We start from the raw sequence: 72,089 nt of genomic DNA, 5'->3' as shown, positions 1-72,089 counted from the left end.
GATCCGCGGCTATTTGGTGAATTTCTCTTATTGGAGCGCTTGGAAGGGGCCAGTTGGTGTCCCCTGTTCAAGGGTGAATACCGTGCCAATGTGGGTACTGTTCGAGCTTTTTATGCCCACATTCAGGAATCTTCGCTGGAGCCTTTGCAGTTCAAGATCCCTTACGGAAGAGATCGAGAGGCCACGATCAACGTCGCCTTGATATCACGACTTCTGAACGTGCCGCTTGGTGAGGTGCATGCTAGTGAGAAGAATCTGAGTAGTGCGCACGAGAGGGATCGCCGCACGCAGTTCCTGTGTGGTCGTCTAGTCGAATAGTAGCTTAATAGAAGTCTTTTAGTAACCAATATGATGGACGACTTCCGCTTGCTTCACCACATGTGCACATTCAATGTTTATCCAAGTGGAGCAACCGCAGTGAGTGTACACGCCTGATGTTCAATTTCCTGTATCAGGTGGGGAAAGGAGAGAAGCTATGTGTGCCAACGTACATCTTGCGTTAGATTGTCCTTATCGCTCGTTCGAATAGGAGGATCGAATCACTCCCATTTGGCCAACTCATCTGTAAGCTTGCACATGAGTTTGGATACAGGCTTGGGGTGAAAAAGTCGGTACCTGTTCGTTATATTAATGAGATGACCCTTAATCAGATGGACATTGGGCTTCCTCGACGACAAGCCTCACTTGAAGAAAGTGAGGACAAGAATGAGAGCGATGAGGAAGCGATTAATGGCGAAGGTGGAGCAGAGATAGAAGAAGAAGAGAAGGATGAGGAAGAAGTGGAGGCCCAGGACACGAGTGAGAGTTTTCCTCTTGCGGCACTGGAGTAGGGCGCAGATCAGGCTGCCAGGGATGCCCGTATAGCTCGGCTTGAGGAGGGTCAGGCTGTCCTATGCCAGGATATTATGGATCTTCGAGGCCTCGTGAAGCATAAGTTCAAGAAGATGTCTCGAACTCTGAAGTCTATCCTGTGTTGTCTGTAGGATAAGGGTGCCCCTCCTCCATCTCCTGATTCTGACGAGTAGTTACAGATGTAGTCGTCCTTTACTCTGTTTGTTGTTTGTTATTATGTGTAGCCATTATAGGCATAGTAGTTTGGAAGTTGTTTGTTGTTTGAAGCTTTAGATGTGAGATCTCGCATGCTTTCTCTATCGCGATTCATGTAATGCTGCACTTCTTGTATTGCGACAATTTTGTTAAATGAAATGCATGTTATTTTTCCTTGAGTTGTGATGTAAATGCTGTGTGGGTGGATTATGTGGATGTTGAATCTCACAGGTTGCATCCTCTATTGAATGTAGGGTATGCCTCTTAAGGGTTCGAAGACTTTGGCCCGTCTCTCTTTGGGCGAGTCGCTTACTGGGGTTTCTCCCCTAGGTGATAGACAGACGGATCCATAGTCGGGCCTGTCTCATTTTGGTGCTGGGCCAGACTCTTAGCCAGCTACTGGCCCCACTGCTGGGCCGACTCCTGTGATACCACCCATGACCACACCAGTCACGCCTTCAGTTCCTGAGTTGAACTGTGCATTGTGTCGACGCCTTATGCATCTTCGTTCGCTCCGCCTCCTGATAGGTTTGAGCAGATGATGCTGTTGATGCAGCAGTAGCAGATCCAGCAGCAGCAGCAGTAGTAGCAATTTTTGTCTTCCATGGCTGGCATCTTTGCTTAGTCGATGAGGGCGACTCCACCTGCTTCACTTATACACCCATTTGGGAATGCTAGTGCTAGCGGCACATTTGAGTGATTCCAGCGCTTATGACCTCCCACATTTACGAGTTCTCATAGACTCGAGGAGGCCGAGTACTGGATTAATCGCATCTCTAAGATGCTGAGGCCGCATCACTGTGCTGATACTGAGCAGGTCGAGCTTACCTCCTTCATATTTGAGAAGGAGGCCAGTTTATGGTGGGATAGTGTTCTCCACACAGTTGCGTAGGGCTTTAAGTGGACGTGGCAGGCGTTTGAGGCATGCTTTCACGAGAAGTATTTCCCGGTCACTTATCGACACGAGAAGGAGAGTGAGTTCCTTTGCCTCCATCAGGGAGGGATGTCGGTGACTGAGTATGAGAACTGGTTTACTGAGCTGGGTCGTTATGCTCCATTGCTTCTGGGTGATCAGCCGATGCGGATGCGGCATTTTTCTGAGGGGTTGAGGCCTGAGATTCGATCGAAGATGTGCTGTGCTAGCATATCTTCTTATGCTGAGTTGGTGAGCATGTCCCTGCGAGCTGAGCAGGACGGGGACAGGTCGTCCCGTATGTGAGCACCTATGGTTCCCAGACCGCGACCTGACTTTTCGAGTACACCATTTCTTGGCAAGAGGCCGCGGGCAGATTCTCCTCCGAGACATGTTGCATCGCTGGGTCAGCCGATGCGTTCTGACTTACGCTGTTCATACTGTGGGAAGATTGGGCATTCAGATAGTAATTACTTTACGCAAATGCGGGACAGTGGATTTACTCCACCGTAGAGGATCAGCCGTCCGATGCCTCAAGTCATATCACCTCCACCCCTTCGGTCAGCGCCAGCTCACCCATCCTTCAGACCTTCTGTGCCTCACTTCAGGCCACCTCAGCGGCCCATGGTTCCTCCGCCGAATCGCCCACAGCAGGCTCGAGTTCACGCGCTTACAGATGAAGCGCCTGGGGCTGACTTGGCACCAAGATCTTTTAAGGTTATAGCTCACATCCAAGGTATTTCCGTTTCTTTGTTGGTGGATACAGGGTCCACTACCTCTATTATATTGTATGCGTCAGTTAAGCACCTGAATTTAGGCACTATTACTATGAAGGGAGTGACACTCACTACCGCTACAGGGACCTCCTCTGATATTACCAAGATTTGTATGGGTTGTTTAATTGATCTAGGGAGCAGATCGATGCTTGTTGACCTTTTTATCGCACCTCTATACCATTACGATGTCATTTTGGGTATGGATTGGCTCACGAGGTGCGAGCAGAAATTGATTGTGAAGCTAGGCTGGTGACAGTCCATAGACCTGAGGGTGAGACATTTACTTTCTCTGTTCAGGTCAGTTACTCTTTCCGTTTTAGTTGTTATACTTCTCTATTGGAGAGTATTGCTGGTTCGGTGCTTGAAAGCACGCCAGTAGTTCGGGATTTTGAATATGTGTTCGAGTTGATTCCTGAATTACCCCCTTAGCGCGAGATTGATTTTACTATCGATCTCATGCCTGGTGCAACACCTATTTCATTGCTCACCTATCGCATGCCTCTGAGTGAAATGGAGGAATTGAGGAAGCAGATAGATGGCTTGTTGAAGTTGGGTTTTATTCGACCTAGTGTGTCCCCTTGGGGAGCACATATTCTGTTTGTCAAGAAGAAGGATGGTTCCTTGCGATTATGTATAGATTATCGCAGGTTAAATTAGGTGACTGTGAAGAACAAGTATCCCTTACCCAGGATCGATGATCTATTTGATCAGTTGAAGGGGGTACGGTATTTTTTGAAGGTTGATCTACAGTCAGGGTATCATCAGTTGCGCGTCAAGAATGAGGACGTGTAGAAGACCGCATTCAGGACTAGCTTCGGCCATTATGAGTTCCTTGTGATGTCATTCGGTCTTACGAACGCACCGGCCGTGTTCATGGATCTGATGAACAGGGTGTTTCAGCCATTTTTGTTCCGATTCGTCATTGTCTTTATCGATGACATTTTGATATACTCTGCGAGTTGGGAAGAGCACGAGGAGCACTTAAGAGCGGTTTTAGATACTCTCAGGAAGAATCAGTTTTTTGCGCAGTTCAAGAAATGTGATTTCTGGAAAGAGGAAGTCAAGTTCCTAGGACATGTGGTGTCCAAGGAAGGGATAACTGTCGATCTCCCTAAGGTAGTTGCAGTTCAGGACTGGAAGTAGCGTGGTTCAATTATTGAGGTGAGAAGCTTTCTGGGTCTAGCAGGCTATTACCGACGTTTCATACTAGACTTCTCGAAGATAGCCAGACCATTGTCTCAGTTGACACGGAAAGACTTGAAGTTTGCTTAGAATGAAAAGGCGGAAATAGCTTTTAAGGAGCTGAAGGATAAGTTGACGTCTGCCCCTGTGCTAGTATTGCCAGAGCAAGGGGTTAAGTATACAATATATACTGACGCCTCTCGCATTGGTCTGGGTTGTGTCCTTATGCAGAAGGACAGGGTGATTGCATATGCCTCGAGACAGTTGAGGAAACACAAAGAGAATTACCCTACACACGACCTGGAGTTGGCAACTATCATTTTCGAATTAAAGCTCTAGAGACATTACCTCTATAGAGAGGAGTTCGAGCTCTTTTGCAACCACAAGAGCCTTAAGTATATTTTCACGCAGCGTGACTTGAATATGAGGCAACGCCGATTGATGGAAACATTAAAAGACTTTAAGTTCGATGTCTCTTACCATCCGGGTAAGGCAAACCTTGTGGTAGACACGTTGAGTCGCAAGAAGGTTATAGAGTTTGTGGCTTCGCTAATGATAGCAGAATGGGACATGATGGAGTTTGTGCGAGACTTTGAGCAGAAACTTAAGGTGGAAGACCCGTATGAGGTTATCGCACACATTCGAGTACAGCCCCTCATTGACGAGAGGATCATTACAGCTCAGGCAGATGATGAGCTATTGGCGAAGATGAGAGAGCGGGTTGGTATAGATGAGGACTCCGAGTGGAGTGTTGGTTCAGATGGGGGCCTACGATATCGTGGCCAGCTATGCGTCCCAGACATTCCTGACTTAAGACGGGAGGTTCTCGAGTCAGCCCATAATTCTAAGCTTGCAATGCATCCCGGTAGCACGAAGATGTATCAAGATATGAGAAAATCTTATTGGTGGGACAACATGAAGGTTCACATTGCTGAGTTTGTATCTCGTTGTCTCATGTGCCAGCAGGTCAAGGCAGAGCATCGCCGACCTCCTGGACTGCTTCAGCCCATGCCCATAGCAGAATGGAAGTGGGACTTCATCTCTATAGATTTTATTTCAGGGCTACCGAGAACGAGGAAGGGACATGACTCTATTTGGGTGATCGTCGACCGATTGACGAAGTCGGCTCATTTCTTACCGATCAGAGTCACAAACTCTGCAGACGAGTTGGCTAGGTTGTACATCAAGGAGATTGTACGTCTGCATGGAGTTCCCTTGGAGATTGTGTCTGACAGAGACACGCGATTCACATCTATCTTCTGGACTCATATCCAAGAAGCGATGGGTGTGAAATTGAAATTCAGCACCGCGTTTCTTCCACAGATAGACGGGCAGACGGAACGTGTGAATCAGGTTCTGGAAGACATGTTGCGAGCTTGTGTTTTGAATTTCAAGAACAGTTGGGATGACTATCTCCCTTATGCAGAGTTTGTGTATAACAATAGCTTCCAGGTGAGTATCGGCATGGCTCCCTACGAGGCATTGTATGGTCGCCCGTGTAGAGCACCACATTGCTGGGAAGAAGTTGGCGAGCATAGTTTAATTGGCCCAGAGTTGGTGCAGGCGATTTCAGAGAAAGTTGACATTATTCAACGTCGACTTCTGACAGCCCAGAGCAGGCAGAAGAGTTACGCTGATACGAGGCGGCGACCGCTTGAGTTTGAGGTTGGAGACCATTTATTTCTTAAGGTTTCCCCTATGAAGGGAGTTCTGCGGTTTGGTAAGAAGGGAAAGCTCACGCCGAGATTTATTAGTCCATTTCAAATACTGGATCGAGTGAGGGCGGTAGCATACCGCCTTGCTTTGTCCACACCACTTGCGGGCGTGCATAACGTATTTCATGTTTCTATGCTGAAGAAGTACATTCCTGATCCTTCGCATATTATCAGTTGGGAGCAGGTGCAGTTGAGCGAGGATGCCACATATGTCCTGCGACTGACACGTATCCTAGACAGGAAGGAGCAGGTATTGCGTAGTAAGGTCATCCCTCTTGTGAAAGTACTGTGGACGCATCATAGTGAAGAAGAGGCTACTTGGGATACTAAAGCTGAGGTCAGAAAGAGCTACCCTCAGATCCTTGAGGAGTATGAGAAGGTACGAATTTCGAGGATGAAATTTTTCTTTAAGGGGGGTAGATTGTAATGACCCGAAAAATTTCGTGCAAAGACCCGAGTACTACCTCAAATTCTTTAGAAGTTTAATGTGGGTTATTTAGCGCTAAACTCAATTGCTTGTGAAATTAGCATCAATCACTTTAAATTTGATCTGCAGGACTCAAAACCTGTAGAATCGTTAGCGCTATGTTACCCTGAAATCTTGGATTCAACGCTAAATCCAATTGCTCTCGGGAGTACTTGGAAACTTTGTATCGGACCTGGACGGCGCGTCGAAAGTTCGATAGCGATGATCTTAGACAATTATGATCACCTGGTTGGGCTTGACCATCACCTCAAAAATTAAGTCCAGATGATGTCCTGGGTCGATTTGTTTGAGTCCGGAGTAAAGAGTGTGAGAAAGTTGAGAAATTAAGTATGAATTTATGAAATCTAAGTCGTGTTACTTGCGTGCCGATTCTAAGCTTTCTGACCGTTGGATTCTGACCCAATTTCACCCTCAGATCAGGGAAGATGGCCTGGCATGTCGTAGTGCTTGTGGACCTAATCGAGTTTCGGTGACCGTTGAATTGAGATTGGTCCGCCACGGCTGATCTGTAAATCCGATCGGTACAAAAACTCAGCCTGACCTAGATCCTTAGTCAGTGAGCTTAAGTCCGACCGCACGTGGAAAAAGGACCACCAGAAGTGCTCCGTTGGACCAATATAGACCTGATTTGGTTATAACCTAAGTATACCTTGGCCCTGGGGCTATTTTCATCCATTTTAGGCCTATATATAGACCTTAAAATCCTCACTCTCAATTCCATACGAATTTTCTAACCCTAGCTAAGAGAGAGAGAGGAAAAGAGAGAGAAAGTGAGAGAGAGATTCTTCCTTGTTACTCTGCATCCCTAAACCATCACTTCTGAATCGTTATTCCGGCGATTCTAAGTTCATTCTTGGATAAGTCAATCAAACCCTAGTCTATTTTAGAGCTTAGAATAGTCTAAGTGTTGATGTAGCTCATTTTTATTCATGCCTTAGGTTATCTAGTCGCCGTTGACGAAGACTTATCGTCTGAATCAGATCGGTGCGCATTTTCTGGTTTAAGGTGCAGACTATATTCGTATAGGTTATGGTTTTCAAGGCTTTCAATGTCAGTTAATGGTTTATTATTGTTGTGGGTGTAATTTCACATGCCAAATGCGATGTTTATATTGCGTTCTTGATATATATGAGATATATTGAGATTTGTGTATTCCATGTACATGTAGAAAGTATCGTATGTGTATGAAATACGAACATGGTTTGCCATGATTAATAGTCGTGTATTTGTGTTAATTGTTTGTGTATTAACTCCTTAGCAAAAGGAATTGTCCAAATGTGTGTTATCACCAACATACGTCATGTATGTTAAAATATGTAGTTTAAGCGTTTGTAGAAATGTCCGAATGATCTAGCGTGTCAGATATTATTCTATTTATGAGCGTTGAGAAGAGAGTCTCAACTATCCTATGGGTGTGTATGATTTCTCACATGCAATTTACATTCTTTGTTGGTTAAATTCAAGCAATTCTTATGTGTAAATTCATGTTAAGTTGATATTCTTCAAATGCTCACATACTATATGATTAGAATTGTTGTTCCATTACTGTTCTAAATTGTTAATATGAATATCTGTTATAATTGAATGTGTTTGGGACTATGAAATAGTCTAGGGAATCGGTAACAAACCTTGAGTTCGTGGCTGAGGTTGTTTTCGCCACGTAGGACGTGTTTGACGAACCCGAGTCGTATTAGGGTTGTCGGCAGTGGTTTGGCTACACGGAGTGTTTGTGCACTCTATGTCATTCAACTCAACGTGTGCTCATGCTAGTTGAGTTCGTCAAGTAACCTGATTGTCCCGGTGGATGTACACCGTGGTCGAGCTGTCGGCCTACGCTGGGGTGATGAGCCTCCCCGTAGTGACCAGTGAGCACACCAGACTCGTGAACCGATTATGGTGGTATGGGACACTATATTCGCGCTGTCAGCCTACATTGATTGATGATGAGCCCTTTGTAGTGACCTCGAGCATACCTTGATACTGCATTAAGGCAACAAGCCTTAGGGTAGGACTAAGGTATGATAGGCATGCATTGATTGGTGACGAGCCCTTTGCAGCGACGTAGAACCATATGTTCGTATGAGATTGTCTAGGACTAATGACTCTAGAATGGATCACCGTTTGGGAATTGATATGAGGAAGGTACTTTAGCTTCCCAATCCTGCTGTATGAAAAGGACTAATAACAACTTAGTAATCATGTTCATGCACCGCATTGCATGTGCATTGGCATTGTTGGCACTGCGGGAGGTTGTCATGTGTACCGTAAGATGAAGACGCTGAGGGAGTGCAGGCGAGGGCATGCATCATTTCTTCATACATCTTTGTATTAACAAGAGTACTTAGGACGTGTTTGATTGTATTGCCTTATCATTACTACTTGATTGATTTGATATCATGTTAACTTTTACTGTATAGTTCCACTGAGTTGATCACTCACTCCCACATTCTGGGACGGTGTTTCAACACTAACCAGACTTTGTCTTAGATGCAGATGATGACGCGACCCCTGAGGCAGAGCAGGAGTATGAGGATGATGAGGACGCATTTTCTTTTATGCAGTTCTTAGGCGGGTTCATGTGAGCCGTGTCCTGATCTACGGGGATACAGGGTTTATTTTGTAATGGTTTATTTCATTTGATACTTGCATTTTGAGACACACATGAATGTAATTATAACCTGGCAGAGTATGCATATCTCAGGGACATATACTAATATCTATACTCCTTTTAGTCTTCCGCTTGCGACTTTCACTTATCCCTGAATTATGTTGCAGTTTGGCTTAATCTATTCCATGTTTTATGCACTCATACAAACAACATACATCCATCATTGCATATGTTGCATAAGTGATGTTTTGGAACTCGGGAGCTGAGTTATGCTTGACCCCCGAATTTCAGGGTGTTACACAATATCACCGGTCTTCAGCACGGTCTAGTCAAATTTGAATTAACGAGCAAATCTACTTGGATAATAGGGTTCGTGCCGGAATGTGTTACCCTCTCACAATGGGAGAGTACTAGATGTCACGCCCCAAACTCAAAAACCGGGCTCAAAAAATTCACTATTAGTGAATTCAGCACCGACGGCCTATGTAGTACCCCATTCTTGTCTCTCGGCACCCATATACCAGGTTTCGATCCTGGGATCCTACAAGGAGGATTTTTCAGCATGAATTTATTCCGCAAAAAGCATAATCATAAGCATAACCCACGAACAATAACCAAGATACCATAACAACATCCACTGTGATAAAAAAAACTTAAGGTACAATGCATAAAAGGAAATACAATAACAAAATCAGAAGCTCCAAATGTCCATTACACGCTCCAATCTCAATGCTGCTGCGGCGTCCTAGCGTCACCTGCACGTAACGGTCATGCATAAGCTTACGAAAAGCTTAGAGGGTGGTGAGAGTGTGCGTGCAATATAAGCGTGCTCAGAATGCAATATCAGAGTAATCTGAAATATGCTGGCGAATCCATGAATACTATTAGTAGTACCAAGGCTATGCGATGTAAGGCATGAATGCCATTGGCTATATCAAGGCCATGCGATGCAAGGCGTAAATGATGCCAGCCATACCAAGGCCATACGATGTGAGATGCAACTCAAGCATACCAATCCTCATCCAAATCCACATATCAATGCAACTCATCACTAGAGCATCAAATATCAGTACAGTTTTCACTCTAGATAATCATGGGGGTTTAGTACACTCCAAATGGCACCGCCCCTTCCCCAGGCACGCAGTCCAAGTGAGCGTAAGAATCCTCACTATCAGCTTGGCCAATAGCCTGCCAATACCTATCTGGCACGTCAACAACGGACCCATTTACGAGCTGGTCATACTTAGCCTAGAAATTGCCTCATACCCTTGGGTGGGTAAGGCTACACCCCTTCCAACTGACCACGACATAGTGGGAAACGCGACCTTCTGGTATTCGGCCCTCATGCGCTCATGTATTCACCTGGTCTCGACCTTGGAGAGTCTTTCAGTACCGTCAGGTTTAGGGACTTTCACCCAGGGACATCTATCGCACCCTATATAAAGAGAAGATTTCTGGCGTCCAATCCTACCCTCCACGATATGCCTGTGGAGACTATGACCCTGATGTCGTTAGGGCGTACAACAATCACAACACACAATGCGAGACGAATGAGTCACACAATCCAGCATGCATCAATCCTGCGCATACCGTGCACTCACGTGGAATGATTCCGCCTATCAGGGAGTCTCATAAACAACTTGCCCTATGTCATATGCAATAGTCAACCACATCTCATAACAAACATGCAGATGATGTGTATGGGCATGTATCGTGATGCTATGCTGTCACATAATCATAATTGGTATCGATAACCGATATCGATAATCGACCTATATGCAAGGCAGGGTCCATAAATGAACAACCGATCTAAACCAAAATATAAAGATCAGCCCTCAGCCATGGATATACCAAATATAATAGCACGAAGCCATCCATCTACGATGATGATGAACCATACAACATCAACGGGGCCCAATGATTTGGGTTAACCCACTTAGAGAATGATGAGAATAGCCTAACAAGGCCTAAGGGAAGGTCACAATGTAGACATTTAACCATCATTGCCCATCAATGTGGACATTTAACCAACATTGCTCCAAAGGAGTGACCCATATAGAGCCTAACATATAGTGGGCCCATGGCCTCACACGAGGGCCCAATACACATCCCATTAGGCCTCACACACAAAGGCCTCATACGCATTATAATGGGGCTCATCATATGGGCCATATATACATCACACTGGGCTTGATATCTAGGCCTCAAATACATCACAATGGACCTCACACCTGAGCCTCAAATACACCTTAATGGGCCACAATACATGGTCGCAACAATGGGCCTCCTACATTTCACAACGGGCCTCATGTCTAGGCCTCAAATACATCAAGTCGGGCCCACCGTTCTAGGTGAACTATCTACACCATTCATCTATTTTTAGAGATCATTTTAGAGTATTAACCAAAAAGAATATGAATTATATTCAAAGATCATCTGGACCATACCATAATGGCAGTGAAGATGATGATTTAAAGATCATCTAGACCATATCACAATGGCAGTGGAGATGATGATTTAAAGATCATCTGGACCATATCACAGTGGTATCGAAGATGATAATTTAAAGATCATCTGGACCACGCCATAACATTGATTTTCCATCCAAACTATTCATACGGTCACAAAGACCTAAATTAAGAGGAAACAAATTTCATATTGATCCAAAACTCCCGTGACCCCAAAAGGGTTTCAGTAGTAGATGTTCAATCCCAAAGGTTTTTGCAGTGTGGTCCACTTGATAAATAGATATGTAGTATTTTTAGTCTCAAGCCTTAAGACGAGCTTACCATCCGGATGGACGGTTTGGATGTAACACATACATCAAGGTGGGTCCCACAACTGTTAGATGTCTGTCCAGTAGCGTGCACTAAGGGACGGTGTGGATCAAATCCATACATCACGGTTAACCCCACAGCAACAGATGGGCAGCGTGAAGAAACACATATATCGCAGTGCACCCCACACTTACACCATCTAGATGGACGGTGTGACTATAGAACATATACATTAAGATGGGCTCCCACAGCATAGTCTAGAGGTCTCTGGACGGTGGGGATACAAAAATACAGGCATTAAGGTGGGTCCCACCCCACACATTCCACACGTATGGGGTGGATTGTCACTCCCCAAACCCGAAAATCATATCCAAGGAATCCCGATAGCCAAACTCGGTGCCGACAGCCTTCGTAGTATCTCATTCTCAGCCCCCATCGTACATACTCCAACTCCCGATCCTGAGATCCTACAAGGAGGATTTTTCAACATACATTTGTCTCAAAAGAAGCATAACCACAAGTATACCCAAATCATAAAGGCAACATCATCATAACATATCCACTAATATAATCACTTGAATACAATGTTGAAAGGAAAATACATATATCGAAATCAAAGCTTCAGAGGACAGCTTCACGCTCCAAGCTCAACGCTGCTGTAACCTAACGCCACCTGCACGCATCTATCGTGCATAAGCTTATAAAAAGATTAGGGGGTGGTGAAAGTGTGTGCACAAGGTAAGTGCCAAGTAAGCAATATCAGAGTAATCAGAGTAAGCAGAAATATACTGGTAAGTCCATGAGTGCTATCAGCCGTACCAAGGCTATGCGATGCGAGGCATGAATGCTAACGACCATATTAAGGCTATGCAATGCAAAAACATAATAAGATAATAACAGATGTCAAGGATGCAATGTAATATGCAAATCTTGCCAAGTCCATCTAAGCCATATAAGTGCAAAAACATAGTAACCCAAAATGCTAAGTACTACGGATGCAATGTAATATGCGGTGCGAATGAAATGACCATGCTGGAATGTGAAGTCGGGATGATAGTATGTAGTATCGCAGGTTATGGGGTCCACTACAAGGGACTTCTATCCAAACCAGTCCCATACCTAAATTTGGATAGTTAGCCTCAATGTGGTAAACTCCTGATCTCAGGTTAGTCACACGCCCAACCGAAATCCTGACCATGCAAAGGTACACATAACAAATAGTTACGCACCACCAGCCTGAGTGAATAGTGAATGAACGGATATGCAATTCCTACTCAATAAGTCCACATATCAGTACGGTTGCTCTTTGGAAAATCACTAGGGTCTATTACACTCCACACTAACTGCCACCTCCCCAGTCACACAGCCCAGCGAGTGGAAGAGACCTCACTATCTGCCTAGCCAGCAGTCTGCCAATACCTACTCAGCTCATCGATAGCGGACCCATTTACGAGCTGGTCATACTCAGCCTAACTTATAGCCCCCTCACTCGGGCGGATAAGGCCACACCCCCTCCCAACTGACCACGACACAGTGGGAGACGCGGCCTACTAGTATTCGGCACTCGGGCGCTCATATTCCACTCGGTCTAGACGTCGGGGCACCTCCTGGCCTCAGAGATTCTAGGATTTTCACCCAAGGACATTCTAAGTGCCCATAGTGCTAGAACTAAGTATTTTCGATGTCCCTTTTAGCCATCCATGATGTGTCTGTGGAGACCACGAACCTGATGTCGCTAGGGCGTATAATGATCAAGTCACATATATGCGAGATGCATGAACCACACTATCTAGTCATGCAGCAATCCTGTACGTATTGCTCGATAATGTGGGCACTCTGTATCATAAGGAGTCCTGTAATTGGTCTGCCTAATGGCGTATGCTATGATTAAACATTTCTCATATCAGGCATACATATGATGCGTATGGGCATGAATCATGGAGTTATACTAAGCAATTTATATGGTGATGAACTATCCTCAAAACGAAGATGGGCCTTGATGACCTACACACAACAAGTATGGGCCTATCAATGGGCCCAGGGAGAGTTATAATGCGGACATTTAACCAACATTATTCTTACAATGTGGATGTCAAACTAACATTGCTCCCAAGGTATGGCCCACCATAAATGTCATTACATAACCCATAGTGGAATCACATAATGCAATAGACCTTGTATACATCCCATTGGGCCTCGCTAAATGGGCCATAAATACGCAACAGTTGGGCCCTGCACATGGGCCATAAATACATCACATCGGGCCCCAACACATGGGCCGAGTACATATCATATTGGGCCTCAAACATGGGCATCATATACATCAAGTGGGACACATTGTATGGGTCTTACCCATCGCAATGGGCCACATCAATGGGCCTTTATACATCACGTCGGGCCTCTTGGATCAAGCACGTACATCACGTGTGGGCCACGTGGATGGATGGTGTGAATATACAACACATCTTAAGGTGGGCCCTACCCGTCTTACGACAAAACAAATGGATGGCTGGGTATAGAATGCATGATCAAGGGGCCCACCGTCCCACAAAACAAATGGACGACATTGCTACAAAGCACATACATCATGGTCGGCCCATACAGCACCATCTAAATGGATGGCGTGTATATAAAATACATATATCAAGGTGGGCTGTAACGATGGGCCTCGCACATGGGACTTACATACCTCAGGTGGGCCTCATCACATGGGCCTTATATATTAAGGTGGGCCTCAACAATGGGCCATAAATATGGCAAGTGGGCCACATCACACGGGCCATATGTATATCAAATGGGCCACACCCAAATATAGGTGGTGATAAGGATTTCCACCATTAAAATTCCTAAGGGTTTAATGGGGGACATTCAAACCCACTGCTTTCTGCAATGTGGTCCACTTGATCCTAGATCTGTCTTATTTCTGTCCTAAGCCTTAAGATGAGCTTGCCAAATGGATGGACAGTTTGGGTGCAACACATGCATCATGGTGGGGCTACTGCCGTCTAGCAGCCCAACAAAATGGCTGGACGGCATAGATAAAACACAAACGGCGTAATGGGTCCACCGTCCAATGGTGTGGATAGTGTGGATAAAACACATACACCATGGTGGGGCTAGCGCTGGGACCCACCATACATTTTTCTGCCATCTAATAGGTCACACGGACCCGGATGCAGAGGAAACACAAATTTCATATATAATCCAAAGCTTCTGTCAACCCAAAAGGGGTTTCGACGGCAGATGTTCAAATTCCACTGCTTATTGCTGTGTGGTCCATTAACGGGCAGATCTGCCTCATTTATCTCAAGCCTTAAGGTAGCCCACCAACTGAATGGACGGTTTGGATATAACCCCCACATCAAAGGCGGGGTCCACTGACCGTCCAGCAGCCCAGGGCTGGACAGTATGTATAAACTAAATACACTGTGGTGGGTTCCATCGTCCACAGCCATGGACGGTGTGAATAAAAAACATACATCAGTGGATCCTGCGTGGGGCCCACCATAACATTTATTTGTCATCCAAACTGTTGATAAGGTCACACAGACCTGGATGAAAAGGAAGAACAAATTTCATATTAATCTAAAACTTTTGTGACACACAAAAAGGTTTCAACTGCAGAAATTCAATCACACTATCTCCTGTTATGTGGACCACCTGAGTCCAAAATATGGCTGATTTTTGGAGGGGGCCCACTTCAAGAAGGGGGCCCACCAAATGAACGGTGTGGATGATAAAAAAACATCATGGTGGGGCCCACGGCTGGGACCGTGGGTCCTGTTGTCTGTCCGCCTACACGTGGCAGGCGCTGCCTGTGCGCCTCTGGTAGCAACAGCGTCTGCTGCATTTATCTTTTTTATTTTCTAGTTTTTTCACGGTTTTTCATGCATGGGGCCCACATCGGAAGAATCTGCTCCAGCCATTGCACTCTACGGCTCAAGACAGATGAAACGAGCCTCATATTCGACGTGTTTCAGCGTGTAGAAAAATTAAAGTGAATTTAAATGGTGAAATTCACTATTTTCAAAGATATAGCCCACCAGAAAATTGGATCAACTTCATTTTTTAGCTTAACACCTAAAATGGACTTGAGAATGGAATGAACGGCGTGGATTAAATCCATACATCGAGGTGGGGCCTGTAGGAGTGGCCCTTCTCAAAAGCTTTGAATTCAAAGCTAATATTTATGTTTTCAGTAAATGTCCAGCGTCCAGGGACACTGGACAGTTTGGGTTATAAGGTGGGCCCTGCTCAAGTGGGCCACCAAATGGTGGATGGTGTGAATATAACACATATATAAAGTGGACCCAACCTACAGATGGCTTGGATAAAATATATGCTTCATGGTGGGGTCCATCCGAGTGGGCCACATGGCCATATCATCACATACAATAGAAAAAAAGGTGAAAGAGAGAGGGTGAGAGAGAGTGAAAGAGAGAGGGACACGTGTGATGGAGGGCTCCGCCACTATGAGCCCTCCCTTGCATTCAATCATACATTAAGTGGGTCCCAATACATGTGGGCCAATCAAATCAAAGATCAACGGTGGAGATTCCTTCTCCACCCAAAATGGACCGTCTAGATGACCTCATTTCATGCAAGAAAAATAAACATCATGATGGGGTCCATAGAGAATGGCCCCATCATGGAATGATCATGAGAATCAAGGTGGGCCATCGGCCACATCTAGGGTCCAAAGTGAGATTCATACCATCAATCGGTAGGCCTCACTTGGCCCATCATCAAAACATGAAAAATCTAGCCTATAGAAGCACCCATCGTTTGATCTTCTTGGTCCGATGGAATGTCAGTTTCCTTGTGCCTCACTTTGATGGTGGAAGATGAGAAATGAACGGCTAAGATGAAGGATTTTGGGGTGGGAAGTGGGCCACACACATCTCACTTTCTCTCTTGGAAAACCATGGACATCCACCACTTGTTGCTTTGAATTTTTTATCTTTTAGAAAGAGAGAGAGAGAGAGAGAGAGAGAGAGAGAGAGAGAAGGGGTTGTAAGGAAGAGGTGATGGATGTGAGTAATGGGAAATTGTACTTAACATGTATGAGTGTGTAAGAGAGAGTTGACTTTAGGGTTGCTTGTACTTGACATGAGGTGATTGATGAGACATGATGTAGAGATTCTCTTGGGATTACAAATGCACGACATTTTCTTTGAAATAAACGGTGGCCACATCTCCCTGCCAGGGTATAAAATTAGTATGCAAGACACGGCGTTGGAACCCGGCAACGGTGTGGTCGCAATGGTACAAGTCTCAAATTAAGCCGACTCAAATCTAAGGGATACGACTTAGGGTCATGCGCAAATGTCGATCATAGATTGCAGGTTGCCGGAATTCGCCAGGAAGGATCGTGGGAGTCGACGAAACAGTACGGATTAGGATACGGGTCTTACATGGGCCCACGTTCAAAAGAGATGGACGGTCTAGACATAACATACCTCATGGTCAGCACATATAGCTTACTAACGTCACTGCTGTGGGCCCACCATCCTGAAAATGGATGGATGGCTGGATGAAATACATATATTAAGGTGGGTCCCACCCTACCAGGAAAGAGGAAACATAACATCATATATAATCAGAGACAACATATAATCAATAATCAAAGAGATGGGGATAACGCTCTCGAATCTCGGCCTCGCGATCCCAAAATGCCTCACCAAGAGAATGGTGACCCCACTACACTTCACTAAGGGAATGACCTTGGTCTGAAGGACCTGCTCCTTCCGATCAAGGATATGAATTGGCTGCTCAATGTAAGAAGCGTCCTCACGAACTTCCAATGACTGTCAATCAATAACAGGAATGATGTCTGTCCCACACTTCCTCAACATAGAGACATGAAAAATGTTGTGGATGCGAGACAATTAAGATGGCAAGGAAAGTTGATAGGCCACGACGTCAACGCACCTAGTGATCTCGAAAGGTCCTATAAATCTCAAGGCAAGCTTACCATTCACTCCAAATCAAATTACACCCTTCATGGGTGAGACCTTGAGATACACTGTCCCCAACAACGAACTCTAAGGGATGACGCCGGCGATTAGGAAAACTCTTCTACCGGCTCTGAGGTATGCGTATCCTCTGCCTGATGATATTGATAGCTTCTGACGTCTACTGCATAAGCTCGAGACATAGGAGATACTGTTCTCTAACCTCGGTCCAACAACTTGGAGATTCGCATGCTCTGCCATATAGTGCTTCAAAAAGAGCCATGCCAATGGTCGCCTGATAGCTGTTGTTGCATGCGAACTCAGCTAATCGCAGATGCTCATCGCAGCTACCCCTAAAGTCAATCATCCAGGCCCGAAGCATATCCTCATGGATTTGGTTAACCCTTTCGGTCTGTGGATGATACACGATGCTAAGCTATAAAATAAACCCCATCGCTCTCTGAAAGTTTCCCCAGAACTGAGATGTAAACCTTGAGTCTCGGTTAGAAACAATCAAGACTGGAACGTCGTGCAGTCTCACAACCTCCTTGATGAACAATTTGGCAAGCCGGTCTAAAGACCAAGTCGCATGAATCGCGAGAAAATATGCCGATTTCATCAGGCAATCCACGACAACCCAGATGGTGTCATGACTGCACTAGTCCTCGGCAAGACCATAATGAAATATGTCGACACGTGCTCTTACTTCCACGTCGGGATGCTCAACGACTGCAATGGACCAGGGGGTCTCTGATGATAGACCTTGACACGCTGGCATGTGTCGCACTCGGCCACAAAACTGGCGATTTGGCACTTCATCTCCACTCAAAAATACTATCGCCTCAAATCACGGTGCATCTTCATGGAGCCAGGGTGGATAGAAAACCACGATTGATGTGCCTTAGCCATAGATCTCTGCACAACTCAGGAATATGCGAGACACATAATCAACCTCTGAAGCAAAGTCCACCATCAGAACCAATATGCCAATCTGACTGACTCTCATATGTTGCCTCTGCTCTATAACTCCGCAATGACTTATCTGCCTGCTAAGCCTCGATCACCCTTACGAAAAGAGAGGGTCGAATCGACAGGCTCGATAGCTAAACGATAAAAGACTATAGACCGATGTCGAAGTTATATGCTGTCACATCTTGAAACATCTTCCACTCCTAAATCATCATGTGTGCCACTAACCTCATGGCTGACGGCCGAGGGCATCCACCACCACGTTTACCTTGCCTGGGTGGTATTGAAAATCAAAATCATAATCCTTCAGGAGCTCCATCTAACGCCTTTGCCTCATGTTCAACTCGGACTGAGAGAATAGGTATTTTAAGCTCTTGTGGTCGGAGCAGAGCTCCAACATAACCCCATAGAGATAATGCCTCCACACTTTCAGTGTGAAGACGACTGCTGCCAACTCCAAATCATACGTGGGCTAGTTCAGCTCATGGACCTTGAGCTAGCGAGACGCATAAGCCACTGGCCTCCCGTGCTGCATCAGGACAGCACCCAAACCAATATGCAAGGCATCGATAAATATAACAAATCCATCACTCTCACAGGGAAGAGTGAGGACAGGAGCGGGCGTGAGGCAGTCCTTCAACTCTTCAAATACTCACTCATAGGTGTCACTCCACACAAACTCTGCACCCTTCCAGGTTAACCAGGTTAGTGGTGTTGCAATATGGGAGAATCCCTCGATAAATCATCGATAATATCTCGTCAGGCCAAGAAAACTGTGAATCTCGAACACGTTCGTGGGTTAGCCCCACTGACGTACTGCATCAACCTTCGAGGGGTCCACTGTGACACCCTCCCTCATCATCACATGACCGAGGAACTTCACCTCCTCCTGGCAAAACTCACACTTCCCCAGCTTCGCATACAGCTAGTGGGCACGGAGGGTCTACAACGCAATCTCTAAATACTGCACATGCTCCTCACGAGTCCTTGAATATATCATAATGTCATTGATGAATACCATAATAAACTGATCGTAATACGGATGGAAGACCTCGTTCAACAACTGCATGAGTATTGCGGGTGCATTGGTCAGTCCAAAGGACATGACCTGAAACTGAAAATGACTATAGTGCATCCTGAAAGTTGTCTTCGAGATATCCTCCTCTCGGACCTGAATCTGATGATAATTGGAATGCAAATCAATCTTCGAAAAGAACTGTGCACCCTACAGCTAATCAAATAAATCGTCTTCCTCGGGGGCGGATACTTGTTCTTGATTGTGACATAGTTGAGCTCGCGGTAATCCATGTAGAGCCTCAATGGGCCATCCTTCTTCCTGAAGAAGAGTACTAGCACTCCCCATGGTGAATTGCTCAGATGAATGAAACCTAACTGATGCAACTCATCCAACTGTCGCTGCAACTCTCGTAACTCCTTCGGTGTCGTTCGATATGTGGCCTTCGAGATAGGCGCTGTACTGGGCACAAGATTAATCTAAAACTCAATATGCCAGCACGATGGTAACCCCAGAATCTCCTGGAACACATCGAGGAAGTCATAAACAAATGACAACTGATCAACGCTCACCGCCATGGGCTCCTCTACTGTACAGACATCAAACAAGACAACGGCTCTCCTTTGGGCTCGGCAATGAACTGGAACTGCGGCAAGCCTGGTATACAGAACGTGACTGTCCTCGGGGAGCAGTCCAACATGGTGTGGTACTTGGCAAGCCAATCCATACCCAAGATGACATTGAAATCTGACATCTGCAGCCTAAACAAGTCGACAGGTAAGAAAATTTCTCCCACCAACATGGGGGTAAGACAAACAGTAGTGGCCTAACACTGTAATCTTTTCCAAGGGCGTTGATACGGTCAACCCCTCGCGAGCAAACTCTGTCGGTAATCCAGTTGAACGACAGAATCCCTTGGACAAAAAAGAATGCGAAGCACCGGAATCAAACAAAACTCGGGTGATACATGCAAAGACAGGGAGAATACCCTCAACGACTCCTCCAGATGACTGCGGGTCCTGCTGAGCCGCGTAGAACCTAGCCTGAGCTGGTTAGGGAGGTGCATGTCCCCTCTGAGGGTGTTGCTGCTGCTGCCACTGGGGCAGCATATACTACTGTCTCTTCTGCTATTGGGGCCTCGTGGATGAGGTGGCTATGGTCGCTGCTGCTAGGGTCGCTACTGTTGTAGTTAATGCTGAGGTTGGGGGCACTCATGCATGTGGTGCCCTATCCCACCACATCCAAAATAAGTTCTTGTGAACTACCATGGAGGTGGTGTTGGAGGTGCTGCTTGTGCTTTTGGTGCTTTGGCGGCTGGGTGACCTATGCGCCTCTGCTGCTGACGATGCTGCTGCTGATGGGAGCTACTTGAGGGGGCTTGCATTTTCCAATCTCTCCTCTGATCACGGTCAATTTGCGCACTGGCCCACTCAGTCTCATAAATCTGAGCCCTTTGTACTACCTCATGGAATGTCAGGAGTTATGCTCAACAACATAACCTTGAAGACCGTAATGCAAGCTGTTCTCGAAATGACAAGCCTTTCGCACCTCATCATCAACTAAATATGGCGTGAACCTCGATAGCGCCATGAAACGAGCCCCATATTGCCCCACAAACATGTCTCCCTTCACTAAGATATCGAATTCTAATGCTCGCTGCCAACGAATGTGGTCCGAGAAGTACTGCTGGTTGAATCGGTCAATGAAATCATCTCATGTCTAGAAGAAGTCAGCTCTTATAACACAGGTGATGGAGGTCCATTAGTCCTCAGCCTCACCCTAGAGAAGAAATATGGCTAACCAGACCCGCTGATGGGTCATACATCCCATCGTATCAAAAATCTTCTCCACCTCGGAGCGCCATCTCTCGGCTGCGTCGGGTCTGGCTCACCCTATAAACGCGGGGAATCGAGCTGTCAGAACTCCTAAAGAAGGGCACTCACGTGCTCCTGCTCTACCTGGGCTGGCGAAACAACGGGGTGCCTGCCCTACAGCTGAAGAGTGGTCGTCATAGTCTGTAACATCTACTATAACTGGGAGGCACTCACGGGTATGGTCGGATCCGCACTGGTCTCAAGTGGAGGAGCGACATCCTTAGGCCGGGGAGCAGTGATCTCTGGTGGTGGAGTAGGAGTCGTCAGTGGTAAAGTAGAAGTCGTAGGTGGTGAAGCGGGAGTCACTTGGGTCGCTTTCCTAGGCGGCATGCCCTATAGGGAAGAACAAAGGCGTCTATCAACCTTGAGAACTCTTGAAGGCATGCACATTAGTGAACTAAACTAGAAAGTTACACACTTAGGACCTAATTATCCTAAGCTCATAACAGACATGTGATGTTGTTCTCGGTTATTCCCAAGTTATGATCTGATATCAACTTCTGTCATGCCCCAAACTCAAAAACTGGGCTTACAAAATTCCCAATCGCCGAATCCAGCCTGACAGCCTCCATAGTACCCCATTCTTAGCTCTTGGCACCCATATACCAGGTTTCGATCCTAGGATCCTACAAGGAGGACTTTTCAGCATGAATTTATTTCGCAACAAGCATAATCCATGAACAATAACCAAGACACCATCACAAAATCCGTTATGATAAAAAACTTTAAGGTACAATGCATAAAATAAAATATAATAACAAAATTGAAATTAGAAGCTCCAAAAGTCCATTGCACGCTCGAATCTCAATGCTGCTGCGGCGTCCTAGCATCACCTGCACATAATGGTCGTGTATATGCTTACGAAAAGCTTAGAGGGTGGTGAGAGTGTGTGCGCAATACAAGTGTGCTCAGAATGTAATATCAGAGTAATGCGGAATATGCTGGTGAATCCATGAGTACTATCAGCCGTGCCAAGGCTATGCGATGCAAGATATGAATGCTATCGGCCATATCAAGGCCATGCGATGCAAGGCGTGAATGATGTCGGCCATACGATGCGAGATGCAACTCAAGCATACCAATCCTCATCCAAATCCACATATCAATGCAACTCATCACTAGAGCATCAAATATCAGTACAGTTTTCACTTTGGATAATCACCGGGGTTTAGTACACTCCAAATGGCATGCCCCTTCCCCATGCATGCAGTTCAAGTGAGTGTAAGAAATCTCACTATCCGCCTGGACAATAGCGTGCCAATACCTATTCGGCACGTCAATAGTGGACTCATTTACAAGCTGGTCATACTTAGCCTAGTAATTATCCCTACCCTCGGGTAGGTAAGGCCACACCCCCTTCCAATTAACAATGACCACCTAGTATTCGGCCCTCGTACGCTCATGTATTCACTTGGTCTTAACGTTGGAGCGTCTTCCAGTACCATCAGGTTTAGGGACTTTCATGTAGGGACATCTATCGCACCCCATGTAAGGAGAAGATTTTCGGTGTCCAATCCTGCCCTCCACGAAATGCCTGTGGAGACTATGGCCCTGATGTCACTAGGGCATATAACAATCACAACGCACAATACAAGATGTATGAGTCACATAGTCAAATCATGCATCAATCCTACGCATACCGTACACTCATATGAGACGACTCTGCCTATTAGGGAGTCCCATAAACAACCTGCCCTATGACATATGCAATGGTCAACCATATCTCATAACAAACATGCAGATGATGCATATGGGTATGTATCATGATGCTATGCTGTCAAATACTCATAATCGGTATCGATAACCGGTATCGATAATCGACCTCGATAATCAGCCTATATGCAAGGCGGGGTCCATTAATGAACAACTGATCTGAACCAAAGTATAAAGATTGGCCCTCGGCCGTGGATATACTAAATTCGATAACAAGGAGCCATCCGTCTATGGTGATGATAGCCATGCAACATCAATAGGGCCCAATGATTTGGGTTAACCCACTTAGAGAATGATGAGAATGGGCCTAACAAGGCCTAAGGGAAGGTCACAATGTGGACATTTAACCATCATTGCCCGTCAATGTGGACATTTAACCAGCATCGCTACCAAGGAGTGGCCCATATAAAACCTAACATATAGTGGGCCCATGGCCTCACATAAGGGCCCAATACACATCCCATTGTGTAACGCCCTGAAATTCGGGGGTCGTGCATAACTCAGCTCCCAAGTTTCAAAATATCACTTATGCAACATATTTAATGATGAATGTATGTTGACTGTATTAGTGCATAAAACATGGAATAGATTAAGCCAAAACACAGATATGATTCAGGGACAAGTGAATAAAGCAAGCGGAAGACTTATAGCAAAATATGTGTACAAGTGTAAATTCCTGAATTACATATACAAGCCAGATCGTTTGAAAGTGTTATGTAACAAAATTCGAGTATAAATTACATCATTTCAGTTCCCAAAATATAATCCCAGAGATCCCGCGCAACAGACCGAGGCTCGCTAGAACCCGTCTGAAAACTGCATATAGGAGAAGGCAGCCTCGTCGTCATCCAGCTCCCGCTCTGCCTCAGACGTCGCATCCACATCTGCAACATCAGGGCCTAAGATAGAGTCTGGTGGGTGTGTAACACCGCCCCAGAAACGTGGGAGTGAGTGATCAACTCAGTGGAATAATAAGGCACTGGTTAACATGTTATCAGTTCAATCAAACAGTAATGATAAAGCAGAACAATTAAATAAATCCTAAGTACTCTTGTTAATGCAAGGATGAATGCAATATGATGCGTGCCCTCACGCGTACACCCTTAGCGTCTTCATCTTACGTTACGCATGACATCGCCTCAAAGTGCGCCACATCTACAAAGCACATGCAAATGCGGTGCATGGATATGATTACCGAGTTGTTATTAGTCCAATTCATACAGCAGGATTGGGAAGCTAAGATACCTTCCTCATGTCACCCTCCAAACAATGATCCATACTAGGGTCATCAATCCTAAACATCTCATACGATCATATATTTAAGGTCGTAGCAAAGGGCTCGTCACCAATCAATGCACGCCTTTCATGCCCGTACTACCACAATTCGGCTCGTCACCTCCTTGCGGTATCCAGGTATGCTCGAGGTCACTACAAAGGGCTCGTCACCAATCAATGTAGGCCGACAGCACGAATATAGTGTCCCATACCACCATAATCGGCTCACGAGTTTAGTTGTTCACTGGTCACTACGGGGAGGCTCGTCACCCCAGCGTAGGCCGACAGCTCAGCCACGGTGTCCCATACCACCATGTCCGGCTCATGAGTCTTGGCGGATCAAGTACCATAGTTAATAGGATTTCACTGGTAAGTTCGGTATCCTAGATTCAAGCAGTAGCGTCCACACATGGTTAACATACAACGGACAATCAGGTTACTTGACGAACTCGACTAGCACGAGCGCACGTTGAGTTAAGCGACATAGAGTGCGCAAACACTCTGCGTGGCCAAACCACTGCCGCCAACTCTAATACGGCTCGGGTTCGTCTACTATGTCCTACGTGGTGAAAGCAGCCTCAACCACGAATCATAGGGTCAATTACAGATTTCCTGGACTAAGGCATAGTCTCAAACACCTTACACTACTACAGGTATTCATATGGAATGTAAAACAGTAATGGAACAACAACTCAAATCATGGTACATACTCATCTGAAGAATATCAACTTAACATAAATGTAAGCATAGGAGATGCTTGAATTTAAATAACTTGGAATGTAACTTACATAAAGGAAATCATGCGCATCAATAGGAGTATTGAGAATCACTTCTCAACGCCCACAATAAGTGTAATAAGTTACACTTAGATCATTCATGCATTTCTACAAACACTTAGCATACATGGAACAACATACATGACGTATGTTGAAATACATGCATTTAGACAATTCCTTTTACCAAGGAGTTGTCATACATGCATCTAGCATACATACATGACAAATAATCATGGCAAACATAAGTGCATAATATATACGTATACGGTACTTTATAAATACACCTAGAATACACAAATCTCAATATAGCACATGCATATTAGGAAAGCAATGTAAACATAACATTTGACATGTGAAATCTCATCCATAACAAGAATAAATCACTAACTGGGATTGAAAGCCTTGAAAACCATAACCTATACACTTAAAGTCCTCACCTTAAGCAAAGAATGAACACCGAACTGATTTAGACGAGTTGTCTTCGTCAATGGCGATAGAATACCCTAAAATAAGGATAGAAATGAGATACAACAACACCAAGACTAATCTAAGCTCTAACACAAGTTAGGGTTAGGTTAACTTACCCCAAAAGGAACTCAGATTCGTCAGAAGAACGATTCAAAGTGAAGGTTCGAAGATGAAGAAGAACAAAGAAGAATCCAAGATGATTCACCAACTTATCTCTCTCACTTTCTCTCTCTTTTCCACTCTCTTTCCAAGCTAGGGTTAGAGAAAATCGTATGGAAAAGAGGGCTAGGGTTTAAGGACTATAAATAGGCCTATTCTTGACGAAAATAACCCCAGGGTCAAGGTATACTTAGGTTATAACCAAAGTAAGCCTTTCTTGATCCAACGAAGCACTTCTGGTGGGCCTATAACCACGAAAGGTCGGACTTAAGCTCCTTGACCATGGATCTAGGTCAAGCTGAGTTTTCATACCGACCGGCTCTTTAGATCAGCCGTGGCGGACCACACTCAATTCAACGGTCACGAAAACTCGATCAGGTCCACAAGCACTAGGATATGCCTGGGCCAACTATCCTAATCAGAGGGTGAAATTGGGTCAGAATCCAACGGTCAGAATGCTTAAAATCGTCGCGCAAGCAACACGACTCAGATTTCAATAAAAGCTTAATAAATTCCAACCGTTCTCACACTTTTCACTCCGAGCTCAAGCAAATCGACCCAGAACATCAGATCGACTTGATTTTCGAGGTGAAGATCAAGCCCAACTCGGTGACCACAACAGCCTAAGATCATCGCCATCGGACTTTCGACGCGCGATCCAGGTCCGATCCAGATCTTCCAAAAATTCCCCCGAACAACTGGATTTTGCGATGGATCCCAGATTTCAGAGTAACGTAGCGCTCACTAATCTACACGTTTAGAGCCATGCAGATACAATTTAAAGTGATTGATGCGGATGTCACAAGCAATCGAGTAAAGCGCTAATTACCCCAAAAAAACTACTTAAGGAAAGATTAGCACAAAAAAATTCCAAGGTCGTTACACATTGAGCCTCACACACAAAGGCCTCATACACATCATAATGGGGCTCATCATATGGGCCATATATACATCACATTGGCCCTGATATCTGGCATTAAATACATTACAATGGGCCTCACACCTGGGCCTCAAATACATCTCAATGGGCCGCAATACATGGACCTCATCTACATCAAATGGGTTGTAATATATGGGCCTCATATACATTAAATGGGCCACAATACATGGGCCACAACAATGGGCCTCCTACATATCACAATGGGCCTCATGTTTGGGCCTCAAATACATCAAGTTGAGCCCACCGTTCTAGGTGAACTATCTACAGCATACATCTATTTTTAAAGATCATTTTAGAGTATTACCTAAAAGGAATATGAATTATATTCAAAGATCATTTGTACCATACCATAATGGCAGCGGAGATGATGATTTAAAGATCATCTGGACCATATCACAATGGCAGCGGAGATGATAATTTAAAGATCATTTGGACCACACCATAACGTTGATTTTCCATCCAAACTATTCATAGGATCACAAAGACCTAAATTAAGAGGAAACAAATTTCATATTGATCCAAAACTCCCATGACCCCAAAAAGGTTTCAATGGTAGATGTTCAATCCCCACAGTTTTTGCAGTGTGGTCCACTTGATAAATAGATCTGTCTTATTTTTAGTCTCAAGCCTTAAGACGAGTTCACTATCCGGATGGATGGTTTGGATGTAATAGATACATTAAGGTGAGTCCCACACTTACTGGTCGGCTGTCCAACAGTGTGCACTGAGGGACGGTATGGATCAAATCCATTCGTCACGGCTGGCCCCACAACAATAGATGAACGACATGAAGAAACACATATATCGTGGTGCGCCCCACACCTGCACTGTCCAAATGGACAATGTGAATATAGAACATATACATTAAGGTGGGCTCCCACAGCACCGTCCAGAGGTCTTTAGACGGTGGGGATACAAAAATACAAGCATCAAGGTGGGTCCCACCCCCCCACATGCCACACGTATGGGGTGGGCCCCACGTTCAAAATAGATGGGTGGTCTGGACATAACATACCTCATGATCAGCCCATACAGCTTGATGACGTCACTGTAGTGGGCCCATCATCCTGAAAATGGACGGACGGCTGGGATGAAATACACATATTAAGGTGGGTCCCATCCCACACGTACAACACATGTGGGGTGGGCCCCACACTTCCAGAAACGGACAGACAATATGGACATAACACATTCCTCTTGATAAACCCACAGAGCTACTGATGAGAATAATAGCTATATAGCTGGGGGCCACCATCTGGATGGACGGTGTGATATAAGGCACATGTATTGAGGTGGGTCCACACGGCCTTGGGATTAGGCCAACATTTGTGTTTTTCTTCGACCAGACCTGCCCCGTAGCGGACAGCAAGGTGGGCCCTGGTTTGGATAGTGATTAGTCTGTTAAATGGACAGCATGGGGCGGCATATACATCATTAAGGTGGGCCATGAAAATGGGAAAGAGGGAGAGATAGAGAGAAAGAGAGAGACCAGTGGAGATGGGAGGAACTCCGCCACTATGAGCTCCTCCATGTACATGCTTACATCGAGATGGGTCCCACATAGGATCCATACCATCAATCAGTAGGCCCCATTTGGTCCATCACAAAAATTGAAATCTTAATCCTACAAAACACCCACCTATGGCCTTCTTCTTTAGCTTCTTAGAATCCTTGGCTCCTAAGCTAACTCTTTTGAGGGTGGATGATGAAGTTTGAAGGGTTGGATGGTGAGATTAAGGGGGTAGGAAGTGGGCCTTGATTTTTTTTCTCCTTTGAGCTTTTCTCTCATGGAAGGTTGGGAAATGGGGGAGAGAATGAGAGAGTAGAGGGTATTGTAAGAGAAATGGGATGGGAGGAATGGATGTTGTAAGAAAATGACATGGAGGGTATGGGCTTGCTTAAATTTTAGATGAGAGAGGGATGGGTGGAGAGAGGGAGAGAGAGTTGACTTTAGGTAAGGCTTGTGTAAGAGAGGGATGGGTTGTGTACTTGACTTGTGATTGATTGATTGATGTGATGGGTTGTAGAGATTCTCTTGGGATTTGCAACGCGCAACGTTTTCTTCGAAATAAACATGGGCCCACAACTCTCGGCCTAGGTATCACAACGGCGAGCGAGATGTGGCGTTGGAACCGTGGCGACGGCACAGTCGCTAGGGTACAAGTTTCGAGTCGAGTCGACATAGATATATAGGTCACGGGTTGCCGTAATTCGACAGGAATGATCACGGGGGCCTACGGAATGGTACGATCTAGGATACGGGCCTTACACCAGTCTAATAGAAACAATGAATGAATGTTCCCCAAAAGAGATAACATCATCATCAACAACTTCTATGCCTTCTAGATGGCTAGTGAACAGAAATTGATGAAAGTCGATAGGATCACCATTTTCTATCTTTCAGGTGACCCAGCCTTTTGATTTCTCGATCATCCTCCTTAATTGATAATGCTGAAGAGGGAACCAGTGGGGATCTGAATATGCTCTTTTTGAATCAACAAAGTTCCAAGGGAAGTATACTCTTAACCATCCTATAAAGAAATGCCAAGGAGAACAAACTGAAAAAGATTTAATCACTGAATCTACAGGGCCAGAAACTATGTCTCCAAAAGCGTGATATAGGGAGCAAAGAACTGGAGGAGCTAATGAATATCTCTGTCCCTCCACCATCACACCTGTGACTACAAAGAGGGATGGTCTGATGACGTCCATTTGTTCCGGGTCAAGAAATATTACTAAACTCAGCCAATAAGCTAAAAAAGCAGCTAATTCGCAAGAACGACTATATTTAATGGTGCTCGTAATGTTTTCACGAATGTTCTTGAGGTGCTGATGATTATGGTCCGCAAAGCAGTCAAAGCAAAATAATATGGTTATTTAAAAGAGAGATGAAGACTCGAAAGACTTGAAAAGGAAAGACCAAAAGCAAAGAAATATACCGTAGTTTTTGAGAAAATTAAGCCAGCCATTCAAGGGAAGTAATATGTTCAGGCTATGGGAAGTTGGTTAGTTCTCTGAAGAGTTCAAGTGTAGTCTTTGAAATCTTAGATTTGTTATTTTCCGTAGAAGCAAGAGAAAGTTCTTCGTTTGAAGGGATATAAGCATCAAAGATGTTTCCCATGATGGGAAGACTTGCTATACAGAGAAGATCCCATAGAGTAATGCTCATCTCACCTAAAGGAAGATGAAATGAGTTGTTGATTGGGGACCAGTGATTGAGAAAACCCCTGAAGATAGCTGCATCTCCATGGAAATGTTCTAATGTGGCTATGAAGGGATTGAGAAGGTTAATCTGTTCCAGAATGGTAGTATGTTTTCGAACAATGGTCCGGACCCAAGCACTATAGAAATTTTGAGGAGATAGAAGACCCTTAGCCAGAAAATCATTTGTTCACCAGGGTACATGACCATTGAAGAAATATTGCTCGGCAGTTTCAAAGAAATGAGTTGGGAAGGGCTAATGAGGATTATGGTAAGGATGTAAAAATTACATTTTATATATCATACCAGTCTTCTGGCGCGATTCTTTCACTTCCAAAATCCTTAGTTCCCTCATAATCCAATTGTCTATAGAGTAAGGCTGCTTTGATAGGTGGATGGTTCATTATGCAGAATTGACCAATGGCGTCGTAATTTTACAGGGATAGTGATGGTTTCACCCGTAGAGAGGTAGTGAAGCTCCAAAACTTCTTCATTGATTTCTACGCAATCCCAAGTATGGTAAGAGGGTTGTTCAAATGCTAAAGAAGTTAAAGGATTCTCTCATCTTGAAGATGAACCTTCAGAATGTTTCATGATTAAGGAATGAAGACTATTAGAATTGAATATAAGATTTTGAGGAGAAAAGAGGCATTTTAGAGTCTAAAAGAAAATTGGGTAGAATTTCAGAACACTTGAAATTGCACCAAGTGTAGACAAGTTGCGCGGGATTTCAAGTTGCGCGGGTCTGCAAGTAGCGCGGGTTTCGAGTTGAGCGGAAAATGGGTTTGGTCTGAAGAAAGATTTCGAAGTGAAGAAATGGTTTGAAGTTCTGTATTTATAGCCAATCTAGGGTTCGGTTGAAGTTGTGTGGGTCTAATGAAGGGGAAGTTGTGTAGGTCCGTGCAACTCAGTTTTAAAGACAGGTTATTTGATCCTTCACTTTACCTGATGAGTAGGCAAATCTCAAAACAAGGGGGCATCTATTAGAGCATAAAATTTGGTCAAGGAAAGAATCAGAGAAGGAAGATTGAAGATTGAAGTAGAATGTAAAAGAAGTGAGTTGCACGGATTGCAAGTTGTGCAGGGGAGAAGTTGCACTGATGTAGGATTTGTGTGGGACCGCACAACTCTTTATGGGTGCACTGGTCCGTGCTACTCCCATTAAGGATGGTTGGATCAAGAATGTGAAGTGGGGTCCATAGCTCAGGATTCGAGGACCCACACGTGCGAAAGCCTATAAATAAACCCCCTAACCCCTCATTTGGAGGATTAGATCTCCAGAAGACTAGTTCCTTTGATAGGTATTGGTGAGGAGAGAGAGCGAGAGAGAGTGGAGGCTGGGCCGCGCTGCTCTTCATGAGTTGCGCGGGCCTGCGCAACTCCTCGGCCATGCAACTCACGGTGCTTTATGAAGCAACCATATGTTGATTTTCAGGATCTTTCCAAGTCACTGCAAATATTTCAAAGGGTCCTGGCATTTCCTTTATCATGTTAATGAAGGAAGAAGTGCAAGGAAGATCCACACAACTCATCTCAGATGGAGATATGAATGATATGAGCTGGAATGCTACCAAATTCATATTTGAATATATTTAGTACTTGTTTTTTTGTCAATAGGAACTTTGACCTAGAATTAAAGGATCAGAAGGATGTAATTTACTCAGAATGAATAAATTTGATGATCACTGTTGTCAATCATTAATGGATGAGAATTGTGAGGATTTGAAAGTGATTCCATCACCTAACCATGCCCAGGAGACAAGGCAAACAAGAAGATTTACTAATCCCACAACCAATCATAAGAGAATTGTGAAGGTTAGAAAAGATTCCATCATCCTACCTTGCCCAAGGGATGATGGTGAATAACAGGATTTCCTAATTTCACAATCTCAATTAAAAAGAAAATATTTCAAGCTATCGCAGATCCATTGTAATTTGTCACAACAAACCATTAAAAACTAAAAATATTCCTTAATAATCATACTAGAATTAAAGAGAGTTCAACAAAACATGAATCAAAACAAAGCAAACATCCCAATCACACTATAAGCTTCACCTCTTAGCCCTAGTTAAGAGGTTTAGCTAACTATAGACATGATTGGACCAAAGTCTCTTAAGAAAAGCATAAAAACAACTAAGGAAGATGAAGATAAACTCTTGGCGACGGCTTCTCCACCCTTTCGCTCCTCTCCTTAAACCTTAAAAGATTCCTAGGAATATCCTAGGGACTCCTATTTATAGTTTTGTAACTCCAACTTTGGCACCGAGTTAGAAAAATCTAGAAACCGCCTCAAATTTACGCAGTCCGTGTGTTGTCCATGTAACCTTAGACGAGTCGAGGAAAACCTTCGACTGGTCAAGGGCACCTTTGACTGGTCGAGGAAAGTCTTCGATTGGTCGAGGATCACGTGAAATTAAAAGTGCATGTTGTTGTACTTCGAGTCGAGGAATCTTTGGCTAGTCGAGCAGGGGCCTTAAGACTGGTCGAAAGAGGGCTTAAAATACTCGAAGCAGGCAGATTTTTAGGGTCATTTTCTTCACTTCAAGTCTTCAGTTCTCTTCATTCCTCACTTGGTCTTCTTGGATCTTTGGCATGTGAATTCTTCATTATTGGTATTCTAAGATCTAACCTTTGCTTTAGTGATTCTTAAGCATTAAATCCATGCTTTTAGCATCCTTTTCAATCTAAGCTCTTAAATTCACCCTGCAACATAGACATGAGTAAAATAGGACATTAAGCAGTATCATGTTCATAAAACCAAGATATAAATGGGTCCAATATGCAATATTTGACCCTTAACACAATTCCCAACCAGCATTTTGCTGGTCCCGAGCAAAGTATGTGAAAAATAAATCTCAATGCTTAATGTTAGAAATCTTTTTTAGAAAACCATATTTTGTGCACTCAAGGATGAATGGGTATAATTAAGATATGAAAGTGAGATTTCAAAAACATAGAACCCAATCACATAAGCAACCAATCAAATAAGTTCTTTATCCACTAAATCAAAGCATAGTTTATATATCAAGTTTTTCAATGTGCTTAGTGAAAGTCAATTTACTTTCCATATGAATACTATTAAAATCATCATGTTAGCTATGCTCATCACTTCAAGATCCGTTTGAAACTCAAGTACTGATTCCAAACTTATCGCCCTTTCCATCTTTTTCCAGTTTTTGATTTTATATCGACGGTCAATTTTTATTCATTCTTTTTATTTTTGCATTCCTTTCCAGTCTTTTCATCCTTTTCATTCTTTTTCATAACCTCTTTGTTAATCTCTATTTTTTAACTGGTTCTTTTCTTCTTTTAAGGTGGATAAAATTCTTCAGACTCAATTTCACCATCTATCAATGATTCACATACTAACAATCAGAAATTCTAGTGCGTCTTACAGAAGGTATTATTGAATTTAATGTGTCTTGTGATTTAAATTAACATGATATTCAAACTACCTCTTAATCAATTGAGCGTAAGAACTTAGGTGATAAGTTACTTAGATGATTAGACTCTAGCAATTCAAGATTCAATCTCTATCTTATCATAATCAAAGCATTCTTAAGTACACAATTCATCTATTCCTAAACAGATTTCAACTTGAAACATTGAAAATTTTTAAAAATTTTGCTCAAAACTGAGAAAACACTGATTATGTTACCTAATCCCCCAACCCTAAGTGAAAAATCTACATTGTCCGCAATGTAAAAGAATAATCATGTAATGCAAAAAGAGGTAGTGAAAAGAAAAGGAAAGTGATGGAAAGGTGTTGAGGGTCAAATACTGCATATTGGACCCCATTTATTACTTGGTTTTATGAACCTGATAGTGTTTAATGTTCTATTTTAATCATGTTTGTATTGTAAGGCGAATTTAAGAGCTTGGATTAAAAAGATGCTAAAAGCATGGATTTAACACTTAAGGATCACCAGAGCCAATGATGGATCTTATGAGACTAAAAATGAAGAATTCACATGCCAAAGATCCAACAGAACCAAGTGAGGAATGAAGAGAATTGAATACTTGAAGTGAAGAAAAGGAACCCTAAAAATTGACATCATTCTACTAGTCTAAACCCATTCTCAATCAGTCGAAGGATCCCACTCGACCAGTCGAAGATTCCTTGACTCAAACTCCAGTGATAAAAATCCTTTAATTCTCGGCATCCTCGACCAGTCTAAGGTTACGCAGACAGCACATGAATTGCAGAAATTTGAGGCAGTTTCCAGATTTTGCCAACTTGGTGTGAAAGTTTGAGTTGCAAAACTATAAATAGGGGTCCCTAGGCATCTTCTAGGGTTTGAGGAGTGGAGTAAAAGCATGGAGAAGCCATCGTCAAGATTTTTTCTTCCTTTTCCTTAGTTATTTTTTTACTTTTCTTAAGAGATTTTAGTTCAATCATGTCTATGCTTGACTAAACCTCTTAGATAGGGTTAAGAGGTGAAGCTTATAGCGTGATGGGATGTTTCTATTACTTTGATTGGTGTTTAAGTTGAACTATCTTTGATTCTAGTTTGATATTTAAGAAATACTTTCAGTTTTTAATGGTTTGTTGTGACTTAAATTACAATAGATCTACGATAGCTTTGAGTATGTTCTTTTCATGTGTTAAGATTGTGAAATTAGAAAATCCTGTTGTTCACCATCGTCCCATGGGCATGGCTGGGTGATGAAATCCTACCTAATCTTCCTAATTCTCTTATGATTAGTTGTGGAATTAATCCTGTTGTTTGCCATGTCTCCGAGGCATGGTTTTTTGATGGTATCACTTCCAGTTCTCACATCTCTCATCCATTGAGAATTATGTCAATGGAAGTTCAGATTTGGTTTTACTGAGATATCTTCCAATTGGATAAGATGAGACTCTATTCCCGTTGTGTCCTTGAATCAAACATAAATCTCCCTGGTCTCTACAAGTGGATCCTTAGAAACCCTAGTACCACCTTTGAATTTGTTAGTTTTTAATCACTTTAATTACAATTACTTTCTCAATTAATTCAGATCTAGATTCACATCTTCTAGTTCTATTTCTAGTTACTCTCAGAAGACACATAAGTTTAGTCCCTGTGGATTAGACCTGGTCTCACTGAGATTATTACTACATCGCGACCCTACACTTAGGGTTGTGAACAAATTTTTTGGCGACGTTGTTGGGAACTAACGATTGTGTTTTTCTAAGATTAGCTAGTTTTGGAATTAGTTTAAGATTAAGGTTTTTTTGTTTTCTATTTTCTATTTTTAGGATTAGGGTTTTTTCTGTTTTATTTTAGAAACTAACTTAGCATTCTAATTCTAGGTTTAGAAATTTTCTTTTTCTGTTTTTAAAAACTACTTTCTAATTTTAGGTTTAGAAACTTTCCCAATTTGATTTTAGAAACTAACTTTTCCTCGTTTTAGAAACTTTCTATTTTTTATTTTTAGAAACTTTCCTTTTTCATTTTTAAAAACTAGGCTGCTTTCTTATTATTATTTTTAGAAACTAAGTCATCTTTTTATTGTTGTTTTTAGAAACTTTCTAATTTCAGAATTTTTGTTCTAGAAATTGACTTGTTTTCTTTTGTTTTGCAGGATCTTAATTTAGGAACTTCTAATTGGTAACTTCCTTCTAATTCCCTCTCTCTTTCTATTTCTTGATTTCTATTTTCCTTCTTTCTTTTAGGTTTAGGTTGGAATCTGAAATCGAGGGCTGAGAGTGTTTCAAGCCCAAGTGGGTTCGTGACAACACTCAACGTCTTTTAAGCAAAGGAGGATTGGTTGAGGGTTTATCTATCCATCATAGGATTAGACACCACTCAAGATCCTCAGAGTTAATTGAGGTTATGGTTGCCAATAACCAATCAATCAACCAAGAAGACAACCACAAACTAGGGTTGAGGACGTCCAGGATAAGAATGAGGTGCATCAAGCACCCCGCCTCGTACTTTATGAGATTATCTACAACCGGCGGGAGTGAGTACACCTTCTTGTATGGTTTTTCTAGGAAACACAGGAAACATGGATATCAAGCCTGGAGTGATCCAACTCCTTCCAAAGTTCCTTAGACTTGAATCTGAAAGTCCATACTTGCACTTGCAAGAGTTTAACGAGGTTATAGCCACTTTATACTTTCCTAATGTGTTTGAGAACACAGTCAGACTGAAACACTTTCCTTTCTCCTTGAAAGAGAAAGCTAAGACGTGGTTGCACTCACTATGTCCGTGATCTATTGGCACATGGAATGACATGATGAAGGAGTTCATAAAAAAATTCTTTCCATACCACAAGAAGAACACCATCAGGTAGTCGATCATGAACTTCGCCCAACAGGAAGAAGAAACATTCTTCCAATGTTGGGAGCAGTTCAAGAATCTCGTCAATTCATGCCCACAATATGGTTTTGAGACGTGACCCATAACAACTTTCTTCCATGATGGGCTAACATCTTCTATGTGCCAATTCGTTGAGACGATGTGCGATGGGGAATTCATGAACAAGAATGTTGATGAGGTGTGGGATTACTTTGACAAACTCGTTAAAATTGCACAATCATGAGACATCACCCCAAAACCTAGCACCACATCTAAGCTTACTCAAGCAAGGGAGAGAGGTGGGATATACTTGCTGAAAGAGGATGATGATATAGATGCTAAAGTGGCCAGTCTCGCAAAGATGGTCGAGGCCATGAAACTTAAGAAGGATAAGGCTAAGGAAGTTGTTTGCTGTATTTGTACTTGTAATATACATACAACTAAAAATTGCCCAATGATACCTATTTTTCAAGAGGCACCGAACGAGCAATCGAATGCCACGAACAACTATGGACCCATCTCTAATACATACAATCCTAGTTGGAGAAATCATCCGAACTTTAGTTCGAGGAATGGACAAATTACTACTCCTCAAGGAATCTCTAACCAATTCTTGAATTAAGGGAAACCTCAAGAGGATCCGGTCTGGAAACTTATTCAAAACTAAGAGCTTATCAGTCAAAGTATATTACAAACCCTTCAAGACCTTTCAAAGGCCATATAAGGGCATGAGACAAAAAATTTAATTGGGTAAAAAAGGATTCTTCCAGCCCAACCTTTCCCCAATCCTAAACGCATAACAAAATAAGTGATCCAAGCTCTTCAAATCAAATGGAGCAAGCTAACACAATCACCACTCTTAGGAGTGGGAAGATAATTGACAAATCTATTTCGGTAAGGGTTAAAAATCCTAAGGACCCGGAAGTAGATGAAACAGATAGACCTAGCAACACTCCACAAGAGTTAGAACTAGAACTTCAAGGCAAGCCGATTGCACCATTCCCCTAACGGTTGATTGCACCAAAATCTCTCTCTAACTCTCAGGACATTTTAGAGGTGTTGAAATAAGTGAAGGTCAACATTCCTTTATTGGATGTGGTTAAATAAATACCTTTATATCCCAAATTTCTAAAAGATTTATGTATGACCAAAAGACAGCAAAATATTCAAAAGAAAATCTTTTTAACTGAGAAAGTGAGTGTCATCCTAAAGGAAGATGTGCTACAGAAATACAAAGATCTCGGTAGCCCAACCATCACTTGTGTAATTGGAAACTCCCAGATTGAGCACGCACTTCTTGACTTAGGAGCGAGCATAAATCTGATTCCTTACTCGGTCTAAGAACAACTAGGTTTGGGTGAATTGAAACCCACCCAAATCACATTACAACTTGCTGATCGCTCAGTTCATGTACCGAGAGGGATAATTGGGGATGTGTTGGCCTAGGTTGACAAATTCTACTACTTGATAGATTTTATTATCCTAGATACTCAACCATCAATGACATGAGCACTCAAATTCTGGTCATTCTTGGTCGCCCATTCCTTGCCACATCAAATGTAATCATTAATTGCTGGAATGGAGTTATGAGTTTGTCTTTTAGAAATATGACATTGGAGTTGAATATCTTTTTCAATACGGGCAAACAGTTAGAAGATGATGACGATTTCCATGACATTAACATGATTGACTTTTTCGTGGAAGATAGAACACTTTTGACCTTATCCTCTGGCCCTCTAGAGACGTGCTTAACCTACTCCCATGATTTTGAGGATGATATGATTAAGGAGATGGGGACCATGTGGGATACCGTGACGGTAATTGAAGTTAATCGGTGGAGGCCACAATTTGAAGAATTATCCCAAACTGATGTAGTACCTCTATCATCTAACCTCAAGGCACCGAAGCTTGACCTAAAACCTTTGCCCTCTGATTTGAAATATGTCTATTTAGGTCAAGATGAGACATACTTAGTGGTGATTTCTTCCCACCTCGAGCAAGAACAGGAGAGTATGCTCATTTCTACTCTTATTGAGCACAAGAGAGCCCTTGGATGGTCGATTGCAGACCTTAAAAGAATTTACCCTTTGATTTATACTCACCACATTTATCTAGATGATAATGTGAGACCTCCCGACGACCACAATGTACATTAAATCCAAATATGAAGGAAGTGGTTAAAGCCGAGGTTCTTAAGCTATTGGATGTAGGTATCATATACCATATATCCGATAGTCAATGGGTGAGTCCAACTCAAGTGGTTCCTAAGAAGTCCGGAATCACTATCGTAGCCAATGCCAACAATGAACTTGTGCCAACCAGAGTTACTACTGGTTCAAGAATATGCATTGACTACAGGAAATTGAATACCGTCACAAGGAAGGACCATTTCCCTTTGCCCTTCATTGATCAAATCTTGAAAAAGCTAGCTGGTCACTCATATTCAAATTGGTTTTTGTGAATAGTACTAGATTTTTTGATTGTTTGTATGATGATCATTGAAAGATATTGAGAATCGAGTCTGGAGAACTTTATCCACCTTAAAAGAAGAAAAAAACCAATTAAAAAAATAAGAGATCGACAAAAAGGGTCATGTGTGGTGGAAAGATTGAAAAAGTTTGAAAAAGAATGAAAAATTTGAAAGGAAAGAGAAAATATCAAAAGATTGAATGAATACAAATGACCGTTGACATAAAATCAAAAATTGAAAAAAAAAGGAAGAGGGGATAAGTTCAGAATTAGTACTTGAGTTTTTAACTAATCTTAAAGTGATGTGCATGGCTAACATTATGAAATGATAGTATTTTCACTGAGCACGTTGAAAAACTTGATATGCGAACTATACTCTGACTTATGAGACCAAAAATGAGGAATTCACATGCCAAAGGTCTAAGAAAACTAAGTGAGGAATGAAGAGAATTGAAGACTTGAAGTGAAGAAAAGGAACCCTAAAAATCGGCATCCTTCGACTAGTCTAAGCCTATCCTTGACTAGTCGAAGGACCTGCTCGACCAGTCAACGATTCCTTGACTCAAACTCCAACTATCAAAATCCTTTAATTCTCGGCATTCTCGACCATTCGAAGGAAACCCTCGACTAGTCTAAGGTTATGCAAACAGCACACGAATTATAAAAATTTGAGGCGGTTTCCTGATTTTCTAACCCGGTGTGAAACTTTGAGTTGCAAAACTATAAATAGGGGTCCCTAGGATTTTCCTAGGCATTTTCTATAGTTTGAGGAGTGGAGAAAAAGTGTGGAGAAGCCGTCGCTAAGAGTTTTTTTTCCTTTTCCTTAGTTATTTCTATGCTTTTCTTAAGAGATTTTAATTCAATCATGTCTATGGTTGGCTAAACCTCTTAGCTAGGGCTAAGAAGTGAAGCTTGTAGCGTGATGGGATGTTTCTATTGCTTTAATTCATGTTTAAGTTGAACTATATTTGATTCCAGTTTGATATTTAAGAAATACTTTTAGTTTTTAATGGTTTTGTTGTGACTCAAATTATAATAGATCTGCGATAGCTTTGAGTATGTTCCTTTCATGTATTAAGATTATGAAATTAGGAAATCCCGTTGTTCACCATCGTCCCATGGGCATGGTTGGGTGTTGGAATCCTACCTAATCTTCTTAATTCTCTGATGATTGGTTGTAGGATTAGTAAATCTTGTTGTTTGCCATGTCTCCAAGGCATGGTTTTGTGATGGAATCACTTCCAGTTCTCCAACCTCTCATCTATTGAGAATTAGGTTAAAGGAAGTTCAAATTTGGTTTTACTGAGATATCTTCCAATTGGATAAGATGAGACTCTGATTCTAGTTATGTCCTTGAATCAAACATAAATCCCCCTAATCTCTACAAGTGGATCCTTAGAAACCCTAGTACCACCTTTGAATTTGTTAGTTTTTAATCACTTTAATCACAATTAATCTCTCAATTAATTCAGATCTAGATTCACATCTTCTTCTAGTTCTAGTTCTAGTTACTTTCAGAAGACACACAAGTTTAGTCCATGTAGATTCGACCTCGATCTCACTGAGATTATTACTTCATCGTGACCCTACACTTGTGGTTGTGAACAAAAGATAAAAGCTGAAGAAGAAATTCTGAGGTGTTTCCAATAATCTTAGTGTGAAGATAGGTTAGAACAAAACAAAACTCAACAGAGTATAAGCAAACTATCCTAAACAGCAGAAAGCAAACTATCATAAATTCCATGAAAGCAATAAACTTAGACTAGGAAAACAGGGGAAAGCTACTTAGTCATTGTTTCAACAAGAAACAAATGCATTCGATTTGGGGGATTTATTCAATAATAAGAAAGAAAAAATGAGAGAACAATGATCACGAAGTATTTATTCTGAGTTCATTTACATCCTCGCATTCCTTTGATTTTGAAAATAAAGTACATTCAACCACGCAATGAATCAAAAAGAAGGCAGTCATAATGGCAATTTCAGCAGCATTTCGATGCTTTTGATGTTCATTGCAAAGGCAGATGAGTTGTGCAGACTTGAAGCCCTTAATTTGGTCGTGCGATAGGTTCTGATCATCCTTCCACTCATCCTTCCAGTTGTACGGACAGATTCTTCTCTTTCCTCTGTGAGCTCTTTGAAGCTCTCCAATTTCTATCTTCTCTCACTTCTCCTTCTTGCTTCTCTTTCTCACTGCCCTGTCCAAATGGAGATAAGAGAGAGGTATTTATAGACATTCAACAGGTGTGGAGGTCATCTATCCAAAGATGGAAGTGCACAAGCTTAGACAGGGAATGTGGAGTGCACAAGGCTTGTATTAGGACAAAAGCCATGCATGAAGACAAGTTTCCATGGAGAATGGCACAAAAGGTAGGCTTCAGGACAAGCTTACATTCAAAGTGGCGCACCAAGGCATCCATTAGGACATGAAAAGCCTTGCATTAAGTCAGCCTTCACACAAAGTGGCACACTAAGGCATCCATTAGGACATGAAAAGCCTTGTATTAAGACAGACTCCATACAAAGTGGCACAGGAGGACTTCTCTGCAAAATGAGACGCGTAAAGGCTTTCTGCAAAGTGGAACGTGCAAAGGCTCTCCTTAAGAAGTGGCACACCAAGGCAGTCTTTAGGACAACTTTCCATTCACAAAAGAGGCTTCAAGACAACTTTCCATTGCGCGCAGTCGTGCAAAGAGGCTTCAAGACAACTTTCCATTGCGTGCAGTCACGCAAAGAGGCTTCGAGATAACTTTTCATTGTGCACAGTCGTGCAAAGAAGCTTCAAGACAGACTTCCACACTAAGTGGCGCATGGGGCTTCCTCTTGGACGTGCCTCCACAATAAGTGGTGCATCAAGGCATCCATTAGGACATGAAAAGCCTTGCATTAAGACAGCCCCCACACAAAGTGGCGCATAGCCTCTCTCCCTCTTTCCATTGCGTGAGGTCGCACAAACCATCTCTCCCTCTCTTTTCCATTGTGTGGGGTCGCGCAAACCATCTCTCTCTGTCTCTCTCTCTTGTCTTCCAGCCCCCAAATGAGGAGTGGAGAGGGGTATTTATAGGCCTCCCAAGCTCCAACTCCTTAAATAGTGGTGATCACCACCACTTCTCCCTTCATACAAAACAACACACAACCCTTCTTAAATGGTGGTGATCACCACCACTTCTCTCTGAACACACAATCCTCATTCCTTCCTTAAGACAAGACTTCCAATGCACCTCCTCTCCTTACCAGATGATGCCCATGCACTCTTCCATATCAGATGACACCTGTCCATTCTGATATGATGTCCATCTATTCTTCTATATTAGATGATGCCCGTCCATTCTTCCATATCAAAATGTAGAGCGTACAACCTCTTCTATCATGGAGTGGCACTTCAGACAGCTTCTATACTACTGAATATTTTTTGTGCCTCAACATATGCCCTCTCAATTCTTCTTTGATTGATTCATGAGATTAAATGGAAGATCAATCTTCTTCTGACTGAAGAACCGAATGAACTGCAACCGAAGGATGACTGGATGATCATGCTTTCATGGAAGACTGAATGATCACACTCGAACGGAAGGCTTGAATGATCGCGTTCAGGTGAATTTCAATTCACCCAAACCTAGTTGTACGTAGAGCAAAAAAGGAATCAGATTTACACTCGCTCCTAAGTTAAGAAGTGCGTGCTCAATTCGATAGTTCCCAATTACATAAATGACAGTTGAGCTACCGGGATCTTTGTATTTTTTTGGCACATCTTGCTTTAGGGTGGCACTCACTTTTTTAGTTAAAAAGATTTTCTTTTGAATATTTTGCCGCCTTTTGGTCTTACACAAGTTGTTCAGAAATTTGGCATATGAAGGTATTTGTTTAACCGCATCCAGTAGAGGGATGTTGACCTTCACTTCTTTTAGCACCTCTAGAATATCCTGAGAGTTAGAGAGAGATTTTGGTGGAACCAACCGTTTAGGGAATGGGGCAATCGGCTTGCCTTGAAGTTCCAATTCCAATTCTTGTAGAGCAGTGCTAGGTCTATCATCATTGTCCTCTTTCGGGTCCTTAGGCTTTTCAGCCCTTACCGGAATAAATTTGTCAATTATCTTCCCACTCCTAAGAGTGGTGATAGACTTAACTTGCTTCATTTGATTTGAAGAGCTTGGATCACTTATTTCGTATTGCAGTTTAGGATTAGGGAAAGGTTGGGCTGGAAGAATCATTTTTTCCCAATTAATTTTTTTGTCTCATGCCCTTGTATGGCCTTTGAAAGTTCTTGAAGGGTTTTCAATATACTCTAAGTGATAAGCTCTTGGTTTTGAATATGTTTCCAAACCGGATCCTCTTGAGGTCTCCCTTGATTTAAGAATTGGTTAGGGATTCCTTAAGGAGTAGCAGTTTGTCCATTCCTCTAACTAAAGTTTGGAAGATTTTTCCAACTAGAATTATATGTGATGGAGATGGGTCTACTGAAAGGTTTTTGGTAGTTGTTCACGACATTCGATTGCTTGCTCAGTGCCTCTTGAAAAGTAGGTATCGTTGGGCAATTTTTAATTTTATGTATGTTCCAAGGACAAATACCGTAAACAACTTCCTTAGCCTTATCCTTCTTAAGTTTCATGGCCTCGACCTTCCTTGCGAGACTAGCCACTTTAGCATTTATATCATCATCCTCTCTCAACAAGTATATCCCAACTCTCTCCCTTTCTTGAGTAGGCTTAGATGTGGTGCTAGGTTTTGGGGTGATGTCCCATGATTGTACGGTTTCAGCGAGTTTGTCAAAATAATCCCACACCTCATCGACATTCTTGTTCATGAATTCCCCACTGCACATCATCTCGATGAATTGGTGCATGGAAGATGTTAGTCCATTGTGGAAGAAAATTGTTATGCGTTACGTTTCAAACCTGTGTTGTGGGCATGAATTGACGAGATCCTTGAACTGCTCCCAACATTGGAAGAATGTTTCATTTTCCTTTTGGGTGAAGTTCATTATCGATTTCCTAATGGTGTTCGTCTTATGGTATGGAAAGAATTTTTTTATGAACTCCTTCATCATGTCATTCCATGTGCCAATAGATCGTGGACGTAGTGAGTGCAACCACGTCTTAGCTTTCTCTTTCAAGGAAAAAGGAAAGAGTTTTAGCCTGATCGTGTCCTCAGACACGTTAGAAAAGTATAAAGTGGTTATAACCTCATCAAACTCTTGTAAGTGCAGGTATGGGCTTTCAGATTCAAGTCCAAGGAACTTTGGAAGGAGTTGGATTACTCCAGGCTTGATATCCATGTTTCCTGTGTTTCCTAGAAAAACCATACAAGTAGGTGTACTCACTCCCGCTGGTTGTAGATAATCTCGTAAAGTATGAGGCGGGGGTGCTTGCTGCACCTCATTCTCATCTTGTACTTCCTTAACCCTAGGTTGAGGTTGTTTTCCCGGTTGATTGGCAGCCATAACCTCAATTAATTATGAGGATCTCGAGTGGTGTCTAATCCTGTGATGGATAGATAACTCCTCAACCAATCCTCCTTCACTCAAAAGACGTTAAGTATTGTCACGGATCCACTTGGGCATGAAACACTCTCAGCCCTGAATTTCAGATTCTAACCTAAACCTAAAAGAAAGAAGGGAAATAGAAATCTAAAAATAGAAAGAGAGAGGGAATTAAAAAGAAGTTAGCAAATTAGAAGTTCCTAAACTAAGATCATGCAAAACAAAACAAAATAAGTTAGTTTTTAAAAACAGAAATTCTAAATTTAGAAAGTTTCTAAAAGCAAAAATAGAAAGGTGAGTTAGTTTCTAAAAATAAATTAGGAAAGTAAACTAGTTTCTAAAAAGGAAAGTTTCTAAAAACAGAAAATAGAAAGTTTCTAAAAAGCGAAAAGGAGAGTTTCTAAACCTAGAATTAGAAGGTAAGTTAATTTCTAAATTAATGAAGAAAAATCTAATCCTACAATTAGAAAGTAGAAAAACCCTAATCTTAAACTAATTCCAAAACTAGCTAATCTCAGAAAAATGCAACCATTAGTCCTCAACAAAGATGCCAAAAACTTGTTTATAACCCCAAGTGTAGGGTCGCGATGTAGTAATAATCTCGGTGAGACCGAGGTCGAATCCACATGGACTAAACTTGTGTGCCTTCTGAAAGTAACTAGAACTAAAACTGGAAAAAGATGAAAACCTAAATATGGAAGCATAGAGAGTAATTGTGAGAGATTTAATGAAAAATTTAAGGAATTCAAAGGTGGGAAACTAGGGTTTTCAAGGATCCCCTTGTTGGTTCTCAGGATGCTACCTTGTTTGATTCAAAGACACAACTGGAATCAAAGTCCTATCCTATCCAATTGGTAAGAAGTGATTTGTCAAATCTCTGAACTTCTCATGAATGTAATCATCAATAAATGAGAGTTATGAGGATTTGGAAGTAATTCCATCACTTAAACATGCCCCGTAAACAAGGCAAACAACAGGATTTACCAATCCCACAACCAATCATAAAAGAATTGTGAAGGTTAGGAAGGATTCCATCATCCTACTATGTCCAAGGGATGATGGTGAACAACAGGATCTCCTAATTTCACAATCTCAATTCTGGAAAAGAAGATATTTCAAGCTATCACAGATCTACTGTAATTTGTCATAACAAACCATTAAAAACTAAAAACATTCCTTCATAATCAAACTAGAATCCAAGAGATTTCAATAAAGCATGAATCAACACAAAGCAAACATCCCAATCACGCTACGAGCTTCACCTCTTAGCCCTAGCTAAGAGATTTAGCCAACCATAGACATGATTAAACTAAAATCTCTTAAGAAAAGCATAAAAAAACTATGAAATGGAAGAAAAACTCTTGGCGATGGCTTCTCCACGCTTTTTCTCCACTCTTTAAACCCAAGAAGATGCTTAGGAACATCCTAGGGACCCATATTTAAGTCTTGCGACTCTAACTTTCGCACCGAGTCAGAAAATCTGGAAACTGCCTCAAATTTACGCAGTCCGCGTAAAATCTGTGTAACCCTCAATTAGTCGAGGACAACCTTCGACTGGTCGAGGGTCACCTTCGACTAGTCGAGGGTGACGGGAATTTAGAAGTTCATGTTGTTGGAGTTCGAGTCAAGGATTCTTCGACTAGTCGAGCAGGAGCCTTGCTAAGTCGAAGTGAAGCTAGCACTAGTCAAGTAGGAGCCTTGACTGGTCGAAGCGAAGTCAGGACTAGTCTAGCAGGAGCCTCAACTAGTCGAAGCGAAGCTAGGATTAGTCGAGGATCACAAAAATTTACTTCAAAACTTCGATTCTCTTCATTCTTGACTTAGTTTTCTTGGATCCGTAGCATGTGAATTCTTCATTCTTGGTCTTCTAAGATTCAATCTTTGGCTTGGTGATTCTTGAACCTTAAATCCTTGCTTTTAGCATCCTTTTCAATCCAAGCTCTTAAATTCATCTTGCAACATAAACATGATTAAAATAGAATATTAAGCATTATCATGTTCATAAAACCAATTAATAAATGGGGGATAATATGCAATATTTGACCCTCAACAATAACTACTAGGATTGAGAATTCAATACAAAGCACGAATGCTTCGCTTTTCTATAGTTTTATCATTCTATGTTCCCAATTATAATAAGTCCTTGGGAAAACAGTTATAAGGGGCATGTTAATTTTATTTAACGCTCAATCTGAGGGACATATTAGTTTCCACCGATCCTGAATAGCTTTTAAGCTAAACGTCATCCTAAGGGTTATTATAGAAGCTTATAAATATCAAGGGAATTTAATGATGGGGGTCTCGCCCCAACCTAATCATCCAAACCAAGTTTATCCTCCAATTATCCTAGCATAATCGGTCACTTACGTTCGTTTGTATAACCAGTAGCCTAGTCCTAACTTAGGAGTAGCACTAATCTATTAGCTCAAATCCAAAGTCTACGCTCATATGTTGGGTGATTTTATTTTATAATACAAGCAGTTCTTCTGGCGCTTGGGGTCAAAAGTTGCCCGGTTGGAACCGCGCCATCCATACTTCAATTTATGAGCACTCGAGCACTTCACACGTGTAACATCCTGAATTTTCATGGCCAGAGTTTATACTCGTGCTTGAGGAAACTGGGTGTTAATAATGTGAAACTTAAATGCTTTAAAGTCGCACCATACTTTTTCCCATTTTAGATCACATCCAGTTACATGAGGGTAACTATTCATGAGAATAAAATCAACCGTCACTATTATTAAAATAATTCAATAAAATATCAAGTGCCCTCTTAATGGGAGTTTATTACGTTATCAGAGTTCGCAGCGGAAGTATAAAACTAAATAGTAAAACTATCTTCGAATTCTTCCAACATAGTCTTCTACAGGGAGATGGTCCTCTGTCTTCAATTTATACATCACCTGGATCATCTATATGGTTGGGAGAGGGTTGTTGAGGATCAAATATTGTATATTGGACCATAGTTGTTACTTGGTTTTATGAACATGATAATGCTTAATGTTCTATTTTAATCATGTTTGTGTTGCAAGGTGAATTTAAGAGCTTGGATTGAAAAGGATGCTAAAAGCATGAATTTAACGCTCAAGAATCACCAAAGCAAGGATGGATCTTATGAGACCAAAAGTGAAGAATTCACATGCCAAAGATCCAAGAAAACCAAGTCAAGAATGAAGAGAATCAAAGTTTTGAAGTGAATTTCTGTGATCCTCGACTAGTCCTGGCTCCTACTCGACTAGTTGAGGTTCTTGCTCGACCTGTCCTCGCTCCTGCTTGACTAGTCCTGGCTCCTGCTCGACTAGTCCTAGCTTCGCTTCAACTAGTTGAGGCTCCTGCTTGACCAGTCAAGGATTCCATGACTCGAACTCCAGCGATCAAATCATCGAAAATTAAGTCATTCTTGACCAGTCGAAGGAAACCCTCGAGTTGAAGGATGTCCTCAACCAGTCGAGGGTTACATAGATGTTGCGCAGACTGCGTAAATTTGAGACAGTTTCCAGAATTTTCCAACTCGATGCAAAAGGAGGTGATGCAAAACTATAAATAAGGGTCCACAGGGCATCCCTAAGCATCTTCTAGTGTTTGTGGAGTGGATCAAAAGCGTGGAGAAGCCGTTGCCAAGAGTTTTTCTTCCATTTCCTTAGTAGTTTCTATGCTTTTCTTAAGAGTTCTTAGTTCAATCATGTCTATGGTTGGCTAAACCTCTTAAATAGGGCTAAGAGGTGAAGCTTGTAGTGTAATTGAGATGTTTTCTTTGCTTTGAGTCATGTTTTATTGAACTCTCTTGGATTCTAGTTTGATTATGAAGGAATATTTTTAGTTTTTGATGGTTTGTTATGACAAATTACAATAGATTTGTGATGGCTTAAGATATCTTCTTTTCTTGAATTAAGATTATGAAATTAGGTGATCCTGTTGTTCATCATTGTCCCTTGGGCATGGTAGGATGATGGCATCCCTCTAACCTTCACAATTCTCTTATGATTAGTTATGTGACTGGTAGATCCTATTGTTTACCTTGTCTCTTGGGCATGGTTAGGTGATGGAATTACTTCCAAATCCTCACAACTCTCATCCATTGATGATTATATCCATGAGAAGTTTAGAGATCTGACGAATCTCTTCATCCTTGAATCAAGCAAGGTAGCATCCTAAGAACCTACAAGTGGATCCTTGAAAACCCTAGTTTCCCACCATTGAATTTTTAAAGTTTTTCATTATATCTATCACAATTACTTTATATACTTCCAAATTTAGGTTTACATCTTCTTCTAGTTCTACTTCTAGTTACTTTCAGAAGACATACAAGTTCAGTCCCTATGGATTCGACCTCGGTCTTACCGAGATTATTACTACATCACGACCCTACACTTGGGGTTGTGAACAAGGGTTAATGCCCTACTCATATATGGGGTTCATCATACTTATCGATCGCCACAATGTGGAATATGATTAGAGTATCCAACTTAACCTGCACTCTCACTATATGGATATTCGCCAGCATGTCCCATGTTTAACATAGATTTATACGGTTACCCTAAGACAAACACAACACATAAATGGATGATTTACGTGACACGATTTATTCATAGAGCGACTATTTACGACATCCAATCTCGGAAGTGATGTGACACTACATTTGTGATTTACACACATCGATTTGTGCACAATTACCCATGCAACATCGAATTACGTGTCACCCCAGGGGCTGCTACTGAAAAAATATTACGTCCATGATATTTATTCAATTGCTAGAAGAGGGATTCCCGACATAGTACTTGCACTTATAGAGAATGCATTCTGAATCATGGAGGTTTGGAATATCAAGACACATGCTCAACCCTTTTGAAAATAGATATCACAAGGCCAACACAGAGAAGAGTGACAATGGTCAACGCAAACTGTGGCAATGACTAACATAACAAATAGAAGAGCGGCAATGGCCGATTCTTTAACAAGGAGAGTGGCAATGGCCAACTCCATAAATAAAAGAGTGGCACGGCCGATTCTTTAATAAGGAGTGTGACAAGGCCAACTCAATAAAATTGGTAAGGCAAGGGCAAGGCTTATATCCATGGCCCCACATAAATTCAGATAGATCAGTTTGTAAGTAACATTATACTATAATCTCAAAGGGCAATAATTGATAGTAAAATAAGCAATTGCAGCCACAATTCAAAGTAAAACCAAGGCATGTTAAAGGCAAGGTAGAAATGACACAAAAGCATGTAAAGGTAAGATAACACAGTAGGATGGCATGTAAGGGCAATGTAAATATAATAACTTAAATTAATGTAAGCCTAAAGGATAAAACCCTCACCTTTAGATCCGTTTCTCCCTCAAGAGTGAGAATACACTGTAGGATTGAATTCCAACATGATTTAAAACAATTCAAATGGTTAGATCACTCGATGAACTGTCTCATATGGTTAAGATAGAAGGTTAGGATTTGACTTAAGATCTAGGTTTATGATCTAGCTTACCAAAGCAACATATTGGACATAAATTTAGTAGATGAGAAGGTTAACCTGGTTAGTACTCAGCCTTAGTTGGTCTGACCCAAATCTTCAACAGATTTACCTGTTTGAGTCAATTGGTTTAACTCGATCCTAACCCACCTTATGGTTATTGAAAACCCAAAGAAAGTCAAGGAACTAAACTTAAAAGCTTACCTCTATTCCATAAAGGGATCCACCCCAAATTTGAACCCAAACTCAGCAACTCAGTGAGTCGTCACTTGAACCTGAGCAACACTTGGTCTCTTCTTCCTTTCTCTTTCATTTCATTTCTTTCTTCTCCTTCCTTTTTCTTTTTTTTTCTTTTTCTTTCTCTTCCTCTTTCTTTCTTTCTTTCATTCTTTCTTTCCTTTCTTTCTTTCTTTCTTTCTTTCCTGCTTTTCTTGTTGCAGCGTCTAGTAGAGAGCTGGACGTTGCTCTCTCTCTCTCTCTCTCTCACTCACTCTCTCTCTTTCTCACGCCTTTCCTTATTTCTTTACTTCCTCTTACTAATGGATGAAGGGTCCCTTTTATAGGTGCGAGGACTCTAGGTCGGCCATGAATTCCTTGCATTGACTCATCTTACGCAGCCTTGTTTGCACACCCAAAGAAACGGAGGCGTTCTTTACACACTGCCCGTTTGCGCAATGAGGAATGGAGGTGCGATTTTATTTTCATGTGCTCACGTGTACACCTACATGCGGGGCCAGCGTGCCTTCGGTCAGTTTTGACTGGCCAACAGAGTGAATGGTTTGGATCTTGTAGTTAGCTAGTCGTGGTGGCTCACAATGCCTCTAAACAGCTGTTGCAGCGAAAGCACCTGATCCCGATCCTTTGCTGGGGTCAGTAGGGCCCACTTATGGAGATTTTTCAGTGGATCGAAGTCGCTCATTGGTTTCATAGGGTCTAGTTATGCCATGAGTCAAGATTTGAGTTGGATCCAGGTTCTGGGTGGCCCACACCACTAATCGATGTGGTACTATATCCCTTGTTGCCATGAGTTCTTGTACGTGCATGGATGCATGGGAAGAACATGGTTTTGGTAGGAATTCTCTCCTGGTCATGTTGGACAACTCAAATCAATCTTGTGGATGATGAGCGTGGCCCAACAGACAATCGCTCGCAACCACCGCAAGAAGGAAGGTTTCCTTCTTCCATGCAAAGATCGTCGGGTCAAACACTGTTTGACCCGACTCCAAGTTCGGTGCACAGCAGGTCCACACTTGCTATGTGCAAGTGCTACATAGGGTGAGGTATACTGTGATGATATTTAATGGATCTACACCATCCATTCATTTTTCCATCTAATCTAAGGGGTTGATCCCAAATTTGAAGCATATCCAAAGATCAGGTGGCCCTAAAATCTATGGTTAATGGTTGATCTATCCATTGAGTCATTCCTACAATGATCTAAGGATTCAAATTCAATGTGTAGTGTTAATTTAGGATTTATAGGCCTGGTATAAAATTTTAGGTTAAACGGATAGTGAGAACTATGTAATCTAGAATTCAATGTTCTAGGTTAATGGCATTTTCGTAATTATTGTTGATCCACGAGTTTTGGGAAATCTAATGGCTCCACATGGTTGTAAGAACTTTTTAAAGTAATTTTTATAAAAGAACTTATATCTGAATCATTATAAATAAGGAATTATTCACTAAGGTAATTAAGGGGACGTATATGTATCAAACCACATGATGGATGGTTAATAGACATGTTCATAATAAGAAAGGTGGATGTTTAGTAATCTAGTCAAGTACGGAGGTGGGTGTATGGTCAGTTTTGTGAGTAGATGATCGCAAGTAGGTTTACTTGGTCATATGATGATTTTGTCTTAAAATCAACGGTCGAATGGCATCTAGGATGGAGATCACCCTCGACTCCCAGATTCGTGTTAGGAGATAGACGTAAGGTCATGTTAGGAGATAGACGTAAGGTTAGGATAGTTGGATTGTATTATACACACGTACATACTAGGTTACGTCTTATGGTAACACTTGAGAACTTTTAATACTCGGTATTGAAAAGTTCGGGGTGTTACAATCTACCCCCCTTAAACATAATTTCACCTCCAAAATTTAGTACTTCTATTATACAAGCCATTTTCCCATGCCTCTAAGGATTCCCTACTTCCTATGTTCGAGGTAATATGAATAGATGGTCATAGTGGGTTTGCGCCCAATACACGGATCCTTCGCCCCCGCAGTATAGAGGATTTACCGATATCCATTCATAATCCTGTTAAGCCTTGATATTTTCCTTGATCAAGGCATATGGATCATTTGAGATTTTCAAGGACTTAGAGTTCGAGTTTCAAGGACTTAGAGTTTAAGTCAAACCATGTAAATTTCACGAAAACATGTTTCCATCAATCCATAATCTTGATTGTTCTAAACTATTGGGGAATGTCATGAAATCTTATATTCTCGTAATGGATAATTCTACATGGCCTATTAAGCTTTCACTGCATACTTTGATTATCTGATAGATTACCCGAGATTTCTTCTATCATCCCTGCTAATTCAATTTGCTTAAATTTTCAATATATTACTCAAAATGTAGATATATATGTCTAAGTGTGCATATAAATGGGCTACATGAGATTGGGATGCTACATCCTACCCCCCTTAAAAGAAAATCTCAACCCCGAGATTTGATATTTGGATTAAACCGCTTGTGCTTTGCTTGAATATGATTCATAATTCCATGGTCCCAATCATTCATCATCTTTGGAAAAAGTTTCGTCTCGCCCCGAAAGCCAGATGTCCTAACTAGACTAGACGACAATGGATAGGCTAGGTTTCATAAAGTATGGGCCAACTCATCCATTCATTGATGAACCTAAGATCTAGTGTCATCCTTTGTAGGAAAGGATATTGACTGCCTGTCACTCTGAGAATTTTAACTTTCGATCTATACGTCCAACTTATTCAAAATTTGGAGTCTAAGCCCATGACTTGTTCCTAAGACTGCAGAAAGTTCTACGAGGCAAGAATTAATGGTTTGGGGGTGTTCACACTTGTGAGGTGTAAAATAGCTTGTTGTCCAGCAATAATTTCTACTGATTTTTGCTACTGTCAGATTTTTATAGAATTTTGTACATATCCGATCGAGATGGAACTTTAGAGGAAGGTTGATAGATCCCTAAGTGATCTATTAAAAAATTCTCAAAATTTTCTAACGTATCTTTCTTTTGTAATTAGTGGAGGTTTTCATAATATGTCAAAATAGTATTGAAATAGTAAAATTTTTTAGAATAATTAGGAAATCTCTATTCTCATCAAAGAAACTTATGTATTCTTGATGACGACACTATTTAAGGATGACTTTTAGTTCAGAACAAGTCAGTTTGGAATTTTGAGGGATTTATTCTGAGGTATCTAGATTTAAAACTTCTAAATTTCACGTCTAACTTAACGTTTCAATAGGGAGCCTGAATGGGGTTTCTAACTCTTCGACTTCCTAGTTCCTTTAGGAAATGGTCATAAGTATAGATATCTAATTTAAGATTCTATCCTAGTTGCATAAAGCTTATGATGGTCTACTCCCTCAGGCCCAGTTAATCTCATTCTCATGCTCTAATATCAACTATAACATCCTAAATTTTCACGGCCAGAATTTATACTCATGCCTAAGGAAACCGGGTGTTAATAATGTGAAACTTGGATGCTTTAAAGTCGCACCATATTTTTTTTTCATTTTAGGTCACATCTAGTTACATGAAGGTAACCATTCACGAGAATAAAATCAACTGTCACTATTATTAAAATAATTTAATAAAATATTAAGTGCCCTCTCAATGGGAGTTTATTACATTATCAGAGTTCACAGTGGAAGTGTAAAACTAAATAGTAAAACTATCTTCAAATTCTTCCAGCATAGTCTTCTATAGGGAGATGGTCCTCTATGTCTTCAATTTGTACATCACCTGCATCATCTATACGGTTAGGAGAGGGTCAATACCCTACTCATAGTGATGGCTATCTTTTAAGATTAACAGTAATTCAAGAGATTCATAAAAGTAATGTAAAGGTTCTGATACGTCTCATAATCCACAACTACAAGATGTATCAATATGCACAAGCAATCTACATGAGATGCATGCCTAACAAAGTATATGCGGTTCATCACACTTAGCAATCGCCACAATGTGGAATATGATTAGAGTATCCGACTCGACCCACACTCTCACTATACGGATATTCGCCGGCGTGTCCCACGTTTAACATGGATTTATACAGTTACCCCAAGACAAACACAACACATGAATAGATGATTTACGTGACACAATTTGTTTATGGAGTGACTATTTGCGACATCCAATCCCGGAAGTGATGTGACACTGCATTTGCGATTTACACACGTTAATTTGTGCACCACTACCCATGAAACATGGAATTACATGTCACCCCAGAGGCCGCTACCGAAAACGCATTATGTCCACGATATTTATTTAATCGCTAGAAGAGGAATTCCCAATATAGTACTTGCACTTATAGAGAATGCATTCTGAATCATGGAGGTTCTGGAATATCAAGACACATGCTCAAGCCTTTTGAAAATAGATAGCACAAGGCCAACATAGAGAAGAGTGACAATTGTCAACTCAAACTGTGGCGGTGGCTAACATAACAAATAGAGGAGCGGCAACGGCCGATTCTTTAATAAAGAGAGTGGCAATGACCAACTCCATAAATAGAAGAGCGGCACAACCGATTCTTTAATAAGGAGTGTGGCAGGTCCAGCTCGATAAATTTAGTAAGGTAAGGGCAAGGCTTGTATCCATGGCCTCACATAAATTCAGAAAGATCACTTTATAAGTAACATTATACTATAATCTCAAAGGGCAATAATTGACAGTAAAACAAGTAATTGCAGGAAAAATTCAAAGTAAAACCAGGCATGTTAAAAGCAAGGTAGAAATGACACGAAAGCATGTAAAGGTAAGATAGCATAGCATGATGGCATGTAAGGGCAATATAAATATAATAACTTAAATTAACGTAAGCCTAAAGGATAAAACCCTCACCTTTAGAGCCGTTTCTCTCTTAAGAGTGAGAATAGACCATAGGATTGAATTCCAACATGATTTAAAACAATTTAGATAGTTAGATCACTCGATTAATTGTCTCATATGGGTAAGATAGAAGGTTAGGATTTGACTTAAGATCTAGGTTTATGATCTAGCTTACCAAAGCAACATATTGGACATGAATTTAGTAGACGAGAAGGTTACCCTGGTTAGTACTCAACCTTAGCCAATCCGACTCGAATCTTCAGGAGATTTACCTGATTGAGTTGAATTGATTCAACTCGATCCTAACTCACCTTATGGTTATTGAAAACCCAAAGAAAGTCAAGCAACTAAAATTAAAAGCTTACCTTTATTCCTTAAAGGGGTCCACCCCAAATTTGAACCCAAACTCAACAACTCAGTGAGTCGTCACTTGAACCTGAACAACACTCTGTCTCTCTTCCTTTCTCTTTCTTTTCTTTTCTTTTTCTTTTTCTTCCTCTTTCTTTCTTTCTTTCCTTCCTTCCTTCCTTTCTTTCTTTCTTCCTGCTTTTCTTGCTCTAGTGTCCAACAGAGAGTTGGACGTTGCTCTCTCTCTCTCTCTCATGCCTTTCTTTCTTTCTCTACTTCCTCTTACCGACGGATGAAGGGTCCCTTTTATAGGTGTGAGGGCTCTAAGTCCGCCGCAGATTCCTCGCACCGACTCATCATACGCAACCCTATTTGTGCACCCAAAGAAATGGAGGTGTTCTTTACGCACTGCCCATTTACGCAATGAGGAATGGAGGTGTGGTTTTGTTTTCATACGCTCATGTGTACACCTATGTGTGGGGTTAGTGTGCCTTTAGTCAGTTTTGACTCACTAATGGAGTGAATGATTTGGATCTTGTAGTTAGCCAATCATGGTGGCCCACAACACCTCCAAATAGCCGTTGCAGTGAAAGCACTCGATCCCGATTCTCTACCGAGGTAGCGGGGCCCACTTATGGAGATTTTTCAGCGGATCAAAGTCTCTCATTAGTTTCGTAGGGTCTAGTTATGCCATGAGTCAAGATTTGAGTTGGATCCAGGTTCTGGGTGGCCCAAACCACTAATCGACATGGTAATATATCCCTTGTTGCTGTGAGTTCTTGTACGTGCATAGACACATGGGGACAACATGGTTTTGGTAGGAATTCTCTCCTGGTCACATTGGACAGCTCAGATTAGCCTTGCAGATGATGAGGGTGGCCCAACAGACAATCGCTCGCTGGCACTGCAAGAAGGAAGGATAGTTTACTTCTTATCGTTGGGTAAAACGTTGTTTGACCTAACTCCAAGTTCGATGCACAGCGGGTCCACACCCGCTGTGTGCAAATGTTACGCAGGGTGGGGTCCATTGTGATGATATTTAATGGATCTACACTGTTCATTCATTTTTCCATCTAATTTAAGGGGTTTATCCCAAATTTGAAGCATATCCAGAGTCAGGTCGCCCCAAAATCTACGGTTAATGGCTGATCTGTTCATTGGGTCATTCTCACAATGATCTAAGGGCTGAAATTTGACATGTAATGTTAATTTAAGATTTATAGGTTTGGTATAAAATTTAAGTTAAACGGATACTGAGAACTATGTAATCTAGAATTCAGTGTTCTATGTTAATGACATTTTCGTAATTATTTCTGATCTGCGAGTTTTGGGAAATCTAATGGCTCCACATGGTTGTAGGCACATTTCTAAGTAATTCTTATAAAAGAACTTATATCTGAATCATTACAAATAAGGAATTGTTCACTAAGTTAATCAAGGGGACGTATATGTATCAAACCACGTGATGGATGGTTAGTAGACATGTTCATAATAGGAAAGGTGGATGTTTAATAATCTAGTCGAGTACGGAGGTGGGTGTATGGTTATTTTTGTGAGTAGATGATCGCAAGTAAGTGTACTTGGTCATATGATGATTTTGTCTTAAAATCAACGGTCGGATGGCTTGATCTATGGATGAAGATCACCCTCGACTCCCAGATTCGTGTTAGGAGATAGACGTAAGGTCGTGTTAGGAAATAGACGTAAGGTTAGGATAGTTGGATTGTATCGTACACATGTACATACTAGGTTACGTCTTATCATAACACTCGAGAACTTTTAATACTTGGTATTGAAAAGTTTGGGGTGTTACAACACGTGACAATAGAGACCAAGGCAGTCTTGGGATTCAAAATTATAGATTTATGTTCAAAAGCATCAAAAAATTATGGATTTGGTCCTATTGTTCATCATTCCTAAATTTAAGTTCATAATCATAGAAAACTGGGGAATTTGGTCCTAAGGTTCATTGTTCCTAATTTTATTGGATTTCCTATACTGCCATAATTTTAAAATCTACGAGTACCAGTTCTAGGTCCAAAACTCTAAGGGCGTGTTTGGGTAGTGGGATTAGAAGGGATTAGGTGGGATGGGATTTATCTAGTCCTATGCCAAATTCCACTCCATGTTCGGGAAGAATGGAAAAGCTTGGAATTAGATTAGATGGAATTGTATTGGGTCCCATGCCAATTTCACTCAATGTTAGCAAGTTGTGTAGGTCCCACCATGATGTGTGGGTTATATCCACACCGTCCACCCATTTTTTAAGATTATTTTAGAGCATGGGCCAAAAAATCAGGTAAATCTAAAGCTCAAGTGGACCTCACTATAGAAAGTAACAGGGATTGAATACTTACCATTGAAAACTTCTTTGGGGCCACATAAGTTTTGTATCTACCTCATTTTTAGGCCCATGCCATAAAATGAGGTTATAAAACAAATGAACGGTTTAGATATAACACACGTGTGTTATTCTCAGCAATTTCAAATGATGGTGGGTATATCCATTCAATGTACCACCGTATTATCAACAAAGCATGGCATTAATCTTATCCCATGGCAACGAGGGACAATCCCTGCCATGGGTAATAATTATGTTTTTTGAATCCCATCCCACCTAATCCCTTCTAATCTCACCACCCAAACAGGCCCTAAATGTCCCAACATCCAATCATTGTCTTTCGTATAATCCTGATTCCTAAGGTCTTAGTTATCTCAGCACTCTGCTCTAATACCACCTGTAACACTCCAAAAATCGGCACCCGAGTACATAGACTCTGATCCCGAGTTTTCGAGAGTTAACTTAATAAAATTTGCACGTTTCTTGATTTAAATACACATTTTTCTCACACATAAATAATCAGAGTAACACATTTCAATTTAGTGGAACTAAAGCGAGCTAGAGATAGCAAGATCCAACAATATAGGGCTAATACCTAGAAGTTACAGTTCCAAAAGTGGCGACCACCCATGTGAGAATTATAAAAATCACAACAATTATAATAGGAATAAAAGAACAACTACCAGGTGAGAAGAAGCTATGGATCTAGTTGCCCTGAGCATACTACCGACTGGTCCTATTCCTGAGTTATCTGTATATGTCAAATAGGAGTCGTCAAACGCCAATAAACACATTAATTCATATTATACACTCAAGCATGTTATCTTTAACATACAATTACTAAACAAGTTACATATTTTACCAACAAGTAATGATATCATAATAAACAAACGATTTCCTAATTTATTTGGTAAGTATATTAATGCAAAGATAAAATGATGCATGCTCCTCACAATCTAACACTCCCTCACAAGCGACTTCTGTGCCTATTTCGCAAATACCAACACTCCCTCAAAAATGACTCCAAAACTAAATTGCAACATATCCTAAGATATGCAAAATTAGCCAAGTGATTATTAGTCCTAGTTCATATAACAGGTTGGCAAAGCTAGGATATAACCATTATATCACGAATCATTATCTGGATCATGTGGTTCGTTGCAGCATGTGGTGGCTCCTAACCAGTGTCCCTTAATCTAAATTAAGGCATCAACAAGGTACAAGTCGTCACCCAAGACCGAGTATAAACCATCAATTCAGAAGTGTGGGCTTGTCACTCAAAACTAAATAAATATAAAGGAAAGGGCATGTCACCCAATTCCATTCACGCCCGGTCGTTCGAACGGTACTTTGGCACGGAGCTATCAGCCTAGTAATTTGATGAGGTCGTTAGAACAACATTCTATCACCTCTATCAGCATTTAGTGGTCACTATGGGGAGGCTCATCACCCCAGCATAGGCCAACAGCTCGAACACAGTATCTCATACCACCATGCTCGGCTCATAAGTCTTTAGGGATCATAACACACTAATGATTATAAGTAGACTAAATTAATGGTAAGTGTGATTTTCCAGATTCTATTGAATGTTATACAATCACCAAGCACAAGAATGATCGAGCTTGCATTAGACTGATGCGATCGACTACGGAGGACCCCGGACAAACTAGTATTGGGTGTAAAGCATCCCACATAGCTCCAACTATTCCCAATCATCCGTGTTCAACTCCAGTCAACCGTATAAGCCTGGGATAACCTCCCTAAAGCGGGCTATCCATATATTTAGATAATTTGTGAAGCTCGATCTACCGCAACAACATAATTCAATCATCCTAGTATTTCTATGCATTCAACATCTAAGAATTTTATAATATTAAGAGTTTCATGTCATTTAAGCATTTCATCAAGCATATTATCAACCAAATAATAAATAAATATATTTAATTATTCTAAAATGCCAAGTAAAAGCTTGGGGTAGATCTTCACCTTAGAGTCAAAATCTTTGACTTGGATGTGGCCCTAGAGTCGGGAATTTGGGAAAAACGCTCTAAATTTGAATTAAAGTAGAAAACTACTGTTAATGAAGTAGATTTAGTCCTAATTGAATATTAAAAATGAATTATGGCTTAACTAACTCAATTTGATTGATTCATCAACTCGGTTCGATAAATTGGGACTCGGAATCGGAGCACAACCGAAATCCTAATGGTGTCGAGCTTGATTACGGCTCCAACAAGAGTATGGACCACTCCAATCGATACTTATGACTTAAAACACTAACATACTCAACCCTAACATTAGGGTTTGTGAGAAACGATGGAAACAAAAGGGGCTTTCTAACCCTAATGGCTCAAAATGAAAGAAATGAAAGAAAGATATGGAAAAACAAGTAAGAAACCTCTTACCTAGCAAGGGAGTAGAGAATCAACCTAAAATCTTTGGATTTCATCCGTGGAAGATATGAGACCGGGAATAAAGATGAGGTCTTGCACAAGTCCGGTGAGCACGAGGATTGGATGGTGTGAGCCAGCACTAGGACCCACAATTTCTCTCATTTCTCTCTTCTTCTCTCTCTCTTTCTCTCCTTACCTTTGAAAAAATTTGTATGGGAGAAGGGTGTGTGCAAATGAGGTTCTTTTATAGAATCAAAGTTGAAGAAAATGGCCTCAACGTCACTTTATTCAATATACTAACCCTAGTGGGGGTTGTTTTCTACCAATGGGACCCACCAGGAGGTGTACGGGTCACTCTAAGCCATGTGATAGGTGTCCCACTAGGCGATATATGTTTGGACACAACCATCCGATCATTAGACATGCCGATCAACAGGAAAGGCCCTAACCCAGATCGACGGTCACCGAACATCAATCGAGTCTTTGACCATAAGGATTTGTGTAGGATATTAATTTAAGTTGTTGCCCTAAATTTGGTCACAATCTAACAGTTCGAAAGCCACAACTTCGCGAAAGAACAGAGAGCCCAATTCACTTAAATTTTAGGTTTCTGCTTAGGGCATTCGCGTATCCCAAGCACTCAACCTTTAGACCAAGTTGAGCTTTTATGGGAACTTTCTTGCTTCGCTACCCACGATGGACGTCAAGTCCACTAAGACGAACGTCTTTCTATACTCTCAGGTTTAGTGGCCCACTAACGAGCGGTTTAGAGCTTGTTCGGATAATCAAGGCATTTTTGGAATGAAATTGGTCTCAAGATTTTTCATGCATGATGATTAGGGTTTGGATTATCTGAATTCATAGTGTGGCCTATTTACAATTAGTGGAAACAGTGATTCGTCTCTAGTTACCCTGATCAAGAATCCTAATTCAACTATACTAGAAACTACCCAAATTTGTAAAATGTACTAAAAATATAAAATATTAATTTAATTATGTGAGATGATTCCTAATATGATTATAAGAAATTCCTAAGAAGATATCAAATATAAAAACTCTAAGATGAAAAATATATGCACGACCCATTGACAACATGTAGTTATAGAAATTTTCACTTTCAATAGGTCTATTTCATATAATAATTTTATTACTTTTGGATATTATATTATTTTTATTATTTTTTAAATAGTTCATCATCAAATCTACTTTATCTCTACCAAATTTCAATACATTTTGAGTTCTAAAACAATTCTAAAAATTCTGGGAATACCAGTTGCCTGAAACTAATGATTTTGGTATAGTTTCCAAAAAGTCCTAAAATTAACCTCCTTTAGTTTTAGTTTTTATTTTTTATTTATTGTTTTATGAAATGAGACTTATTAAGATTCAATCTAGTTTCTAAATCACCTCAATCGTAGTTGTAGAAAAATAGATATGAATTTTTAAGTCAGTGTACTAAAACTGTCAAAATATAAACATGGAGAATATTGCTGAACAGAGTTACTTGGTTGCACCAAGTCCCACCTGGTGCAACCAAACCCTACTTTCCAAATTTGCTAGGTTGCTCGATATTTACTTGGTGCAACTAAATAGTGGTGCTCCAGTTGCCCCAATTTGCTCGGTGCAACCAAACCTTGTTATCCTTATTCTTCAAAATTCTCAAATTTCACTCAGTTGGGCGATTTTTATGGATCTAAGGTCAATCCTTTTGTTCCCGAACATGTGAAAATACACACACGGACATGAATTCAATTTGATAAATCAAAGCTACTGCCCAAGGACATCCAATTCCCAACTGGCAAAAATCAAGGGCATTACAATCTACCCCCCTTAAAAATAATTTCATCCTTGAAATTGGCTAAGGCTTCTATTAGGTTCATATTCAATGAGCACATTTGTGGATACACTGACCTCGACTATTGTAATTCAGCTTATACCCATTGTTGGACATATTCTTATGGATCTAATCTACTTATATGACTTGGTCTAGTTCTTAAATCCAAACTTTTTCCCTTCAATGAGTTCATTACCAATGTTTACGTTGACTCAAATCCTATTTAGCGTTCTAGCCTTATATGTAATGTGGAATGATCCATTTTAATCTTAATATTGTGGTCTTATGGGCCTACCACGCTTCCAATGTGCCTATGATTGGGTAGACATGTATACCTACTTGACCAGAATGGGTTCATAGTTTTCTACCCACCTTGAAAATGTTTCTACTCTCAAGGCTCAAGAATATGTGTATCGATCCGTATGTCAGAATGAGTTGAAATTTGGGACATATCTTTAATATGAAATGGGAAACGATCTCTTAATACAATAGTCTTCCTTTCATTGATGATGTGTACTATGACATCGATATCTATGGTTATAGAAAGGAGCTAAAAATGATGGGTGTTGTGGTTGATTTCAGGGATGGGTGTGTGTTCACAACCCCAAGTGTAGGGTTGCAATGTAGTAATAATCTCGGTAAGACCAAGGTCGAATCAACAGAGACTGAACCTTGTACGTAATCTGAAAGTTACTAGAACTAGAACTAGAAGAAGATGTAATCTAAATCAAGAGACTGGAGGAGAATAATGGTGAATTATTTAACTAAAACTTGTAAAATTCAAATGTAGGAAACTAGGGTTTCTAAGGATCCACTTGTAGAGATCAGGGCGATCTATGCTTGATTCATAAACACAACTGGAATCAGAGTCCTATCTTACTCCAATTGGAAGATATCACATTAAAAACCAAATTTGAACTTCCTTTGATCCAATTCTCAATGGATGAAAGGTATGTGAACTAGAATTGATTCCATCATAAAACCATGCCCATGAGACAGAGTAAACAATAGAATTTACCGATCCATAACCAATCTGAGAGAATTATGAGAGTTAGGGAAATTTCCATCATCCAACCATGCCTAGGAGACAATGGTGAACCATAAGATCTCTTAAATTTACAATCTCAAGAATGAAAAGAACATACTCAAAGCTATCGCAGATCTATTGAAATTTAAGTTACAACAAACCATTAAAAACTAAAAGTATTTCTTATAATCAAACTAACCTCAAAGAGTGTCAAACAATGTGAATCAAAGCAATAGAAAATCAACCCATCCTGCTACAAGCTTCACCTCTTAGCCCTAGCTAAGAGGTTTAGCCAATCACCAACATGATTCAACCAAAATCTCTTAAAAACATAAATAAACAGAAATTAAGAAAGGGAAAGAAAAACTCTTAATCTTTGGCCGGCCCATGCTCTTTCTCTCTCTTCCTTTGCACGTTCTTTTTCTCCCCCTCTCACGTTTTCTCCCTCCTTTATATATGCTATTTGTAGGTTGGCTGGGATCGAAAAACTGACCCTGTTTTGTACTTCTATTCGCAACAGAACCGATTTGCTCAGCAAAACGCAAAACAGCTTGCGTTTAATCCAATTTCGAGATGAAAGATCATCCATTCTACAAAATCTGACCACTCAGGGAGGGTTGAAATTTGCATGGCTACCATCTAGATGGTCCGGATCAGTTTCACTGTCCCTTTTTTGATCGGGGATCATGCCGGAATGTCTGACTTTCTCGGACGTGCGTAGTCTACGCAATTCTTCTTACGCTAATGATTGGTGGGGCACATGATCAATGTCGATGGAGAAATCCACTCCATCCATTGGATGTGCCTCGAAATTTTGGTCGAAAATGGATGGTTTTAGATTGCTTTTGATGTGGCCCACATGATTAATCTTACGGCTGTCCGTCCTACATTTGAATGGTTGGGAGCCCATCCTCACTGTTTCTTGGAATTTTGTCACCTAGGTCTTGATCAGATGGACTATGGGATTCTAATGGACGGTTCGGATTAGTTGTCTGGGCCAAGATGGTGGCCCACAGAGGTCCAACCGCAAGTCCTTGTTTGCAGGCGAAAAGTTCTATGCAACGGGATTCGAAAGGAGGTCGGGTCAATGGTCTTTGACTGATCTGGCTGGTCCGGTGCACAGCGGGCGTATGCCTGCTGTGTACACCAACCACCTGAAGTGGGTCCCACTTTGATGCTTCTTGAAAATACACGCCGTCCATTCATCTTCCCATCTAATTTAAGGAGTTGAGACCAAAATTGAAGCATATCTAGATATTAGGTGGCCCAGATGGCGATTCTTGAGCATTAAATCCATGCTTTTATCATCCTTTACAATCCAAGCTCTTGAATTCACCCTACAACACAAACATAATTAAAATGGAACATTAAACGTTATCATGTTCATAAAACCAAGTAATAAATGGGGTCTGATATACAATATCTAACCCTCAACAAAATCCCCAACCAACATTTTACTAGTCCCAAGCAAAGTATGTAAAAATAAGTTTAATGCGCAATGTTCAACCTTTTTCAGAAAACAATCTTTCATGCATTAAGTATGCATGAGTAGACTCAAGATGAGAAAGATGAATTTTTAAAAGCCTGGAGCTGAATCACATACGTAACCGATCAAATAAATCCTCAATCCATTAAGTTAGAGCATAGTTCGCATATCAAGTTTTTTAATGTGCTAAGTGAAAATACTATCTTTTCATAATGTTAACCATGCTCATCACTTCAAGATTAGTTGAAAACCCAAGTACTGATTCCGAACTGATCCCCTTTTTCTTCTTTTATCAGTTTTTGATTTTATATTGACGGTCATTTGTATTCATTCATTCTTTTCATTCTCTTCTTTTTTTTTAACACTACATCTTTTCAAAGACCTTTTTCATTCCCCTCAAAGATGTTGTCATTTGTCATTTTCTATGACCTTTTTGTCGATCTCCTTTTTTTTAACTGGTTCCTTTCTTCTTTTAAGGTGGATAAAACTCTCCAAACTCGGTTCTCAATATCTTTTAATGATCACCATACTAACAATTAGAAAATCTAATACTATTCACAGAGAATAATTTGAATAAAATAATATTCAAACATCCTCTTAACCAAGTGAATGTAAGAACCATAAGTGATAAGTTACTTAGTTGCTCCAACTCCAACAATTGAAAATCGAATTCTATCTTTTTGTCATACTCAAAACAATCTTAAATACACAACCTATTGCTTTTGAAACAGGTGAGCATTGAAAAATCTTCAAAATTTTTTACAAATTTTGCTCAAAAATAAGAAAACACTAATTAGGTAACCTAATCTCTCATCCCCAACCTGAAATCTATATTGTCCTCAATGTAAAAGATATAAGCATGCAATGCACATGAGACAACAAAAATAAGAGAGAAGTGATGGAAAGGTAGTACTTGAGGAAGAAATCAAGAGGCTTTTCTAAAAGGATCTCAGCGTGAGAATGGGTCAGCACAAGAGTTAAACCAACACAAGGCTAACTATCCTAGAACAAATGGAAAACAAACTATCCTAAGCAGCATAAAGCCTACTATCCTAGAATAACTGGAAAGCAAACTACCCTAGTCTTAAGAAAGCAGTAAACCTACCTATATCTCTATCAGACTAGGAGATCAATCCTGGTATACAGGATCATTCAGAGGTATGGACATATCCTCTGAATCAAATTTCTCAAACTCATTGCCATTATTTGAGTTCCGAATCTTGACAGCTCCATGAGGATAAACATTGATAACAGGGAAAAGGTCAGTCCAACGAGATCGGAGTTTACCCGAGAAGAGATGTAATCGAGAATTATACAAAAGGACTTTCTGACCTGGTGTGAATGATTTCCAAAAAATGTGTTGGTCATGAAACCCCTTCATCCTATACTTGTAAATTCTCAAGTTCTCATACGCATCATTCCAGATTTCTTCAAGTTCATTTAATTGAAGTTTGCACAACGAGCTAGCATTGTCTAAGTAGAAATTCAGATTTTTGATGGCCGAGTAGGCTCTATGTTCCAATTCCACAGGCAAGTGACAAACTATCTCATAAACAAGTCTAAAGGAAGACATTCCAATAGGGGTTTTTAAATGCAGTACGGTAAGCCCATAAAGCATCGGTTAATCGAATTGACCAATCCTTACGGTCAGGGTTAACCGTCTTATGTGTTTAATCTCCCTATTGGATATCTCAGCTTGCCCACTTGTTTGTGGGTGGTATGGAGTGCTCACCTTATGAGTGATGCCATATTTCTTCATTAAATTCGCGAATGGCCTATTACAAAAATGCGAGCCCCCATCACTAATGATGGCTTGAGGCGTTCCGAACTGGGAAAGGATATTCTCTTTTAAGAATTTAATAACCGTTTGATGATCATTATTCTGGCATGGAATCGCTTCGACCCATTTAGTGACATAGTCTACTGTGATCAAAATATATAAATGTCCAAAGGATTGGGGGAATAGTCCCATGAAATTGATGCCAGCAATCAAATGCTTCTATGATAAGGATGGGGTTCAAGGGCATTATATTTTGATGGGACAACGCTCCCAATTTTTTACGATGCTCACAAGCCTTACAAAACTCATGAGTGTCCTTGAACATAATGGGCCAGTAAAACCCAAACTGCACAATCTTAGCCGTGCTCTTTTTAGCAGAAAGGTGACCACCACAGGCCTGAGAGTGATGGAAGGAGATGACACTTTGATGTTCATCATCTGACACCCATCTCCTTAAGATTTGGTCTGGGCAATATTTAAATAAATATGGATCATCCTAGAAGAATTTGCATACCTCAGTGGAAATTTTCTTCTTATCTTACGCAGTCCAATATGTCAGTGTGAAACCCGTGGCAAGATAATTAACAATATCTACAAACCAAGGTGATTGGGAGACTTTGAACATTTGTTCGTTAGGGAACTTGTCATTGATATGTATCATCTCAATGGAATTAGGGAGATCAAGGTGGGAAAGATGGTCATCCACTACGTTCTCTACTCCCTTTTTATCCTTTATTTCCAAATCAAATTCTTAGAGTAAGAGGATTTATCTAATCAGGCAGGGCTTATCATCATTCTTAGAAAGAAGATACTTGAGCGCCGCATGATCTGTGTAAATGACGACCTTGGATCTGATCAAGTAGAACCTAAATTTGTCCAAAGTGAACACTACAGCTAAGAGTTCCTTTTCTATAGTCTAGTAGTTCACTTGGGCAGGATTTAGAGTTCTACTTGCACAATGAATAACGTAGGGATTTTTTTCTTTTCTTTGGGCTAAGACTGCCCCAAGAGCATAGTCAGATGCGTCGCACATAAGTTTAAAAGGAAGGCTCCAATCGAGTGGCTACATGATAGGTGTAGTGGTTAACATGCCCTTAAGCTTAATGAAAGCTTCCTAGCATTGCTCAGTCCACTCGTATGGTGCATCCTTTTGAATTAGATTACATAGAGAATGAGAGAGGAGACTAAAGTCCTTTATGAATCTTCTGTGAAACCCGGTGTGTCCTAAGAAGGATCGCACATCTCGTATGTTCTTGGGTGGAGGTAGTTTAAAGATAAGATCAAATTTTGCCTTATCTACCTTAATTCCTTTGGACAAGATGATATGTCCAAGGACAATTCCCTTACAAACCATGAAATGACACTTCTCCCAATTGAGTACCAAATTCTTTCTTCACATCTTTTCAGTGCACATTTAAGATTTTTTAAGCAATCGCTAAAAGATAGACCGAAGACAGAGAAGTCGTCTATGAAAACCTCTAGATATTTCTCCACTATATCAGAAAAATACTCATCATGCATCGTTGAAAAGTGGCAGGGGCATTACATAGTCCGAATGACATCCTTCAGTAAGCAAAGGTGCCGTAAGGACATGTAAATGTGGTCTTTTCCTGATCTTCAGCGGCTATCTCTATCTGGTTGTAACCCGAATACTCGTCAAGAAAACAGTAATAGGAATGACTTTCTAACCTTTACAAAATTTGATCAATGAAGGGCAAAGGAAAGTGGTCCTTCCTCGTGACGGTATTCAACTTCCTGTAGTCAATGCACATTCTCCAATCAGTAGTGACTCTAGTTGGCACGATTTCATTATTGGCATTGGCTACCATGGTGATTTCGGACTTCTTAGGAACCACCTGAGTTGGACTCACCCATTGACTATCGAATATAAGGTATATGATACCCACATCCAATAGTTTAAGAACCTCAACCTTAACCACTTTTTTTATGTTTGAATTTAGTCTACGTTGTGATTTTCACAAGGTCATTGCATTATCCTTGAGATAAATGCATGAGTACGAACTAAAGGGTCAATTCCCTTGAGGTCCGCAATCATTCATCTAAGGGCTCCCTTATGCTCAATGAGAGTAGATATGAGTATACTCTCCTATTCTTGCTCAAGGTGGGAAGAAATCATTGCCGAGTATGTCTCATCTTAACCTAAATAGACATATTTCAAATTAGAGGGAAAAGGTTTTAGGTCAAGCTTTGGTGCCTTGAGGTTAGACGGTAGAGGCACTTCATCAATTTGGCGCAACTCTTCAAATTGTGGCCTTCACAAATTAACTTAAAGTATCGGCACAGTATCAAGCATGACACTCATCTCCCTAATCATATCATCATAAAAAATCATGGGAGTGGGCCAGGCACGACTCTAGAGGATCAGAAGATAAGGTCAAAGTTGTTCTATCTTCCATGAAGGAGTCAATCATGTTAATGTCATGAAAATCGTCATCATCCTCTAATCGTCTGCCTGTATTGAAAAAGATATTCAACTCTAATGTCATATTCTCGAAAGACATACTCCATTCCTACAATTAATGATTGCATTTGAAGTGCAAGGAATAAGCGACCAATGATGACGGGAATTTGAGTACTTATGTTACTGATAGGTTCCGTATCTAGAATGATGAAATCTATTAGGTAGTAGAATCTCTCAACTTGGACCAAGACATCCTCAATTATCCCTCTCAGTACACGAACTGAGTGATCAACAAGTTGTAATGTGGCTAGGGTGGGTTTCAATTCATCCAAACCTAACTATTTATACACCGAGTAGTGAATCAGATTTACGCTCACTCCTAAGTCAAGAAGTGCGTGCTCAATTCGGTAGATCCCGATTACATAAGGTCTGGTTGGGCTACCGGGATCTTTGAATTTCTGTGACATATCTTGCTTTAGGATAACACTCACTTTTTCAGTTAAGAAGATTTTCTTTTGAATATTTTACCGTCTTTTGGTCGTACACAAGTCTTTCAGAAATTTGTCATATAAAGGTATTTATTTAACTGCATCTAGTAGAGGAATATTGACCTTCACTTGTTTCAACCTCTAGAATGTCCTGAGAGTTAGAGAGAAGTTTTGGTGCAATAAACCGTTGGGGAAATGAAGCAACTGGCTTGCCTTCAAGTTCCGGTTCTAATTCCTATGGAGCAGTGCTAGGTCTATCAACGTTATCCTCTTCCGGGTCCTAAGGCTTTTCAACCCTAACTGGAATAGTTTTGTCAATGGTTTTCCCACTCCTAAGAGTGGTGATAGATTTAGCTTGCTCCACCTGATTTGAAGAGCTTGGATCACTTATCTCATATTGCGGTTTAGGATTGGGGAGAGGTTGAGCAGGAAGCATCCCCCTTTCTATAATCGTAACACATGAATCCATCTTTCGGATATATTTCGTAAGTTCTCGTATTGCTTGAGTAAGCTCTTGGGTTTGTGTGGAATTTTGAACCAGTTCTTCTTGAGGTTTCACTTGATTTGGAATTTGATTAAAGAAACCTTGAGGAGTAGTAGTTTGTCAATTCCTCCAACTGAAGTTTGGATGATTTCTCCAACTAGGATTGTATGTATTGGAGGTAAGTCCATTGAAAGGTCTTTGGTAATTGTTCATGGCATTAGATTGCTCATTCAACACCTCTTAAAAGGTAGGTCTTGTTGGACAATTTTCAATTGTGTAAACATTGCAAACACAAATACTGCAAACAGTTTCCTTAACCTTATCCTTCTTCAGTTCCATGGCCTCGAATTTTCTTATGAGATTAGACACTTTAACATTAATATCATCATCTCCTTTCAGAAGGTATAATCTGCCCCTCTCATTTGATTAAGTGGGCGTAGAAATGGTGCTTGATTTTGGGTAAGTGTCCCATGATTATACACTTTTAACAAGTCTATCCAAGTAGTCCCACACATCATCGACATTTTTATTCATGAATTCCCCATTGCACATTGTCTCAACTAATTGGCACATAGAAGATGTCAGACCATCATTAAAAAAAGTATGTAATGCGCCACGTTTCAAAACCATGTTATGGGCATGAACTGACAAGATCCTTGAACCTTTCCCAACATTAGAAGAATGTTTCATCCTCCTTTTGGGCGAAGTTCATGATTGACTTTCTAAGGGTGTTTGTTTTATGATGTGGAAAAAATTTCTTTATGAACTCCCTTATCATACCATTCCATGTGCCAATAGATCTGGGACGTAGTGAATGTAACCACATCTTAGCTTTCTCTTTCAAAGAAAAGGTAAAGAGTTTCAGCCTAACTGTGTCCTCAAACACGTTTGGAAAATATAAAGTGGCTATGATTTCATCAAACTCTTTCAAGTGCAAATATGGACTTTCAGATTCAAGTCCATGGAATTTTGGAAGGAGTTGGATCACCCCTGGCTTAATATCCATGTGTCCCGTATTTTCTGAAAAAACCATGCATGAGGGCATACTCACCCCCGCTGATTGTAAATAATCTCACAAAGTATGAGGCGGGTGGTGCTTGACGCACCTCATTTTTATCCTGGACTTCCTCAACCCTAGGTTGAGGTTGTCTTCCCAATTGATTAACTTGTTGATTTGCAGTCATCACTTCAATTAACACTTAGGATCTCGAGTGATGTCTAATCCTGTGATGGATAGATAACCCCTCAAACAATCCTCCTTCACTCAAAAGACGTCGTGTGTTGTCACGGACCCACTTGGGCATGAAACACTCTTATCCCTCAATCTCAGATTCTAACTTAAACCTAAAAAGGAAGAAAGGAAATAAAAATCTAAAAATAGAAAGAAAGAGAGAGTTGGAGAGAAGTTACCAAATTAGACGTTCTTACTTAAATTCCTACAAAACAAAATAAAACAAGTCAGTTTCTAAAATAGGAATTCTAAAATTAGAAAGTTTCTAAAAATAAAAATAGAAAGTAAACTAGTTTCTAAAAATAGAAAATAAACCCTAATCCTAAAAATAGAAAAATAGAAAAATTAGAAAGAGATTACCAATTTAAAAAGTCTATATCAGAATCCTACAAAACAAGAAAGTTAGGTTAGTTTCTAAAAATCAAACAAAAAACCTAAACCTAAAATTAGAAAACCCTATTCTTAACCATATTCTAAAACTAGTCAATCTCAGAAAAATGCAACCGTCAATCCCCGGCAACGGTGCCAAAAACTTGTTCACAACCCCAAGTGTAGGGTCGCGATGTAATAATAATCTCGGTAAGACCAAGGTCGAATCCACAGGGACTGAACCTTGTACGTAATCTGAAAGTAACTAGAACTAGAACTAGAAGAAGATGTAATCTAAATTAGGAGAATGTAGGAGAAAAATGGTGAATTATTTAACTACAACTTGTAAAATTCAAAGGTGGGAAACTAGGGTTTCCAAGGATCCAGTTGTTGAGATCAAGGCGATCTATGCTTGATTCATAAACACAACTGGAATCAGAGTCCTATCTTCATCCAATTGGAAGATGTCACATTAAAAACCAAATATGAAGTTCCTTTGATCCAATTCTCAATGGATAAAAGGTATGTGAACTAGAATTGATTCCATCATAAAACCATGCCCATAAGATAGAGTAAATAACAGAATTTACCAATCCACAACCAATCTGAGAGAATTGTGAGAGTTATAAAAATTTCCATCATCCAACCATGCCCAGGAGACGATGGTGAACAACAGGATCTCCTAAATTCACAATCTTAAGAATGAAAAGAACATACTCAAAGCTATCACAAATCTATTGTAATTTAAGTCATAACAAACCATTAAAAACTAAAAGTATTTCTTATAATCAAACTAACCTCAAAGAGAGTTAAACAATGTGGATCAAAGCAATAGAAAATCAACCCATCCTGCTACAAGCTTCACCTCTTAGCCCTAGCTACGAGGTTCAGCCAATCACCAACATGATTCAACTAAAATCTCTTAAAAACATAAATAAACAGATATTAAGAAAGGGAAAGAAAAAATCTTAATCTTTGGCCGGCCCACGCTCTTTCTCTCTCTTCCTTTGCATGTTCTTTTTCTCCCCCTCTCACGTTTTCTCCCTCCTTTATATATGCTATTTGTAAGTCGGCTGGGATTGAAAAACTGACCCTGTTTTGCACTTCTAATTTCAACAGAACCGATCTGCTCAGCAAAATGCAAAACAGCCTGTGTTTAATCCAATTTTGAGATGAAAGATCAACTAGTCTACAAAATTCAACCACTCAGGGAGGCTTGAAATTTGCATGCCTGCCATTTGGACAGTTCGGATCAGCTTCTTGGTCCTTGTTTTGATCGCCGATCGCATCG

General features: G+C 40.9%; 2 non-coding genes across 2 annotated transcripts; both read left to right on the top strand.

Moving 5' to 3' along the window:
- The first annotated feature begins 43,495 nt into the window (after positions 1–43,495).
- Positions 43,496–43,602, top strand: LOC131247651 (small nucleolar RNA R71). The gene has a single exon (XR_009171927.1). It is a non-coding gene; the product is annotated as a small nucleolar RNA R71 (small nucleolar RNA).
- A 26,219-nt stretch (positions 43,603–69,821) lies between these two features.
- LOC131247692 (small nucleolar RNA R71) lies at positions 69,822–69,928 on the top strand. The gene has a single exon (XR_009171964.1). It is a non-coding gene; the product is annotated as a small nucleolar RNA R71 (small nucleolar RNA).
- Positions 69,929–72,089: the final 2,161 nt, after the last annotated feature.

The sequence above is a fragment of the Magnolia sinica genome, chromosome 5 (assembly GCF_029962835.1).
Source record: "Magnolia sinica isolate HGM2019 chromosome 5, MsV1, whole genome shotgun sequence".
Taxonomy (NCBI): Eukaryota; Viridiplantae; Streptophyta; class Magnoliopsida; order Magnoliales; family Magnoliaceae; genus Magnolia; species Magnolia sinica.
Note: the sequence above shows the minus strand (reverse complement) of the source record. Positions and strands in the feature narration are given on the sequence as shown.